At 44.5% G+C, this 72,089-nt stretch overlaps 2 protein-coding genes across 2 annotated transcripts; both read left to right on the forward strand.

The window, feature by feature from the left end:
- The first annotated feature begins 20,642 nt into the window (after window positions 1-20,642).
- On the forward strand, window positions 20,643-25,467 carry PSB29 (photosystem II reaction center PSB29 protein). Its single transcript, XM_048699941.2, has 5 exons — window positions 20,643-20,969; window positions 22,370-22,640; window positions 23,111-23,327; window positions 24,861-24,976; window positions 25,057-25,467. The coding sequence occupies exons 1-5, from the start codon at window positions 20,807-20,809 to the stop codon at window positions 25,148-25,150; spliced, it is 861 nt and encodes a 286-aa protein (XP_048555898.1). The 5' UTR covers window positions 20,643-20,806; the 3' UTR covers window positions 25,151-25,467.
- A 692-nt stretch (window positions 25,468-26,159) lies between these two features.
- On the forward strand, window positions 26,160-27,431 carry LOC125536698 (chlorophyll a-b binding protein CP29.2, chloroplastic). Its single transcript, XM_048699940.2, has 2 exons — window positions 26,160-26,750; window positions 26,841-27,431. The coding sequence occupies exons 1-2, from the start codon at window positions 26,253-26,255 to the stop codon at window positions 27,201-27,203; spliced, it is 861 nt and encodes a 286-aa protein (XP_048555897.1). The 5' UTR covers window positions 26,160-26,252; the 3' UTR covers window positions 27,204-27,431.
- The last annotated feature ends 44,658 nt before the right edge of the window (window positions 27,432-72,089 follow it).

Raw genomic sequence — 72,089 nt, forward strand, 5'->3', positions numbered from 1 at the left:
GATGGCGCTTGTTGGGAGGCAACCCAATTTTATTTTTGTTCTTTGCTTTTTGCTCCTGTTTAGTAATAAATAATTTATCTATCTTCTATTGTGATTGTGTTTTTATGTTTTAATTAGTGTTTGTGCCAAGTAAAGCCTTTAGGATCTTCTTGGGTGATAGTTGTTTGGTCTTGCTGAAAAACAGAAACTTTTACGCTCATGGAATTAATTTTCATTTTTTACCAGAGAGCGATAAAATACCTACTCCACTTGCAGTAGATCAATATAAAAATTTCTTAGGCCTTCCTATTTTTTCAAAAAAATTGGAGTTACAGAAGTATTCAAAAGTTACACATTGCTACAAACTGTTCTATTTTTGACAGATTATGTTTTTCGTGTGTTGTTTGCTTATTTTGATGAATCTATGAGTAGTATCGGGGGGGTATGAACTATAGAGAGGTTGGAATATAGTAGGTTTAACACCAATATAAATAAAGAATGAGTTCATCACAGTACCTTAAAGTGGTGCTTTATCTTCTTATACTAACGGAGCTCGTGAGATTTTCTGTTGAAGTTTTGTGTTGTGAAGTTTTCAAGTTTTTGGGTAAAGATTTGATGGATTTTGGAATAAGGAGTGGCAAGAGCCTAAGACTGGGGATGCCCAAGGCACGCCAAGGTAAAATTCTAGGACAACCAAAAGCCTAAGCTTGGGGATGCCCTAGAAGGCATCCCATTTTTCGTCTTCGTCTATCGGTAACTTTACTTGAGGCTATATTTTTATTCACCACATGATATGTGTTTTGCTTGGAGCGTATTGTATTATTTGAGTCTTTGCTTTTTAGTTTACCACAATCATCCTTGCTGTACACACCTTTTGGGAGAGACAAGCATGAATCGGAATTTATTAGAATACTCTATGTGCTTCACTTATATCTTTTGAGCTAGATAATTTTGCTCTAGTGCTTCACTTATATCTTTTTAGAGCACGGTGGTGGTTTTATTTTATAGAAATTATTGATCTCTCATGCTTCACTTATATTATTTTGAGAGTCTTTTAGAATAGCATGGTAGTTTGCTTTGGCTATAAAACTAGTCCTAATATGATGGGCATCCAAGATGGGTATAATAAAAACTTTCATATAAGGTGCGTTGAATACTATGAGAAGTTTGATTATTTATGATTTTTTTGAGATATGAAGATGATGATTAGAGTCATGCTAGTAGAGTAGTTGTGAATTTGAGAGATACTTGTGTTAAAGTTTGTGATTCCCGTAGCATGCACGTATGGTGAACCGTTATGTGATGAAGTTGGAGCATGATCTATTTATTGATTGTCTTCCTTATGAGTGGCGGTTGGGGATGAGTGATGGTCTTTTCCTACCAATCTATCCCCCCTAGGATCATGCGTGTAGTACTTCGGTTCGATAACTAATAGACTTTTGCAATAAGTATCTGAGTTCTTTATGACTAATGTTGAGTCCATGGATTATACGCACTCTCACCCTTCCACCATTGCTAGCCTCTCTAGTACCATGCAACTTTCGTCGGTACCATAGACCCACCATTTACCATCCTCAAAACAGCCACCATAGCTACCTATTATGGCATTTCCATAGCCATTCCGAGATATATTGCCATGCAACTTTCCACCATTCCGTTTATTATGACACGCCCCATCATTGTCAAATTGCCTTGCATGATCATGTAGTTGACATCGTATTTGTGGCAAAGCCACCATTCATAATTCTTTCATACATGTTACTCTTGATTCATTGCACATCCCGGTACACCGCCGGAGGCATTCACATAGAGTTATATTTTGTTCTAAGTATCGAGTTGTAATTCTTGAGTTGTAAGTAAATAAAAGTGTGATGATCATCATTATTAGAGCATTGTCCTAGTGAGGAAAGGATGATGGAGACTATGATTCCCCCACAAGTCAGATGAGACTCCGGACGAGGAAAAAAAGAGGCCAAAAAAAGAGAGGGCCCAAAAAATGAGAGAAAAAGAGAGAAGGGACAATGCTACTATCCTTTTCCCACACTTGTGCTTCAAAGTAGCACCATGATCTTCATGATAGAGAGCCTCTTATGTTGTCACTTTCATATACTAGTGGGAATTTTTCATTATAGAACTTGGCTTGTATATTCCGATGATGGGCTTCCTCAAAATGCCCTAGGTCTTCATGAGCAAACAAGTTGGATGCACACCCACTTAGTTTCTTTTTGAGCTTTCACACACTTATAGCTCTAGTGCATCCGTTGCATGGCAATCCCTACTCACTCACATTGATATCTATTGATGGGCACCTCCATAGCCCGTTGATACGCCTAGTTGATGTGAGACTATCTTCTCCATTTTGTCTTCTCCACAACCACCCCTCTATTCCACCTATAGTGCTATATCCATGGCTCACACTCATGTATTGTGTGAAGATTGAAAAAGTTTGAGAACATCAAAAGTATGAAACAATTGCTTAGCTTGTCATCGGGGTTGTGCATGATTAAATATTTTGTGTGATGAAGATAGAGCATAGCCAGACTATATGATTCTATAGGGATAGCTTTCTTTGGCCATGTTATTTTAAGAAGACACGATTGCTTTGTTAGTATGCTTGAAGTATTATTGTTTTTATGTCAATATTAAACTTTTGTCTTGAATCTTTCAGATCTGAACATTCATGCCACAATAAAGAAAATTACATTGATAATTATGTTAAGTAGCATTCCACATCAAAAATTCTGTTTTTATCATTTACCTACTCGAGGATGAGCAGAAATTAAGCTTGGGGATGCTTGATACGTCTCCAACATATCTATAATTTTTTATTGTTCCATGCTATTATATTATCTGTTCTGGATGTTTAATGGGCTTTAATATGCTCTTTTATATTATTTTTTGGAACTAACCTATTAATCGGAGGCCCAGTGCGAGTTTCTATTTTTTTTGCCTATTTTAGAATTTTGCAGAAAAGGAATACCAAACGGAGTCCAAATGGAATGAAACCTTCGCGATGATCTTTCTTGGACCGAAAGCAATCCAGAAGACTTGGAGTCGAAGTCTGGAACTCCACGAGGAAGCCACGAGGCAGGAGGGAGTGTCCAGGGGGGTAGGCGAGCCCCCACCCTCGTGGGCTCCTCGTAGCTCCACCGACGTACTTCTTTCGCCTATATATACTCTTATACCCTAGAAACATCAGGGAGAGCCACGAAACCACTTTTCCACCGCCGCAACCTTCTGTACCCTGAGGTCCCATCTTGGGGCCTTTTCCGGTGATCTGCCGGAGGGGGAATCGATCACGGATGGCTTCTACATCAACACCGTTGCCTCTCCAATGAAGATTGAGTAGTTTACCGCAAACCTTCGGGTCCATAGTTATTAGCTAGATGGCTTCTTCTCTCTCTTTGATTCTCAATACAAAGTTCTCCTCGATGTTCTTGGAGATCTATTCGATGTAATACTCTTTTACGGTGTGTTTGCCGAGATTCGATGAATTGTGGACTTATGAACAAGATTATCTATGAATATTATTTGGTTCTTCTCTGAATTCTTATATGCATGATTTGATATCTTTGCAAGTCTCTTCGAATTATTGGTTTAGTTTGGCCTACTAGATTGATCTTTCTTGCATTGGGAGAAGTGCTTAGCTTTGGGTTCAATCTTGCGGTGTCCTTTCCCAGTGGTAGTAGGGGCAGCAAGGCACGTATTGTATTGTTGCCATCGAGGATAAAAAGATGGGGTTCATATCATATTGCTTGAGTTTATCCCTCTACATCATGTCATCTTGCTTAATGCGTTACTCTGTTCTTATGAACTTAATACTCTAGATGCATGCTAGATAGCGGTCGATGTGTGGAGTAATAGTAGTAGATGCAGAATCGTTTCGGTCTACTTTACATGGACGCAGTGCCTATATTCATGATCATTGCCTTAGCTATCTTCATAACTATGCGCTTTTCTATCAATTGCTCGGTAGTAATTTGTTCACCCACCGTAATACATGCTATCTTGAGAGAAGCCACTAGCGAAACCTATGGCCCCCGGGTCTCTTCCCAGTTATATTACATCTCTTTTATTTACATCGCATCTTGTTTACTATTTTGCAATCTTTACTTTCCAATATATACAAAAAAAATACCAAAAAATATTTACTTTACTATCTCTATTAGATCTCACTTTTGCGAGTGACCATGAAGGGATTGACAACCCCTTTATCGCATTGGTTGCAAGGTTCTTAATTGTTTGTGCAGGTACTAGGTGACTTGTGCGTTGTCTCCTACTGGATTGATACCTTGGTTCTCAAAACTGAGTGAAATACTGACCATACTTTGATGCACCACCCTTTCCTCTTCAAGGGAAAACCAACGCATGGTCAAGAGGTAGCATGCTTTCTAAAAACAAAGTCTCTCTTATCATAAAGTTGATTCTTTGATTGTGGGTTATCAAGATCAACAGCAGGTTCAATCTCTATATCATTATCATTGCTAGGTTGAGCATCAGCATGAACATCATCATTAACATTATCACTAGGCTCATGCTCGTTACCAGATTGTGTCTCAGCATCAGAAATAGAAATATCATTGGGATTCTCAGGTGTATCTATAACAGGTTCACTAGAAGCATGCAAAGTCCTATCAGTTTTCTTTTTATTTTTATTAGAAGGACTAGGTGCATCAGTATTAACTCTCTGAGAATTGCTCAATTCTCTTAGGATGGCCCTCAGGATACAAAGGTTCTTGGGTCATTTACCACCTCTAGTCATAACTCTAACATCATGATCATTGTTCTTACTATTCATCTCATTGAGCAAATCATCTTGTGCCTTAAGTACTTGTTCTACTTGAGTTTTTAACATAGAAGCATGTTTACTAATAAACTTAAGATCATTAACAGTTCTACTCATATAATCACCCAAGCGGTCAAGCATGTAAGCATTACGTTTCAATTGTCTACTAACATAAGTATTGAAGTTTTCTTGTTTAACAATAAAATTAGCAAACTCATCCAAGCATTGACTAGTAGACTTATTATAAGGAATATCACCTTCATCAAATCTATAGAGAGAATCTACCTCTACTACCTGTGTCGGAGCTTTAAGACCATGTATTTCTTCAATAGGCGGTAAATTCTTAACATCTTTAGCTTTAATAGCTTTTTCTTTCATAGATTTCTTTGCCTCTTGCATATCTTCAGGTCTGAGAAATAGAATACCTCTTTTATTCAGAGTTGTCTTAGGAGGTGGTTCAAGAAGATTCCAATCATTATCATTGCTGAATATATTATTCAATAGTTTTTCAGCTTGCTCAACAGTTCGTTCCCTAAAAACACAACCAACACAACTATCTAGGTGGTCCTTAGAAACATTGGTTAGTCCATTATAAAAGATATCAAGTATTTCATTTTTCTTGAGAGGATGATCAGGCAAAGCATTAAGTAATTGGAGAAGCCTCCCCCAAGCTTGTGGGACACTCTCTTCTTCAATTTGCACAAAGCTAAATATTTCCTATAAAGCAGCTTATTTCTTATGAGCAGGGAAATATTTTTCAGAGAAGTAGTATATCATATCCCGGGGACTATGCACACAACCAGGAGCACGAGAATTAAACCATATCTTAGCATCACCCTTTAATGAGAAAGGAAACAACTTAATAATATAGTAATAGCGAATTTTTTCCTCATGAGCAAATAGGGTGGCTATATCATTCAATTTAGTAATATGTGCCACAATAGTTTCAGATTTGTAACCATGTAAAGGATCAGATTCAACCAAAGTAATTAACTCAGGATCGACAGAGAATTCATAATCCTTATCAGTAACAAAGATAGGTGAAGTAGCAAACTTAGGATCATATTGCATTCTAGCATTCAGAGATTTTTCCTTCAGCTTAGCTAAAAGTTTCTTAAGATCATCTCTATCATTGCAAGCAAAAAAGTCTCTAGCAGTTTCTTCATGCATAATATAACCCTCAGGTACCTTAGGCAATTCATATCCAGGGGGAGAATCATAATCTTCAGTTTCAATAATATCATCAGTTTCAGTAATTTCATTCTCTCTAACCCTAGCAAGTTGTTCATCAAGAAATTCACCTAGTGGCACAGTATTATCAAGCAAACAAGTAGTATCATCATAAGCATCATGCATAGCAGAAGTGGCATCATCAATAACATGCGACATATCGGAATTAATAGCAGGTGTAGGTGTCGCAAGTTTACTCAAAACAGAAGGAGAATCAAGTGCAGAGCTAGATGGCAGTTCCTTACCTCCCCTCGTAGTATAGGGATAGATCTTGGTTTTGTTGTCTTTCAAATTCCTCATAGTGATCAACAGATATAAATCCCAAGTGACTCAGAGAATAGAGCTATGCTCCCCGGCAACGGCGCCATAAAAAGGTCTTGATAACCCACAAGTATAGGGGATCGCAACCATTTTCGAGGGTAGAGTATTCAACCCAAATTTATTGATTGAACACAAGGGGAGACAAAAAATATTCTTGAGTATTAGCAGCTGAGTTATCAACTCAACCACACCTGAAAGACTTAATATCTGCAACAAAGTATTTAGTAGCAAAGTAGTATGGAAGTAACAATAACGGTGGTAAAAGTAACAATAGCAGTTTTGTAGCAATCGTAACGGTGGTAATGGAAAAGTAACTTAGCAAAGATCAATATGAAACAAACTTGTAGGCAATGGATCAATGATGGATAATTATGTCAGATGGCATTCATCATGCAATAGTTATAACCTAGGGTGACACAGAACTAGCTCCAATTCATCAATATAATGTAGGCATGTATTCCGAATATAGTCATACATTCTTTTGGAAAAGAACTTGCATGCCATCTTTTGTCCTACCCTCCCGTGGCAGCGGGGTCATAATGGAAACTAAGGGATATTAAGGCCTTCTTTTAATAGAGAACTGGAACAAAGCATTAGCACATAGTGAATACATGAACTCCTCAAACTACGGCCATCACCGGGAAAGTGTCCCGACTATTGTCACTCCAGGGTTGCCGGATCATAACACGTACTAGGTGACTATAACTTGCAAGATCGGATCAAGATGTCGCGACCCGACCCGAATGGATCAAGCGCTCTGTGCTCAGGTGTCATCCCCGGATCAGTAATGCTGACACCACACAGTACATCGAAGGATTTATAGCAGAGTGGCAATCACACACTTATTACATCGTTGTCTCAGAGAGAACTTATTACAATAAATATGGCTTAAGGCCATCTAGTGTCGATAACAGCGGAAGACTTGGAAGATAAATGGGTCCATCAACTCCAACGACATCACCGAGTATAGAACCACGACCTAAAAGCACCTTACTCATCGTCTGAAAAGTCTGCAACATGAGAAGTTGCAGCCCGAAAACGGAGAGAGTAATGGAATATGCTGGCAATGTAACACATAGAGAGTAATGGAATGAAACAGCTATACTATATGCATATATGGCTGGTGCAAAGCTTTATGGTTACAGTTTTGCGTAAAGCCAGTTTTTCCCTACTGCAAAGGAATAAATTTATTTAACTATCATGGTGGTTGTTAAACATCGAGAATGGTTGACAGCATTCCGATCCCAATTAAGTAATTAAAACCCAACAACATTAATTAGAAGTAACATGATGAGATTCACAATGATATTCAAGTACTAGATACTCAAGTTGTCCATAACCGGGGACACGGCTAATCATGATTAGTTTGTACACTCTGCAGAGGTTTGCGCACTTTTCCCCACAAGACTCGATCGCCTCCGTTTGGTTTCTCGCACTACACGGTATTTGAGAAACGGATGACCGAGACACAGTCTTTCAGAAGCGCTAGCACCTTACATGTGGGTAGACCGGTACACCTACTTTCCCCTACATCTGCTAGTCTACCCGTAAGAGTTCGCACGACTTAGTCAACTATGCCAGAGCCCATAATGGCTTGTGGCTGCACACGGAAGTTTCTAGCATGAAAGATCTTATGATCCCTTTGAGCCTGGGTGGCGGTCCGAAATAAAAACAGGCAAGTGCTGATAGACATCAGGTGCCTCAATCCACCCAGATGTGTGTTTAAGTTGCCACCTTAGATAAACCATTAAAATTATCAACTCACATCTGTCATGGATATCACTCACCCAATCCACGTCTACTAGCATAGCATGGCATAATAAGCAAACGTAGAAGTAACTCCCAAAGGTTTCATAATAATACAGGTAATAGGTACTACCTCATCTACTTCCCATCCCACAATTTAATTAGATCCTAATCATGCAATGTGAGAGGATTGATCTAATGCAATAAAACATGGGTTGTAGAAAAGGTATGATCAAAGTGTTACTTGCCTTGCTGATGATCCGCGAGACCTAGGGTTTCGAAGTAACAAGCGGCGCAATCCTGGTGATCTATCGCAGACAAACAACAAGCACACAATAAGTACTCATCTAATGCACAGGTAAAACTCGAACGAGAGAACGAACCAGAAAGTTCAACTTAAGAACTCCGGTTGCAAAGAAAGAAAGAACCGAACAAAGAAACGGAAAACAAACGGCGGAAGAAAACAACTTGGTTCTAGCAAGTTGAAACTAGGTCAAATTTTACCGTAGCAAAAACTTGTTTAAGTTGATTAGACGGAACGACGGTTTCGAAACGAAACTCCAGGCGCTTGAATCACCTGATTCCGATAAACGAGCGGGAAGAAAGACTAGAACGAAGATCGGATCTGAGATCGCGATCGCGGAATAAATCCGACGAAAAGAAAGAGACGAACGGTTAAACGAACGGGCGTCGTTAACCGGGAAAAATCGGTGATCACGTTCATTGAGACGAACGGTCCGAAAGAAGAACGAAAACCGATCTAGGGTTTTCGGAAAAGAAACCGAAAAAGAAACGGAAAACCGATCTAGGGTTTCGGAAGAAAACCGAAACAAAAACCGGAAGAAAAAGAAAAGAAACGAAACGGTTCTTTTAAGAAAAACCGAACCAGGGCGAGGGGTTGCGCGGCTACCTCCGGCGAGGTTCCGACGAGGGCTCCGGCGGCGGCGGGGCAAGGGCGGCGGCGGCAGCAGCTAGAGGCGGCGGCGGCAGCAGCTAGAGGCGGCGGCGGCTATAGGCGACGGGGTTGGCGGCTATAGGCGGCGGCGACTATAGGCGGCGGGGCTGGCGGCTTGGGGTGGAGAGGGGGGGGCTTGGGTATTTATTGTAGGAGGGGGAGGGGTAGATGCTTGGGCAAGGGGCAAGGGGGGCGCCGGCCTAGAGTCCTACTAGGACTCGGCCTAGGGCGGGGTGGCGGCTGGCGCGCAGGGCGCTGGGGCGGCGGCGGCCTGGCCGGCTGGGCCTTTGGCCCAGGCGGGGCGCTGCTCTTTTTTTTTAAATCGGTTACGCACGCAGAAAAACAAAAGAAAGAAAACTAAACGAACTCCGAAAATTCTAAAGTAAATTTTCCCCGACTCCTAAAAATGAGTCGAACAAAATGAACTTTCCTCCGGGCCTAAAATGCAATTTTTGAAAACACGCATTTTTCCCTATCCAAATAAAAGCAAACAAAACTCCGGCAAAACCAAAATTTGACTTATTCATTAAATCTTCATTCTTCCTAAATTTTGGAAAGTCATATTATTCCCTCTCTTATATTTTGATATTGGAAAAATAATTGAAGATGAAATAAATAAATCAAATGATCCTCTTTTCCAAAATTTGAGAGAACTCAAATATGAAAATAACGAAATCTCCAACTCTCTCCGAGGGTCCTTGAGTTGCGTGAAATTTCTAGGATCAACCAAAATGCAAGAAAATATGGTATGCATGATGATCTAGTGTATAACATTCCAAATTGAAAATTTGGGATGTTACAAACCTACCCCCCTTAAGAGGAATCTCGCCCTCGAGATTCGGGTTGGCTAGAAAATAGGTGAGGGTGGTCCTTGAGCAAATCTTCTTCTCTTTCCCAGGTGGCTTCATCCTCTGAGTGGTGGTTCCACTGAACTTTGCAAAACTTGATAACCTTGCTGCGGGTGACTCTGTTGGCATAATCGAGAATCTTGACTGGCTTTTCCTCATACGTTAAGTCGTCCTTCAACTGAAACGCTTCGAGTGGCACGGTATCTCTTAGCGGTACCTCCGCCATCTCGGCATGACATTTCTTCAGCTGAGAAACATGGAATACATCATGAACTCCTGACAGTCCCTCTGGTAATTCCAACTTATAAGCGACTTCTCCCATACGTTGCAAAATCTTATATGGTCCAACAAAACGCGGTGCTAACTTTCCCTTAACTCCAAAGCGCTTAACTCCTCGAAGTGGGGATACTCGAAGATAAACCCTGTCTCCGGTTTCGTAAACGGTCTCCTTGCGTTTAGAATCTGCGTAGCTCTTCTGCCTGGACTGGGCTACCTTGAGCCTATCGCGAATCAACTTAACTTTCCGTTCAGACTCCTTAATCAAATCTGGTCCAAAGAACTAACGGTCTCCAACTTCGTCCCATGACAACGGTGTCCTGCACCTCCTTCCGTATAAAGCTTCGAAAGGTGCCATCTTCAAACTGGTTTGGTAACTGTTGTTATAAGAAAACTCCGCATACGGCAAGTTATCGTCCCAACTTGATCCATAATCTAGTGCACAAGCTCTCAGCATATCTTCCAAAATCTGATTGACTCTCTCGGTCTGTCCATCTGTCTGCGAATGAAAAGCTGTGCTGAACTCTAGTCTGGTTCCTAAAGTTTCATGCAACTGATTCCAAAACTTTGAGGTAAATTGGGTTCCTCTATCTGATACAATACTCCTCGGAACTCCATGCAAACAAATGATCCTAGTCATGTATATCTTTGCCAACTTAGCACTGGTGTAAGTGGTCTTAACTGGAATAAAATGTGCTACCTTCGTCAAACGATCAACTACTACCCATATCGAGTCATCTGCTTTCGTCCTGGGTAGTCCTGTGATAAAATCCATGCCTATCTTATCCCACTTCCATTCGGGTATCGGCAATGGTTGTAACAATCCTGCTGGCTTCTGATGCTCTGCCTTTACTCTCTGACATACGTCACAAACTGCTACATATGCTGCAATATCCTTCTTCATTCCGGTCCACCAGAATGTTTCCTTCAAATCCAAATACATCTTGGTATTCCCTGGGTGAATCGAATACGGTGAATCATGTGCCTCATGCAAAATCAACTTCCTGATCTCCGGGTCATTGGGCACATAAACACGGTCTTCAAACCATAGGGTATCGTGCTCATCCTCACGAAATCCCTTTGCTTTTCCTTTGCTCAATTTCTCTTTTATAGCAGCAATCTCCTTGTCAGGTTTCTGAGCTTCTCTGATCTTATCCATCAATGTTGACTGAATCTCCAATGCTGCTACATAGCCTCTCGGAACTATTTCCAAACATAGCTCACGAAGGTTTTCTGCTAGCTCCTTTGGTACTTTTCCTGTCATTACCATATTGACATGGCTCTTACGGCTCAATGCGTCAGCTACCACATTAGCTTTTCCGGGATGGTAATGCAATCTCATGTCATAATCCTTGATGAGCTCCAACCATCTCCTTTGTCTGAGGTTCAACTCCTTCTGCGTGAAAATGTACTTCAAACTCTTGTGATCCGTGTACACCTCACAATGATTTCCGATGAGGAAATGTCTCCACGTTTTCAATGCATGCACTACGGCTGCTAACTCCAAATCATGCGTGGCATAATTCAATTCATGAGGCTTCAGTTGCCGTGAAGCATATGAAACAACTCTTCCTTCCTGCATAAGCACTGCTCCAAGTCCTCGACGTGAAGCGTCGCAATACACCTCATAATCCTTGGTCTGATATGGCAAAATCAATACTGGTGAGGTGACCAAACGTTTCTTCAACTCCTGGAAACTAGCCTCACACTCCTCAGTCCATTTGAACTTAGTATCCTTCTTCAACAACTCCGTCATAGGCTTCGCAATCTTTGAGAAATTCTCAATAAATCTCCGGTAGTATCCTGCGAGTCCAAGAAAACTCCGGATCTCTCCAACTGTCGTTGGTGATTCCCATTCGGTTATGGTCTCAACCTTAGTGGGGTCAACTACTATACCTTCTCCGGATATAACGTGTCCGAGGAATCCAACTTCCTTCAACCAAAACTCACATTTGCTGAATTTGGCGTATAACTGATGTTCCCTTAGCTTCTCCAAAACCAAACGCAAATGTTCCTTATGCTCCTCTTCATTCTTCGAATAAACCAGGATGTCATCAATGAACACTACGACGAACTTATCCAAAAACTCCATAAACACTTTGTTCATCAGGTTCATAAAATAGGCAGGTGCGTTAGTCAATCCAAATGACATAACGGTATACTCATACAGTCCATATCTCGTGGTGAATGCTGTCTTAGGTATGTCCTGCTCTCGAATCTTCAATTGATGGTACCCTGATCGCAAATCGATCTTGGAAAACACTTTAGCTCCTTGCAAACGATCAAACAGATCATTAATCATTGGCAGTGGGTACTTATTCTTGATGGTTACTTCATTCAATCCCCGATAATCTACAACCATCCTTAATGATCCATCCTTCTTTTCCACTAGAAGTACGGGTGATCCCCAAGGCGAAGAACTTGGGCGAATGTAACCTTTATCCAATAACTCCTTAATCTGATTCTTAATTTCTACCAAATCCTTTGCTGGCATCCGGTACGGTTGCTTCGATATTGGGCCTGTACCTGGCAATAACTCAATCAAAAACTCAATGTCTCTATCCGGTGGCATGCCTGGTAATTCCTCAGGAAATATATCAGGAAAATCCTTCACCACTGGTACTTCCTCTTGCACAACTCCTGTTAGGCAGTTTACTTGTGTCCTGTTTGGCACATGCCGGGATACATACTTGATCCTTCTTCCTTCTGGTGTGGTAAGCAAAATTGTCTTACTAGCACAATCGATGTTTCCTCCATACATCGACAGCCAATCCATACCAAGAATCACATCCAGACCTTGGGATTCCAATATAATTAAATCCGTTGGGAAAACATGCCTTCCTATACTTAATGGCACTTGGAAACATCCTTGTCTGGCCATGTACTCTGCTCCTGGCGAACTTACTAGCATAGGTGTTTTAAGAATCCTAGTGGGCATGCTATACTTTTCCACAAATCCCCTTGATATGTATGAATGCGATGCACCAGTATCGAAAAGAACGAGTGCGGTAAATGACTTAACCAAAAACTTACCGATTACTGCATCGGGCTGATCTTCAACCTCCTCCACATTAACGTGGTTCACCTGTCCTCTATTGAAAGGGTTCAGCTTCTTCCCAGAGCTTCCATTGCCATTTCCATTCTGGCCTTCGGGACATTCATTGGCATAATGTCCGGTCTTGGAACACTTGAAACAGGTGACTTGACTCAGATCTCTCTTGGTTGGGGTCGATGGGGTGGTACGGTGCTGGCCGTTGCTTCCTCCATTCCCATTACCATTCTTGTGGCCATTATGGTTGTGCGAGCTACCTCCTTCATGGGTGTGCTGAAACTGAAATCCCGGTTTAGGGGTAAAACGGGGCTTCTGCTGGGCTCCAGAGTTATACTTCCCCTGTCCATACTTCCTCTTGCGGTTCTCAATCTGCTGTTGCTTCCCTTCAATCATGATGGCACGATCTACCAACTCCTGGTAGTTGTTGAAACTCGCTACCATCAACTTCATGCTTAATTCATCATTCAGTCCTTCCAGAAACTTCTCCTGCTTAGCTGCATCCGTAGCAACGTCATCCGGGGCATAACGTGCTAACTTGCTGAAATCGTCAATGTACTGGCCAACTGTCCTTCCTCCTTGGCGTAAGTTGCGAAACTCACGCTTCTTCATGGCCATAGCTCCTGCTGAAACATGGGCAGTGCGGAAAGCTTGCTGAAACTGATCCCATGTGACAGTGTCAACTGGGTAAGTGGCTGTGAAATTCTCCCACCATGCTGCCGCGGGTCCGTCAAGCTGGTGAGCGGAAAACTTTACTTTCTCACCATCCGTGCATCCTGCAGTGGTCAACTCCCTTCCTATCTTGCAGAGCCAATCGTCTGCTACTATTGGCTCGGTGCTACTGGAAAACACCGGCGGATTCAGCCTAAGGAAACGGGCTAAGTGGTCAACAGGTGGTGGTGGTGGGTTGTTGTTGTTGTTGTTCTGCTGGTTCTGGACTAACATCTGCATCAATTGATTCTGCTGCTGGATCAACTGAGTGAGCTCCGGTGGAAATCCATCGTCACGTCTCGGAGGCATCTGAGGGTTTAGAAAGGATGAGATATAAGAATAGAGTGAGGTCTAAGGGAAAACACTACCCATATGCACATGAGCAAATGCACATAAAATCACTTCATTCAATCAAACAAGGGCTTACAATCGGTCTAAAACTATCGCAAAAGTGCTCGACTATGATGTTTACATGGGGGAATACTACTACTATCTGGTGGTCATCTAGAAATTTGAACCGGTGGAAGACTCCATGATATCTGCTCCAGCTTCGTCTTCAAAGTCGGGTTCACTTGGATCCGAATCGGTGTCGTCGATGATGATGTAGTTGTCCGGACATGCGACGTAATCGTCTTCCTCCTGGGTTGCTAACTTCCTCTTGAGTTCTTCAATCTCCTACTTAAGATCGCCATTGTGTCTTGCTAGAGCTACGATCTCGTCCATGTAGTCCTTGCGTGTAGACTTCAGTTCTCCTTCTAGCTCGATGATCCTTGCCTTCGCATTCTTCAACTCTATCATATCATTGCACATCTGGTTCTCGTGGCGTTGAATGTGCTGGTTTAACTCCTGGATGAAAGATGCAATGGATCTATCCTTCTTGGTGCTGACTAACTCCCATTGTTCATCTCGGCGTCCGCAAATCTGGTAGATAGTGTCCTTGAGGTCTTCTTGGTAAACTTCTCCAATGCGTCCTATGGTGATATGAGCTGCCATGCTCTTTACCAGACTCCAGGTTGGTGCATTGAAAACACTATCTATAGGCTTCATGATTGGCGTGAATGTCCTTTCCGGAACGTGAGCTTGAATCTTCCAGGGCTCCTCTTCAGGCAGAGTGGCGTTGAACGTTCCCGTGAAGCTTGGTAATCCAATGTTCAGGTACTTGGTGACTTCCTTCAGGTGAAATCCAAATGGTGTGCCTTCATCCGGTTGAGCGTACTTAATCTTCGCGTGCGTCATCCTAAAAGAGTAGAAAAGATGAGGAGTTAGAAAATGAGAAGAGAATGGTGTTCTATGGCTTTAACTTAGTGGTCGTGTCCTACAGTCAGCGTGTGCTCTGATACCATCTCTGTCGCGACCCGACCCGAATGGATCAAGCGCTCTGTGCTCAGGTGTCATCCCTGGATCAGTAATGCTGACACCACACAGTACATCGAAGGATTTATAGCAGAGTGGCAATCACACACTTATTACATCGTTGTCTCAAAGAGAACTTATTACAATAAATATGGCTTAAGGCGATCTAGTGTCGATAACAGCGGAAGACTTGGAAGATAAATGGGTCCATCAACTCCAACGGCATCACTGAGTATAGAACCACGACCTAAAAGCACCTTACTTGTCGTCTGAAAAGTCTGCAACATGAGAAGTTGCAGCCCGAAAACGGGTCAGCACATGGAATATGCTGGCAATGTAACACATAGAGAGTAATGGAATGAAACAGCTATACTATATGCATATATGGCTGGTGGAAAGCTCTATGGTTACAGTTTTGCGTAAAGCCAGTTTTTCCCTACTGCAAAGGAATAAATTTATTTAACTATCATGGTGGTTGTTAAACATCGAGAATGGTTGACAGCATTCCGATCCCAATTAAGTAATTAAAACCCAACAACATTAATTAGAAGTAACATGATGAGATTCACAATGATATTCAAGTACTAGATACTCAAGTTGTCCATAACCGGGGACACGGCTAATCATGATTAGTTTGTACACTCTGCAGAGGTTTTCCCACTTTTCCCCACAAGACTCGATCGCCTCCGTTTGGTTTCTCGCACTACACGGTATTTGAGAAACGGATGATCGAGACACAGTCTTTCAGAAGCGCTAGCACCTTACATGTGGGTAGACCGGTACACCTACTTTCCCCTACATCTGCTAGTCTACCCATAAGAGTTCGCACGACTTAGTCAACTATGCCAGAGCCCATAATGGCTTGTGGCTGCACACGGAAGTTTCTAGCATGAAAGATCTTATGATCCCTTTGAGCCTGGGTGGCGGTCCAAAATAAAAACAGGCAAGTCCTGATAGACATCAGGTGCCTCAATCCACCCAGATGTGTGTTTAAGTTGCCACCTTAGATAAACCATTAAAATTATCAACTCACATCTGTCATGGATATCACTCACCCAATCCACGTCTACTAGCATAGCATGGCATAATAAGCAAACGTAGAAGTAACTCCCAAAGGTTTCATAATAATACAGGTAATAGGTACTACCTCATCTACTTCCCATCCCACAATTTAATTAGATCCTAATCATGCAATGTGAGAGGATTGATCTAATGCAATAAAACATGGGTTGTAGAAAAGGTATGATCAAAGTGTTACTTGCCTTGCTGATGATCCGCGAGACCTAGGGTTTCGAAGTAACAAGCGGCGCAATCCGGGTGATCTATCACAGACAAACAACAAGCACACAATAAGTACTCATCTAATGCACAGGTAAAACTCGAACGAGAGAACGAACCAGAAAGTTCAACTTAAGAACTCCGGTTGCAAAGAAAGAAAGAACCGAACAAAGAAACGGAAAACAAATGGCGGAAGAAAACAACTTGGTTCTAGCAAGTTGAAACTAGGTCAAATTTTACCGTAGCAAAAACTTGTTTAAGTTGATTATACGGAACGACGGTTTCGAAACGAAACTCCAGGCGCTTGAATCACCTGATTCCGATAAACGAGCGGGAAGAAAGACTAGAACGAAGATCGGATCTGAGATCGCGATCGCGGAATAAATCCGACGAAAAGAAAGAGACGAACGGGCGTCGTTAACCGGGAAAAATCGGTGATCACGTTCGTTGAGACGAACGGTCCGAAAGAAGAACGAAAACCGATCTAGGGTTTTCGGAAAAGAAACCGAAAAAGAAACGGAAAACTGATCTAGGGTTTCGGAAGAAAACCGAAACAAAAATCGGAAGAAAAAGAAAAGAAACGGAACGGTTCTTTTAAGAAAAAACGAACCGGGGCGAGGGGTTGCGCAGCTACCTCCGGCGAGGTTCCGACGAGGGCTCCGGCAGCGGCGGGGCAAGGGCGGCAGCGGCAGCAGCTAGAGGCGGCGGCGGCTATAGGCGGCGGGGTTGGCGGCTATAGGCGGCGGCGGCTATAGGCGGCGGGGCTGGCGGCTTGGGGTGGAGAGTGGGGGGGGGGGGCTTGGGTATTTATACTAGGAGGGGGAGGGGTAGATGCTTGGGCAAGGGGCAAGGGGGGCGCCGGCCTAGAGTCCTACTAGGACTCGGCCTAGGGCGGGGCGGCGGCTGGCGCGCAGGGCGCTGGGGCGGCGGCGGCCTGGCCGGCTGGGCCTTTGGCCCAGGCGGGGCGCTGCTTTTTTTTTAAATCGGTTACGCGCGCGGAAAAACAAAAGAAAGAAAACTAAACGAACTCCGAAAATTCTAAAGTAAATTTTCCCCGACTCCTAAAAATGAGTGGAACAAAATGAACTTTCCTCCGGGCCTAAAATGCAATTTTTGAAAACACGCATTTTTCCCTATCTAAATAAAAGCAAACAAAACTCCGGCAAAACCAAAATTTGACTTATTCATTAAATCTTCATTCTTCCTAAATTTGGGAAAGTCATATTATTCCCTCTCTTATATTTTGATATTGGAAAAATAATTGAAGATGAAATAAATAAATCAAATGATCCTCTTTTCCAAAATTTGAGAGAACTCAAATATGAAAATAACGAAATCTCCAACTCTCTCCGAGGGTCCTTGAGTTGCGTGAAATTTCTAGGATCAACCAAAATGCAAGAAAATATGGTATGCATGATGATCTAGTGTGTAACATTCCAAATTGAAAATTTGGGATGTTACACAAGAACACAAATATATTCATGAAAACATAATAGGTTCGGATCTGAAATCATGGCACTCGGGCCCTAGTGATAAGAATTAAGCATAGCAAAGTCATAGCAACATAAATCTTAGAACATAGTGGATACTAGGGATCAAACCCTAACAAAACTAACTCGATTACATGATAAATCTCATCCAACCCATCACCGTCCAGCAAGCCTACGATGGAATTACTCACGCACGACGGTGAGCATCATGAAATTGGTGATGGAGAAAGGTTGCTGATGATGATGGCGACGATTTCCCCTCCCCGGAGCCCCGAACAGACTCCAGATCTGGCCTCCCGATGAAGAACAGGGGGTGACGGCCGCTCCATATCGTAAAACGCGATGAATCCTTCTCTCTGATTTTTTTCTCCCCGAACGTGAATATATGGAGTTGGAACTGAGGTCGGTGGAGCTTCGTGGGACCCATAAGGCAGGGGGCGCGCCCTAGGGGGCACCCTCCACCCTTGTGGACAACCTGTGGGTCCCCTTCTTTGATTCTTTCGCCAATATTTTTTATTTATTCCAAAAATATTCTCCGTGAAGTTTCAGGTCATTTCGAGAACTTTTATTTCTGCACAAAATAACACCATGGCAATTCTGCTGAAAACAACGTCAGTCCGGATTAGTTTCATTCAAATCATGCAAATTAGAGTCCAAACAAGGGCAAAAGAGTTTGAAAAGTAGATACAATGGAGACGTATCAGTGCCCTACCCCCCAGGGTGCACCCCCAGGGATTGTGGGCCCCCTGGCCACCATCTGGTGCCCATCTTCTACTATGTGAAAGGTTTTGACCTAGAAAAAATAATAAGAAAGCTTTCGGGACGAAGCGCCGCCGTCTCAAGGTGGAACCTGGGCAGAAGCAATCTAGGGCTCCGGCGGAGCTGTTCTTCCCGGGAAACTTCTTTGGGCCAAGGGGAAGACATTGTGGAATTAGTTCGTAGATGATGGGTTATCTCAATTTAATGTTACCATTAGATTTATCTTAATTACTTCTCTTGTATTTGCGGATGCATGCATGGAGGGTATAATCACAAGTGCGTGTTTGTTCAAGTTATTACAATGCCTTAGCTCCAGTCCACCCACACAATACTTATCAAATCAATGAACGGTAACTTAACGAATCATGGTGTAAGTAACTTGCCGAGATTCCTGTGTGTCCTCAAGAGCGTTTTTGCTATTATAAGGAACACCAACGACTTGTCCTTGGCATACATAAGGATTGGGACACTTGTTGCACCTATTTACTTTTGTTACTTTTTACCTTGTTACAAATTATTTTACTATCAAATTATCTATCAAAACTATCTTTACAACAATTATAGTGAAACCTTGCTGGAAACTGCTTATCAATTCCTTCTCCTCCTCATTGAGTTCGACACTATTACTTATCGAAAGTACTACAATTGATCTCCTATACATGTGGGTCTTCAGCTTCCTTCACGTACCGGCTTCCTGAGGTTGCCTTCCCGGGGTCCGGGTTACACCTCTCGGCAAGCCATCTCAAGGTCCTTGAGCCTTAACCTCGTCAACACTGGAGCTATATAAAGGGCAAGAAGGGCACAATAGAAGGATATCTGCCCTTTCTGCCTAGTTTTAGCATACTGGATCATGGAGATCGGCTTCCCATAGTTTTTCTTGCCATACTACCGTCAAAATCTCCATCATAACTCGTTGAGATTCCCTAACTCGACAAGTACCCACTTACATTGTAATTATTGATATCCTAGATATATAAGAGAAAGAGCAAGGCATGAAGTAGGGCTTTTGCGCACCTTGTGAGCCTGAGCCTGAGTAACTAGTTTGTCGCTCTTGTGTTCTAAATCTACTATTATCCTGACGTGACGTCCACTCAACTACAAATTTCACTCCATGAAAAAAAATCTATAAATTCTGCGTACTAGCTCTAATACCATATTGTTAGGACCAGGCGAAATTCTCTCAACACATTGATTTACTATAAGAACTCACAAAAATGTTACCATGCATACACTAGATGAGCATAATTTGCAATTTGGATGTAGCACTTAAAATTGTAGAGTAATTAAGAGGCAAATAAAGTAGAAGTAACTAGAGGGTAATATTTCGATAAAAAATTTAAGCCCTTGAATCTAGAGAGTAAAAGTTGTAAATTTATGAATGGCAAAGATGGTTTGATCAACCTCTAACTCGTATTTAATCCCCTGGATATAGAGAGTATTCTTTTATACCAACACCCACATATAAAGGATGCTTTGACTTTTGTGAGAAATAAAGACACAAATCTGAAATAGAAATTTAATCCAGTTGTACAAAAACAATTTAGACAAAGTCTACCTCAGCCTGTTCTTCTTTTTAGAGAAAATAGCATGGTTTTTTCTTGTTAGCTAAATCAACATGCTTTTGTTGCGTGTACACCAAAAACTAATAACAACATTCCAAAACACTTGGATGGACATTAGCTGCTGAAGTCCTAAACTAATCCATCAGAATGCCGTTCTAGAACTCCGAATTGCAGAACCTGAAGCAAAATCCAACCTCTCAGCCCATGAAATTTCATCAAAAAGCCGTTCGAAACCAGGGATATTTCCCAATCAAAAGAATGCCATCCCATGTGGCAACGTCTGGTGGCCAGGAAGCCTTTGTCCGCCTACTGGATAAGAAAGATCACATCCCTCCCTTCCCAGACGAGCAATAGCCTTTCCTCCCACCTGCCCCTGGCAATTACCCTTTTGCCCTCACCGGCGGTGTCGACCATCCGCCGCCGTATCCCGTGAGGGAGCCGGTGGTAGCCCGAGGACTCTCCCATGGCGGCCATATCATCGCTTCCGTTCGCTGCACTGCGCCGAGCGGCCGACTGGAGGCCGTCGACGGCGACTGCCGCGGTGAGCGTCTCCGGTGGCGTCATGCTCAACGCGAGGGCTCGGCGGGGCTCACGTTCGGTGGTGCGCTGCGTCGCTACGGCTGGTGGTGAGTTTGCTCGCGCTCTGTCTCTCGTATGGTTGCTTGTGGCCTGGCAGACAACCCAGTCCCCCATCCCTCTGCATCCAGCTCGCGCTGCGGTGCCGCTCGAGCTAGGCAGCGCCGATGCGTTGCTGCAGCGACCGACGAGCATCGTACTTGGTACGAACTGATACACGGTGCCGCTGAGCTGCAAGCTAGTGAGTTTGAGCGGGGTAATACGACACCCTGTTCCATTCCTGCTCCCATCCCAAACCCTCGTTTCGTTTGAACAGGGTGCCAGCACGCCTTATACCAATTTTTAGCATCTAATTGTTCAATTTTTCGCACCACCGGGCACTGGTTACCCTATGATTCTTTTTGCGACAGTTATCTTTTTAACTCATTATTTACCATCAATGTATAGTTCCTGTTGTGCATTCGAGGTAATATGACATCAACCTGAAATTAGAAATGGTTATGTTCCCTTATACTACTCATGTGATTGAAATTCAGTCTCATTTCCTGGAAATTAGCTAGAATATTAACGGTAAAGGCCCTCCCTCCATTTAATTACAGGTTTAATCTGGATGGTACTATCAAGAGAGTATGTAAAGCACTACTGGAAACTAATCGAGCGATGCAAACTAAGACATTGAACGGTTCAACTAAACCAATTGGTAGCAATTCTGTTGCAGAATGAACCAGCAGAGCAAGTTTACAGTGTCTGAGTTAGTGTGGCACCTTGTTATTAAATTTAATGGATACTTATTCGTTAAGCTGGTGAGGTCTCAATTGGTGAAGGCACCGACCTGTGCCTCTCATGGTCTCAGTAACGTCTTGCACATGCAGTCTATGACTCCATGAGTTTGCCAGCGGCTAATGCTTTTACTTGTTTATTTTAGGCCGATTTATAAAAAACTTTTGTGGAGTTTCAGTTTACTAGCAAAGTTTAGATATTTTCTGTTAACCGGCGAGGCCTCTACATGGGGCTGCAAGGACTGGAAGGTCATGCTGCTAAACTCTTTAATCCTAACAATTGTCGCTTTTGGATTGGTTCCTGTGATGAACTGATGATTAGTGTTTCAGTCTGTTAATAGGGTGTTTGTGCTACAAATCCCTTAATTTATCCACCATTTGTGCCTGTGCTAAAATCTATACATGCCTTGTGCAAAAAAAGTTTAGGGTCAACTGTTGGAAGGCTGAAGATTTTTGTTAGTTGAATTATGGGTATCAGTCCAACTTTCTTGCTGCTGGGACATGGTAACGTGTAGCAACTACGATGCAGCCTGAAGCGTTTTGAACGTGTATAAAATGCACATAAAGAGAAATGGTGTGATTATATACACAAGAGAAGCTTAATCATGTGAACTATAACCAAATAAAGGATTTTTTTTCTGACCTTTTTATCTGCTCTGAATCTTTTGCAGATATCCCACCTACTGTGGCAGATACAAAGATGAACTTCCTGAAGTCATACAAACGTCCTATTCCAAGCATTTACAGTACAGTCCTACAAGAACTTTTGGTGCAGCAACATCTGATGAGATACAAAAGTACCTATCAGTATGATCCTGTGTTTGCTCTTGGATTTGTCACCGTCTATGACCAGCTTATGGAAGGGTACCCCAGCACCGAGGACAGGGATGCCATCTTCAAGTCATACATAACGGCGTTAAATGAAGATCCTGAGCAATACAGGTGCATATCAGAACTCATATAAATGGCTTTGAACCAGTGACATGCTAGCATCTTTATCTTTATATTAGATTGTACCTTTTTCCATGTTCATATCCTGAATCCTCAAATTAATTTTCATAACTACTGGTACAAGTGGGATTGTTATAATTCTCTTCTGTTAATTTTATGCATGAGTATATCTATTACCCCTCAACTCTTTTAAATATGTTAATCAACCCTTATTTTTTTCTTAGAGAGGTTTTATTAACTTATGCACCTTGCTGCTTCTGTTAAAATTTCCCAGTTTACACTAGTTGTTGCTTACGTGTTTGTATGCTTGGGTCACTAGTTAGTCTGCTTCCTTGGCACCAAAATCTCATGTATTATTTGGTACTAGTTTGTTTGCTTTGTTGGCATTAATAAAAGTTTTTCCTCTGTAAGCAATTTTCTTGTTTCAAACAAATGTTAAGAGTTTTTACTTCTCTGTTTAGGGCTGATGCACAAAGGATGGAAGAGTGGGCACGCTCACAAAATGGTAACTTGTTAGTTGAATTTTCTTCCAGAGATGGGGAAATAGAGTCCATTCTGAAAGATATATCAGAAAGGGCCCAGGGTAAGGGAAACTTCAGCTACAGCCGGTTCTTTGCTGTTGGCTTGTTCCGTTTGCTTGAGCTCTCAAATGCGACGGAGCCAACCGTACTGGACAAGGTTGTTCTTGCCATTATTTATTTTGTTTGCACATTTCCTTCTAGTTGTTACTTTTTTTCTTCCCAATATTTTTCCTTTTCCCATTATTGTTTGTTTCCTAATTTTTATTTTGAAAGGAATTGTTTTTCCCAGACTATTTTATTTTGTGAAGAACAATATTTTTCTAGAATTGGGCACGAAAACAGTGTGAGTGAAATGTCAATATTACCCATCTCTTCTTCACAAAACAATTAAGTTGCCTATTTTCCCTCCCCAAAGCAAGGCACTGAAGCACAATGAGTTAATTAATTACTCCCTCCATTCCAAAATAGATGACTCAACTTTGTACTAACTTTTCCCTCCGTTCCAAAATAGATGACTCAACTTTGTAACTTTGTACTAACTTAAGGTTAGTACAAAGTTGAGTCATCTATTAAGTTAGTACAAAGTTGAGTCATCTATTTTGGAAGTTGAGTCATCTATTTTGGAACGGAGGGAGTACTATATATGCACACAAAAATTAAACAATATTAACCATCTTTTGAAAGGAGTAGCTTTTTTTAATGATCAAGAGCAAAGTAGGAACACAATGGCATTGATATAGGAGGACAAATATTTTGAGAAAATGTGAACAGACTAAAAAGACATCTATGTTTTGAACGGGAGTGAAATTATTTGGATTTGTCAGAGACGGACTGTACCTTCAAATTTGTCATGAATAATAGTTTCACATTTTTCTTTTTAGTTACTATATATGCACACAAAAATTAAACAATTAATATTGCTCTAGACTGCAAAATGTGAAACTTCATCTATTTTGGAATGGAGGGAGTAAACCAATTGAGGGGATGATTTGCATCTGATATTTAGTAACCAGAAGTGCTTTAGGACCACCGCGGCGTTCTTTCATTGCAAAACATAGAACTACTAATCTTAATGTATTTACATAGCTTGCCTGCTGTATTGACCATCACCAATATTGTTCAGGGGTTTAGGTTGTAAATTATGCTGTTTTTTCTTGAGCTGAAATAGAAATAACACATTAGGGAATTCAACTCATTCGGTGCATGTTGCTTGTTGGTGTGTCTCTATGTACACATTCAGATATTTCTATGGGCAGATCCATTGACGTTAGGTTTGTTGCTAGATTTTCTTTTTTCAACCTCTACTTTCCACCGGTATGCTACACTCTTCTACTCAGTACAGTAAGGCCACCTTGTGACTGCGTACTTCTCTATTTTGTGTTTCAAGTAGATCTATGCGAATGATAACTTGCCATTTCTGGTTGGTCTTAAGATGTCATTTACATTCTTGTGTTTCCTCTTCTCTCTTTACTCGTCTCTGAATGACCAGAGAAAAGAACAACTCTGCTAGCTTAATAATTTGGGCCAGGGCTGCTCAGCAGAGAACTTGGTAGCAGTAGCATTAAGGGTAATACTTGAAAAGCATCAGTGAGACATCTAGCATATACTGAAGTACATCAGACATTTCAGTGAAGCATTTATATACTGACTGATATAACAATAGATACTGACTTTTCTTCTTGCTCAATAGCTTTGTGCTGCTCTAAACATCAATAAAAAGAGCGTGGATAGAGACCTTGACGTTTACCGCAACTTACTCTCGAAATTGGTTCAAGCCAAGGAACTTCTCAAGGAATACATCGAGAGGTAATCTCTTAAACCATTTTTACAGTGTAAGACTCTTATTCCAATTAATTGGACTCAGCTAACTTGAATTCTCGTTGCAGGGAAAAGAAGAAGAGAGAGGAGAGATTGGAGACGCCCAAGCCGAATGAGGCTGTTGCAAAATTCGATGGAAGCGCTTATCCCTTGAAGCATTAACTCAACCTTTCCCCAGAGGACAGCTTGTCCGGATAACAGATATTAACAGTTATACGCATCTGGATAGCGTTGAGAACTATCGGGGGCATCTTTGGCTGCTCTTCGCGCGAGTGTAGTACTCGGCCGTACAAAAAGATCCAGATTATTCGTAGTATTGAGTTTGGTATTTTGTAATTTCTCCTTCTCTGTGTTTGAATGTATCGTTTTCTTCACTTCTTTGACAATATATGAAGAGGTATCTGGTGATGAATGTTACAAGATGAGAAAAAAAATATATATTTTGGTGAAAAAGAAATCATTCTGACTTGTGTTGTTTATCTGAATCTGTGTGTACAAAGCTGAATGAAGTTGCAAGTGTCTGAGGAGGAAATCATCATAATAGATACAGGGGTGCAAGCCGCAGCCTGTTTTTTCCCCGCAAAACTTATCAATTAGCTCTAAACTTTGTTCATCACTTGCCTAAATTTTACATTACATTTGTACTATGCTGTTGTCCGCTAGCCCATACCGCTTGCATCGCTAATAATAGATCATTTCATGCCAGATCATCAGAAATACCCAGATAAAATGCAAGTACTAAAAAAACTAGGGAATTTTACATGATGCCAGGTAGATGTGTGAATGGCTTAAGACCTACCAGTAGTATTTCAAGCTATACGAAAATTCAAAGGGTGAGCTGCATGGTTTCCATGAAGGGCCAAAATGCATTTCTACAGTTATTACAGGGCCAGAGCTGCAAGGCCATTTTTACGCCATATCTTTCCGGTCCCACGCACCCTGAAGACCACAAATCACAAGCGCTCTGAAGCCGCAGCATCCAATCCGGGGTCTCCACGTGTCGCCTACGTCCAACGCAACCTCCCCCGTTCATAGGGCCATACAGATAAGACTCGGATAAGGCGGAGCCGGTCGCGCCCGTCAGATAGATCACAGCCGCCCTGGTCGCCGTCCGATGTGCCACGCCAGAGATAACACCGGGAATTTCTTATAAGCACCCTATTTGTACCCCGTGACGGCCACACACCACACAGCACAGCACCACCACCCGCCACCTCAACGCACGCAAAGGCCGAGGAGGACAAGCTAGGAGGAGCGAGCAGCCATGGCTTCGTCGGTGGCCGCCGCGGCGAGCGCGTTCCTCGGGACCCGGCTGGCGGACCCGGCGCCGCAGAACGGGCGCATCGTGGCGCGGTTCGGCTTCGGCAAGAAGAAGGCCCCGCCGAAGAAGGCCAAGGCGCCCCCGACCACCGACCGGCCGCTGTGGTTCCCCGGCGCGCAGGCGCCCGAGTACCTCGACGGCACGCTCGTCGGCGACTACGGCTTCGACCCCTTCGGCCTCGGGAAGCCCGCGGAGTACCTGCAGTACGACGTGGACTCCCTGGACCAGAACCTGGCCCAGAACCTGGCGGGCGAGATCATCGGCACCCGGTTCGAGGACGCCGACGTCAAGTCCACCCCCTTCCAGCCCTACGCCGAGGTGTTCGGCCTCCAGAGGTTCCGCGAGTGCGAGCTCATCCACGGCCGCTGGGCCATGCTCGCCACCCTCGGCGCCCTCACCGTCGAGTGGCTCACCGGCGTCACCTGGCAGGACGCCGGCAAGGTACGCAACGTCGTTTCGACCTCATGCATGTACAGGCCCTGAATATATACTGCAGGGCGTACGTGCTGATCTGTGCGACGATGCTGGCAGGTGGAGCTGGTGGACGGGTCGTCGTACCTGGGGCAGCCGCTGCCGTTCACGCTCACCACGCTGATCTGGATCGAGGTGCTGGTGATCGGGTACATCGAGTTCCAGCGCAACGCGGAGCTGGACCCGGAGAGGAGGCTCTACCCCGGTGGCTCCTACTTCGACCCGCTGGGTCTCGCGGCGGACCCGGAGAAGAAGGAGACTCTGCAGCTGGCGGAGATCAAGCACGCCCGCCTCGCCATGGTCGCCTTCCTCGGCTTCGCCGTGCAGGCCGCCGCCACCGGCAAGGGGCCGCTCAACAACTGGGCCACCCACCTCAGCGACCCGCTGCACACCACCATCTTTGACACCTTGGGCTCCTCTTAAGTGGTCGGTGGTCGAGCAATTTCTGTCAGCTCGGCTGCAAAATGGACGAACGCGCGTCCGTGTAACGAACGTGCTTTTCGTTTTGTATATGACGAGTGATGGATGAGAGGGTATCGCAAAGATCCTTTGTTGAGTAATGCAGGTCTGATCACATAGGAGAGCTGCTGGGACTTGGTGATTTGTAAAATATGAACCAATGGTGACTTAATGCATCCACTTGTACATCAATCTTGAGCTCATCTTTTGTTTCGTTTTTTCGATTACGAAGATAGCATCCACGCAAGTGCAATCACACTACAGAATTGACCGGGACCGCCCTGCCACACTGCCACTGAGCTTGCTACCCCTTTTATCTCTTTTTTTTTTGAAAAAGGAGGCTTGCCCCCGGCCTCTACATCTGAACGATGCATGCAGCCATATTATTAAAAAAAATCTTAAAATATCACAAGGTCTTCAAAGTATTACTGCTCGCAAAAGGAGCAAAGAAAAATAAAAAACCGCAATGCCGCAACCGGTATGAATTAAAGGACTAGGGCCCTAGACTCATGTCCTGTTATGCGACCGCCATCCAAACTGGTTGACGCCCCCCTCGCAGGCGACACGGGGGACCAACCTCCGCCGCCAGCGACCCTCCCCACGTCCCGTCCCCCCTCCGCCGCCGCAGGTAGTCGGCGTCGGGCAAAGCCTGTGCTGTGACGCGGTGGCGGAGGGCCTCCCCCCTCTCCCCCGGATCCATGGGTAGCGCGGGCGCCCAGATCCGCGGAGGTGCGGCCCCCACTTCGGCCCACGGCGGCGCGGCGTCCCAGCGGCGGTGGCTGTGGTGGTGCCGGTGGGAATCGGCCAGATGCACAGGGGGCAGCGACCCCATGGCTGGGTGACGGCGCGCCCGTTCGTCCGACCGGTTCCGGCTCGTCCCGGATCTGATGACTACCGGACGGCGCGGGGGGTGGCGGCGGCCCGGTGTGGCCGGCGATCTGGACACGGTGGTGCCGGCGGTTCGATGGTCTGCCGAAGATCCAGGAGTATCATCGTCTCCGACTCGATCTGCTCCGGTTCGTGCTAGCTCTGGTACAGGGAGACTGTCGTCATCTCCCGGTGCTGGCTGCATGGATCTGGTGGCGGCGGCTGGATCCTTTTGATCTAGTCTCCGAGACTCTGACAGAGAAGGTGGCGGTCCGTGCACAAGAAGCTGGATGGAGTTCTTCGAACAGATCTGGGTGAAAACCTGCTCGTGGCTAGATGCCAAAGCCGGCGATGGCGGCGCTCTACGACGTCGTTCCCTTCTTGAAGGCATCGCGGTGGAGAAGTTCTAGACTACTATCTGCTACCTTCAGGGGAAACCCTAAATCGATATATCAGAAGACGGCGGCGCGATTGTGTCGTTTCCCCCTTGGGGGCGTCTTTCTTGGAGGTGTACGCGGGCTCGAGGGACCAGCGGACGACGTCTTTTGGTGGAGCGGTGCTTCACCATACACATGGATGGTGACAGATCTCGCTGGCATGGCGCCCTGGAGATTAGGAGTCTGATGTGCGATGATGGACTCGCGCAGGAGGGTGACGTTGTCTGACATCGTGGTGGCGTCGACGGCAGCTAGACCGGGCAAGGTGGATGCAGAAGTACAACACTGAAGGTGGATTGGTGGCAGGTGGCTGCAGCGGCCTCATCGATTCAATAGAAGCCCAAAGAGGTGCATATGGTACCCAAATAAGAATAGGATAGATATGTCAAAAGCAGCCCGGCAGGCGTCCTGATTGAGGAGTGCGCCGGACTGGTAGGTGCCCCATACCCGGTAGGCGTCCTGGTTGGGACCTCAGGTCTTAGATGTTTAGGTTTGGCTGCGATGTCTGTTTGGTATTAGGCCCAGGCTATCAGCGCCCCTTCATCAATTGGATAGGAGTAGCGACAGTTGTTGCTTAGACGGTGGCTTTAGTCTTACTGTTGTATGACTTTGTAAGGTCTTGTGAGAATAACTAATAAAGTGGCCGTATGCATCGCCCAGATGCAAAGGCCGGGGGTCCTCCTCCTTTTCTAAAATAAAATAAAATCCAAACCAGTTGAATATAGCCCGTGCTACCATCTCCCATTGGTTGCACCCAGTAACCAGTGGCTCCCTGGAGTCCGTAGGAGTGAGTAAGGACCACGTACGGATTCATGTCGTAGCTCTGCAGATGACCTGCAAGAAGTTTAAAATGTGTTGTCTGTTAAAAATCATATCATTCTTGCAGTTTCATATAACCCACATAAATGCACATATTTCAATTCGAATACGAGCCGCAGTAAAATGTTCCACCCCAGCTAACCCCTTTGATCTCTACTACTGAATCTTCCCTAAAACCATGTATTTCTTTTCCTAGTTCACCTTCATGTTCCCCGGCATAGTATTCAATCTACACACTGCTATTCTTCAAGGATGAATCTGAAATCTTAGTATTTCAAGCAACGAAACAATTTCATAAGCACCTTTAAAAGCAATAAATCCTTCTATTTGCTTCACATTATAGTAATCATATACACCATTAGCATAAAAGTAAATGTTTCATCACATTGGAAAGGAAGGTGTGGAGCCTTCATCATATATAGAGTGCATATTCCAAGCATACCATCATAATATTTTAACTTCCCTTTTTGAGTAAAGCGATAATCCTTAAAGTATTCATGTTTATCCAACCATGATAATGGAACATTGAATATTTCTTTCATATCCCATTATCATGTTGAACGGTGATTTATCAGGGTTATGAAAGAAATTTCAATGTTACACACATAGTCAGCATCGAGGGTTACACACATAGTCAACATCGAGGGTTTTAGAAGGTTCACTATTTTCATGAGTAGCAAGTACAACTATTTTTTGGGTGTTTCGTGTTCCATACTAATAACCAAAGATAGAGAATAACTTAGAACAGAAAATAAAATCTATTTAGTGATAAAGCAAACAAGTACACACGAGAATATTCACCCCACACTATTGCTCCCTGGTAACGATGCCAGAAAAGATCTTGATAATCCACAAGTATAGGAGATCAGTTGTGGCCTTTTCGATAAATAAGAGTGTCGAACTCAACGAGGTGCTAAAGATAGAATTATATTCTCTCAAGTTCTACCAATCACTGATACAACTCTACACACACTAACATTTGCTTTACCTAGAAACAAGAAATAAAACTACTTCGCAAGAATAAAATATAGTTTTGCAACATAATAATGAGTTGGTTGTTGTTTTAGTAAAAGAACAATAAAGTAAAGGTTTTCTTGAAAACAATGAGAAAAGGATTGTCCCTAGGCAATTGCATTTGACACGATAATGATATTCATCATATTTATGGGGGAGAGACCTAAGCTAACATACTTTTCCTACTTGGGTCATATATTCTTATGATTGGAACTCTAGCAAGTATTCGCAACAACCAAAGATTCATTAAGGTAAAACCCAACCATATCATTAAGTCAAAAGTCCCCTTTAATCCCATATGCAACAACTCACTAACTCAAGATTAGGCTTGAGTCACTCCCGCTACCCACTATAAGAAAATCATTAATATATAGCAACACCCTAGAGTGGGGATCCTGTTGGGGAACGTAGCATGCAATTTCAAAAAAATTCCTACGCTCTCGCAAGATCTATCTAGGAGATGCATAGCAAGGAGAGGGGGAGAGTGTGTCTACGTACCCTCGTAGACCGAAAGCGAAAGCGCTTGACAACGTGGTTGATGTAGTCGAACTTATTCTAGCTCTGACCGATCAAGAATCAAACGTACGGCACCTCCAAGTTCTGCACACGTTCAGCGCGATGACGTCCCTTGCCTTCTTGATCCAGCAAGGTGTCGAGAAAGTAGATGAGTTCCGTCAACACGACGGCGTGGTGACGGTGATGGTGAAGTGATTCTTGCAGGGCTTCGCCTAAGCACCACAAAACTATGACCGGGGGTGTAAACTGTGGAGGGGGGTGCCGCACACGGCTAACGATTGTTGTTGTGTGTTCTAGGCGCCCCCCTCCCCAATCTGGCCTCCCCCTTTCCTTTTTACCGGAGGAGGGAAAGGGAAGGGAGAAGAGAGAAAGGAAGGGGGGCGAACCCCCCTTTTCCTTCTCCAATACGACCAGCTTCCATAGGGGGGCGCGCCACTCCTTGTGGGCTTGTGTGTTCCCCTCTCATGGCCCATAAGGCCCATATCTTTCCCCCGGGGGTTCCGGTAACCCCCCCGGCCCCCGGTACTCCGATAAATACCCGGTACTATCTGGAACACTTCTGGTGTCCGAATACTATCATCCTATATATCAATCTTTACCTCTCGATTATTTCGAGACTCCTCTTCATGTCCGTGATCTCATCTGGGACTCCTAACAACATTTCGTCACCAAATCACATAACTCATATAATACTAAATCGTCATCGAACGTTAAGCATGCGGACCCTACGGGTTCGAGAACTATGTAGACATGACCGAGACACCTCTCCGGTCAATAACCAATAGCGGAACCTAGATGCTCATATTGGATCCTACATATTCTACGAAGATCTTTATCGGTCAAACCGTTATGACATCATACGTTATCCCTTTGTCATCGGTATGTTACTTGCCCGAGATTCGATCGTCGGTATCTACATACCTAGTTCAATCTCGTTATCGTTAAGTCTCTTTACTCATTCTGTAATACATCATCCTGCAACCAACTCATTAGTTACTTTTCTTGCAAGGCTTCTTAGGATGTGTATTACCGAGAGGGCCCAGAGATACCTCTCCGATACTCGGAGTGACAAATCCTAAGCTCGATCTATGCCAACCCAACAAACACCTTCGGAAATACCTGTAGAGCATCTTTATAATCACCCAGTTACGTTGTGACGTTTGATATCACAGAAGGTATTCCTCCGGTATTCGGGAGTTGCATAATCTCATAGTCGAAGGAATCTGTATTTGACATGAAGAAAGCAATAGCAATAAAAGTGAATGATCAATATGCTAAGCTAACGGATGGGTCATGTCCATCACATCATTCTCCTAATGATGTGATCCCGTTCATCAAATGACAACACATGTCTATGGTTAGGAAACTTAAGCATCCTTGATTAATGAGCTAGTCTAGTACATGCTTACTAAGAGACACGGTGTTTTGTCTATGTATCCACACATGTATCAAGTTTCCGGTTAATACAATTCTAGCATGAATAATAAACATTTATCATGAATAAGGAAATATATAAATTTATTATTGCCTCTAGGGAATATTTTCTTCAGATCCTACACGCTTGCGCGACACGATGGGCACCATAGGACAACACCATAATAACATACAACTCATATCAATCATACCATACAACAATTAACCCATAGGACAAAAAGAAACTACTCAAACATAATAGAGATGCAACACACCATTGGATAATACTCCCTCCGTTTCTTTTTAGTCCGGATATAAGGTTTGGTCAAAGTCAAGCTTTGTAGAGTTTGACTAACTTTATATTTAAAAATATAAACATTCACAATATGAAATCAATATTATCAGATGCACCATGAAACATATGTTCATACTATATAGTTTTAGTATTGTAGATGTTCACATTTTTTTATATAAATTTGGTCAAACTTTGTGCAGTTTGACTTTGACCAAATCTTATATGTGGAGTAAAAAGAAACGGAGGGAGTAATATATAGCATAGAGCACCATGCTCAAGTAGATATTACAACGGGGTGAGAGAGGATACACCGCTGCACGGAGAGGGAAAAAGTTGTCGATGACGGCGGGGAAGTTGTTGGAGTAGACCGCCATCATGATGGTTTCCCCGGCCACGCTCCGGCGCCACCGGGAGAGAGGGGGAGAGAGGCCCCACTCCTCCTTATTCTTCTTCTTGCTTGGATTTCCCCTAGATATAAGAAGGGTCCCCCCTCTGGTCCTTGGCATAAATACTGAAGGAAATATGCCCCAGAGGCAATAATAAAGTTATTATTTATTTCCTTATTTCATGATAAATGTTTATTATTCATGCTAGAATTGTATTAACCGGAAACATGGTACATGTGTGAATACATAGACAAATAGAATGTCACTAGTATGCCTCTACTTGACTAGCTCGTTAATCAAACATGGTTATGTTACCTAAGCATAGACATGAGTTGTCATTTGATTAATGGGATCACATCATTAGGAGAATGATGTGATTGACTTGACCCATTCCGTTAGCTTAGCACTTGATCGTTTAGTATGTTGCTATTACTTTCTTCATGACTTATACATGTTCCTATGACTATGAGATTATGTAACTCCCGTTTACTGGAGGAACACTTTGTGTGCTACCAAACGTCACAACGTAACTGGGTGATTATAAAGGTGCTCTACAGGTGTCTCCAAAGGTACTTGTTGGGTTGGCGTATTTCGAGATTAGGATTTGTCACTCCGATTATCGGAGAGGTATCTCTGGGCCCACTCGGCAATGCACATCACTATAAGCCTTGCAAGCATTGTAACCGATGAGTTAGTTGCGGGATGATGTATTACGGAACGAGTAAAGAGACTTGCCGGTAACAAGATTGAACTAGGTATTGAGATACCGACGATCAAATCTCGGGAAAGTAACATATCGATGACAAAGGGAAAAACGTATGTTGTTATGCGGTTTGACCGATAAAGATCTTCGTAGAATATGTGGGAGCCAATATGAGCATCCAGGTTTTGCTATTGGTTATTGACCGGAGACGTGTCTCGGTCATTGATACGTCTCCAACGTATCTATAATTTTTGATTGTTCCATGCTATATTATATTCTATTTTGGACATTATTGGGCTTTATTATACACTTTTATATTATTTTTGGGACTAACCTATTAACCAGAGGCCCCGCCCAGAATTGCTGTTTTTTTTGCCTATTTTAGGGTTTCGTAGAAAAAGAATATCAAATGGAGTCCAAACGGAATGAAACCTTCGGGAATGTGATTTTCGAAACGAACATGATCCAGAGGACTTGGACCCTACATCAAGACATCAACCAGGAGGCCATGAGGTAGGGGGGCGCGCCTACCCCCTGGGCGCGCCCTCCACCCTCGTGGGCCCCTGTTGCTCCACCGACGTACTCCTTCCTCCTATATATACCTACGTACCCCCAAACTACCAGATACGGATCCAAAACCCTAATTCCACCGCCGTAAGTTTCTGTATCCACGAGATCCCATCTTGGGGCCTGTTCTGGAGCTCCGCCGGAGGGGACATCGATCACAGAGGGCTTCTACATCAACACCATAGCCTCTCCGATGAAGTGTGAGTAGTTTACCTCAGACCTTCGGGTCCATAGTTATTAGCTAGATGGGTTCTTCTGTCTTTTTGGATCTTAATACAAAGTTCTCCCCCTCTCTTGTGGAGATCTATTGGATGTAATCTGCTTTTGCGATGTGTTTGTTGAGACCGATGAATTGTGGGTTTATGATCAAGTTTATCTATGAACAATATTTGAATCTTCTCTTAATTCTTTTATGTATGATTGGTTATCTTTGCAAGTCTCTTCGAATTATCAGTTTGGTTTGGCCGACTAGATTGATCTTTCTTGCAATGGGAGAAGTGCTTAGCTTTGGGTTCAATCTTGCGGTGTCCTTTCCCAGTGATAGTAGGGGCAGCAAGGCACGTATTGTATTGTTGCCATCGAGGATAACAAGATGGGGTTTACATCATATTGCATGAGTTTATCCCTCTACATCATGTCATCTTGCTTAAAGCGTTACTCTGTTCTCTTGAACTTAATACTCTAGATGCATGCTGGATAGCGGTCGATGTGTGGAGTAATAGTAGTAGATGCAGGCAAGAGTTGGTCTACTTGTCTTGGACGTGATGCATATATACATGATCATACCTAGATATTCTCATAACTATGCTCAATTCTGTCAATTGCTCAACAGTAATTTGTTCACCCACCGTAAATACTTATGCTCTTGAGAGAAGCCACTAGTGAAACCTATGGCCCTCGGGTCTATCTTCCATCATATTAATCTTCCAATACTTAGTTATTTCCTTTGCCATTTATTTTACTCTGTAGCTTTATCATAAAAATACCAAAAATATTATCTTATCATATCTATCAGATCTCACTCTCGTAAGTGACCGTGTAGGGATTGACAACCCCTTATCGCGTTGGTTGCGTGGATTTATTTGTTTGTGTATGTGCGAGGGACTCGTGCGTGGCCTCCTACTGGATTGATACCTTGGTTCTAAAAAACCGAGGGAAATACTTACGCTACTTTGCTGCATCACCCTTTCCTCTTCAAGGGAAAACCAACGCAAGTGCTCAAGAGGTAGCAGTCATGTCTACATAGTTCTCGAACCCGTAGGGTCCGCACGCTTAATGTTCAGTGACGATTTGTATTATGGGTTTATGTGTTTTGATGTACCGAAGGTAGTTCGGGGTCCCGGATGAGATTGGGGACATGTCGAGGAGTCTCGAAATGGTCGAGACATAAAGGTCGATATATTGGACGACTATATTCGGACATCGGAAAGGTTCCGAGTAGTTCGGGTATTTTTTCGGATTACCAGGGAGTTACGGGAATACGGGGGAAAAAGTATATGGGCCTTATTGGGCTTTAGGGGAGAGAGAGAGGCAGGCCGCGTGCCCCCCCAATGACTAGTCCAAATTGGACTAGGGGGAGGGGCGGCGCCCCCTCCTTCCTTCTCTTCCCTCTTCCCCTTCCTTGTCTCCTACTCCTACTACTTGGAAGGGGAGGAATCCTACTCCCGGTGGGAGTAGGACTCCTCCAGGGCGCGCCATAGGGGCCGGCCCTCTCCCCCTCCTCCACTCATTTATATACGTGGCCAGGGGGCACCCCATAGACACAACAATTGATCTCTTGATCTCTTAGCCGTGTGCGATGCCCCCCTCCACCATCTTCCACCCCGATCATATCGTAGCGGTGCTTAGGCGAAGCCCTGCGTCGGTGGCAACATCATCACCGTCACCACGCCATCGTGCTGGTGGAACTCTCCCGTGAAGCTCTGCTGGATCGGAGTTCGCGGGACGTCATCAAGCTGAACGTGTGCTGAACTCGAAGGTGCCGTACGTTCGGTACTTGGATCGGTCGGATTGTGAAGACGTACGACTACATCATCCGTGTTCTGCTAACGCTTCCGCTTTCGGTCCACGAGGGTATGTAGACAACACTCTCCCCTCTCGTTGCTATGCATCTCCATGATCCTATGTGTGCGTAAGAAATTTTTTGAACTTACTACGTTCCCCAAAAGTGGTATCCGAGCCTGGTTTTATGCGTAGATGTTATATGCACGAGTAGAACACAAGTGATTTGTGGACGATACAAGTCATACTGCTTACCAGCATGCCATACTTTGGTTCGGCGGTATTGTTGGATGAAGCGGCCCAGACCGACATTACGCGAGACTGGTTCTACCGACGTGCTTTGCACATAGGTGGCTGGCGGGTGTCAATTTCTCCAACTTTAGTTGAACCGAGTGTGGCTACGCCCGGTCGTTGAGAAGGTTAAAACAACACTAACTTGATGAACTATCGTTGTGGTTTTGATGCGTAGGTAAGAACAGTTCTTGCTCAGCCCATAGCAGCCACATAAAACTTGCAACAACAAAGTAGAGGACGTCTAACTTGTTTTTGCAGGGCATGTTGTGATGTGATATGGTCAAGACATGATGCTATATTTATTGTATGAGATGATCATGTTTTGTAACGGAGTTATCAACAACTGGAAGGAGCCATATGGTTGTCGCTTTATTGTCACTACAGAAAAATACACTTCCGTGATGATACGTGTTTGTCACAGTAGGTCGCTTTTTTTGTCATGCATGTACATCCATGACAAATTTATGACAGAATCAAGATAGTCATACGTGCGCTGTCGTAGAAGTGTTCCATGACATTACCAAAATTATCATCACGGAAGTGTCCACTTCCATGACGATAAATCATGCATCACAGAAATGCTTTCGTCAAGGGTGACCGACACGTGGCATCCACCGTAACGGAACGCCGTTAAGCTATCGGGTCGGGTTTTGGATCCGATAACCCGTTAACAGCCCCGACCAATGGGGATTTTCCATGTGTAAAATCATCATTGGCTAGAGGAAACACGTGTCGACTCATCGTCGGGACAGATGTCATCCACTCACTGGACAGAAGGCGCCTATGATACGTCGACACGTGGCACGGCCCAACAAGTTTAAATGGGCCAGCCCAACTAAAGGCCCACAAGATTTTGCAGACCATAATGGGCCGGCCCAACTAAAGGCCCACGAGATTTTGCGGACCATAATGGGCTGGCCCAGCTAAAGTCCCATAAGATTTCGCGGGCCATAATGGGCCGACCCAGGTAAAGGCCCACAAGATTTTTGTGTGCCATAATAGGCCGGCCCAGATAAAGGCCCACAAAATTCTTGCGGATCATAATGGGCCGGCCCAGCTAAAGGCCCACGAGATTTCGCCGACATTAATGGGCTGGCCCAGCTGTAGGCCCACAAGATTTTGAGGACCCTAGTAGGCCGACCCGTTAACTGGCTGCTATGTTTTGGGGCCAAATGTCGGCCCATATTTGATACGGTCTATTAATGGCCTGCCACGCTCCGGGCCTAATAGTGGCCCATATGAGATCCAGCCCGTTAAAAGCCTACCACGTTCTGGGCCAAATTACGGCCCAGATCAGGTCCGGCCCTTTAAGAGGTTTTGGGCCTAATTATGGCCCATATCAGATTCGGCCCGTCAATTGGACACTATGCTTTTGGGCCCACTTGCTAAAGGCCCACTTAGCAATTCAGCCTGATATTAGTTTTGGCCTGTTAAGGGCCCGTTTAACATTTTGGCCCTATATTAATTTCATCCTGTTAAAAGCCCGTCATATAGTTGGGCCTAACTACGGCTCGGTTTGCATCCGGCCTGCTCGTAGCCGATATCTGATTGGGCCAAACAAGGACCGAGACAATTTTCCGGCCTGTTAAAAGCCTGTGATTTGATTCGCACAATCATGGGCCGGGGTTCATTTCGGGCTGCTGCCGGCCCATGAGCTGATCGGCACGTTTCAAGCCCAACCTACATCGTGATTGCATGACGGCCCGATTATGTACCATAATTTTACGGTTTGGCCGGTTTACTGCGAAGACAGGATATATATACAGTAAAATAACTACAGCATCGTGAATAAGAAAAAACCTATACTATACAATAAAGAAATTATGGCATATTACATCCACTGGGCATCAAAGTTCGCCACTATGATAATAAAGCACAAGCAAACAACAGATTACATACATTGGGCATCAAAGATCGCCACCAGTGCAAATAAACACGCCGACAAAATAATATACAAAACCAACGGCACTTCAATAGAGTTCAAGAAAGGTTAGCCCTGCTGGGGAGCTGCAGCGCAAGCAGCTGAGCAAGATGATGAGACTGCGCTTGTTCAACACTTATATCTTCCTCACTCTGAAAGATAAACAAGCAGACAGATGACAGGTTTTGCACATAAAAGTATCAGTGCTGACAATTCATCACATTTCTTACTGACGAATAAAGTGACACAGTTTAAATTTGCATTAACACAATATGGTATTGTTCAGGTCAAGACATGGCTGGAAATGACATTGTGAAGGAGTTGGCAGCTTCACGACACCACTGGATTACAGATCAAGAACTCATAAGTATCAATGGTTAGTGTGTTGTCAATCTATACCATTTCAGATTGGCAAATAAAGAGACGGTTCAAATAATAGTAGAATGATATGACATTTTCATAGTTAAGACATTGAAGAATATGACATTGTGCTGTAGTGGGTAGGTTCACCACACCACTGGATTACAGATGAAGAACAGAAGCATACATGCAGTGCAAAAGAAGATCACTTGCTCTGTATAGTTTGATTTACATGGTATGAAGAAGGAACTTGGTTGTACAACTGAAAACTTAAATTGAGAAAGGACGAACTTTTGTTTATGAACTACATATAATAAACTTTAAACAAGCAATTTGATGCAAACACCAAAAATAAACAGCTGTTGCAGTCATGCCTAACCAAATATATACAACAATGTTTGAAGGCTTGAGATGGACAAACTTACATTATTGGTGAAGACAGGCTCTATAAAGGCCTTGTCCATGCTGATGGGGGGGGGGGGGGGAAATTCAAGAAGTTTACCACAGAATCTTCTTCAAAAGCATTGCCTTTATTCTACATTTTGTTAAGAGTAAATATAGATGTGATAATATACAAAAAAATGGAGAATATTTAAGATAAGATGAAGAGTGATGCTACATAACCAAGTAGCTATAAATGTAAGTGCAGCGATACAGGCAAAAGGTACAGCCAAAAGCAATGCACAGCTAAACTTCTTCAGTACCAACCTTATGGCAAGAGTAAATATAGATCTGATGTGTAGAAAATGAAGGGCAAAGAAAAATAAGCTGCAGAGTGATGGTACATGAACAACTACCTATCATTATAAGTACACTGATAAAGGATAGCATGTACTTATAAGAACAATGCAGAGCTAAAAAAACATTGGCATTGGATATATTCTACATTAATGTAACCATTCATACAGATCAGATAATTTGGAGTGAACAATTGATAAGCAAGCTATCATGCATACTGCTGTCACATAATGAACCAGATATGCATGCAAGTACAATGATACAGGACAACAGGTACTAACAAGAGCAAAGCAGCGGGCAACATATTTGCGATATCTTGTCATTCTTGTCAAACCGGAATTCTTCTTCGAGCAGATTTCCTGCAAAAAAGATCCGTAAGGCACATGCAGAAAAGTAGAAGTTCAAATTGTCATGTGATTTCATAGACAGTACCTCATCCTGGGAATGAGACCAGTGCATAACAAGGTTTTTCCATTCAATGTCTTCTAAATTTAGCACAGGAGACTTCATCGGAAATTCGTTTATAGACTTGCCATCAAAGTGTGATTTCCTCAGGTAACACCGATACTGCTGCAATGCTTCCTTGAAAAGCACAAGCAAGCTTTGCTCGTCATGACTATCCAGGTTGACCCTCTCCTAGTTACAACAATGTAATGTAAATCATTGATGTGTTCAATCAGTAGAAAACAGGAAAATAATAGCCATGAATAATAGCACTTACACGTAAGTTGGACAGGAAGATGTGAAAATGGTGTTTGTCTTCACAATAATCTTCCCATGATGGGAATATATGCACGTAGTCCCTAACAACATTGAAAGCATTGTCTTTTAAACTGGGAATAAATGGAATGGGGTTCCAATCTACAGGAATTGGCCGTCTCTGCAATTGGGATAGGTCTTCGGCCGGTGGACTTGCTGTACTTTTTGCTGGAGTGGGATTTTTCTGTGGTACAGCAGGTGCTATGGCAAATGAAATCGGTATACCTTTTGCTGGAGTGCAGGTCCTGTGTGGTGGGGCTAGTGGTGGGGCTAGTGAAGTATGGGTACAGTCTGCTGGAGTTGGTCCTACGTTTTGTGTCACTGGTTGTACAGCCAATATAAGTGGGGTGCTGTCTAATTTCTCCGGCACCACCACATTTTTCAAGGACTTTGCTGGTGCTCCTTCAGGTTCGGCAATCACCCTCTTCCTTTTTGATGTCTGATGCACAAGAACAACATTTGAGTGGAAAAACATGGTATGATGACAGATGGAATATGTATTGATAATGGATGGGCATGGCATCTCGACATATATGATGAGTAAACTAAGCAGATGGCGGTGCAACAAAGTAGAAGAAATGCAAGACAACATATGCAAGATACGTGCAACCAATAAAACCTTGCCAAATTAGAACAAGCACCTTGATGGGTGAACAGGACAGGCCATCTGCCTTTGACTCCTCGAGGTTAGAATAGTCATTAGGATGATATTCTGAACAACAATCAATAGGTGGGGAGCGTACGAGTTTCATTGCTTCCAGAATGGCACTCAATGCCTTGCTGCCAATTTTGTAAGTCATTGCAGTGTTCCACAATATTCTTCTAATGCGCGGATTCTGATATTCACTGTAATTGCGTATAATATCTGAGAACCATGAAAACATAAATAGTTGTGAGATTATCTTTGTAATGCAGATGATATTCTAATATAGGGGCGCCCCTGTAAACACTTGTGTGCTATCACTAGATTCTGATGAGAGAGCTCATGTGTGCTGTAATATGGTGCGTTCATTTATATAATCTGGCACAAGTACACAAAAAAATAGGCTCCAGAAGTAAGGATAGCTGGCAGATGATAGGTTCATAATATACTGTATAGAGAGTTTATTGCCAAACCATGATAACAAGAGCACACAGCAACTAGGCAGATCATAGGGGCTGTTTGGTTTTAGGACTAGCATTGCCACACTTTCCCATACATTTTTGTCAAACTTGACTAAGGTTAGTTCATCAAAATGAGAGCCACAAGTTGGCAAGCCTAAGGGAATCTTGCCACACTTTTTGTGTGTATGCCATGTGGGGTCCAAGTGTGGCTTGCCTAAGATGTGGCTTGAACCAAACACTCACCTAAGTTGGTCAAACTTGCCTAACCTTAGGTGTGGCAATCTTTGGCAAAGTTAGTCACAAACCAAACAGCCCCTACATAACAGGGGTACACCATAACCAGGATATATAAATCGGGAAAGTGGAACTGGCTGGAAATTACGGTGTTGTATTGCCGCTAGTAACTGAAAGCCTATCGATCACGTACAGGCCAGCTCTATCAGCTGTTGACTGCAGATGTCCCTCCTCCCCTTCCTGACAAGGAACATACTGTGCTTCCCATACAGAACACCGCACGGGCCGCTGGCCGAACCACCGGCCCCACCGCCTGTGTTCCTCCGCCACCCCCACCCCCGCCCCACCCACGTCGAGTTTTCTTCGTTCGACGAGGCCCCACCACCGCCCCCCACAACCACCGTCCCCACCCGAGCCCCTTCGATCGCACCGGTGAACTCCGGCGAGCTCTGAAAAATCGACTGACCCAATTTTGAAATTTAGTATACTGTGATTTAACTAGTGTGGAATATAAAAGGGGGAAACCATAAGCATTGCGAGTATGGTGTTGAGTGTGCCATGGCGGATCTGAAGGTGCAAACTGGACAAAGGCAACTTCGCAACCAAGACAACAAATCAGAGTAAAGCAGTGGCGATCTATTTTTTTGCTGCGATAAATAAGTTGAGCAAATATGAAAGAGTACCGCCTCTGGTGTGGCGTCGTGTACACATCTACTGAGAATTTGACGGTGCTACGGTAGCGATGGCTGTCGGCGGCGTGGAAGCAGATCTAGGAGGGTAGACTGTGGCGATGGGCGCGGTGGACGAGACGGTCATAGGAGCGGTGCCGGCAAGGTGGACGATGGCGGGGATGAAGCGAGAGGACGGGATGCAAGGATCCCGGTCCGAAGCCGTGGATGAGAGATGTCGATCTCTTGTAATGGACGGAGGCGTCGGGGTATCAGCTCCGAAATGGTGGAGGAGGACGGCAGTGGATGGGGTGGCGGACGGCGGCGGACGGAGGAGGGTGGGGTGGAGAGGGTGTTTTGGCGCCCACAGAGTATGAATGGGGAAAAGGGAGGTAGAGAGGAAGGGGGGAACCATGTATTCAGGGCGCGCTTGTCTCAAATGCGAGGAAATTTACAAACTTAGCCCCCATTTCAAATTTCTACTACATCACAGCAACACTAGTCGGTTGGGGATAGGACGGTAATCTCGCATACACCGAAAATTTGCCGACGAGAGTTTGTTTTTGGCGCCCACCGTGTATGAATATGAATCGGGGAGGGAGTCGATTTCGGCTGAGGACACACTGTGTTTTGGCGCCCACAGTGTATGAATCCGGGTGAGAGGCGGTTATGTCATGTTTGGGTGAAATTACAAACCTACCCCTATCGAAACCTATAGAAATCCAGCATATAGGCTTTGCGTGGCAGGGATAGGCAGTAGTGATTTCCATCTCGCAGATTTTGGTTTCGGGCGGTTACTGCGACTTTCCCCGCTTCGTTCAAATTTTGCAGAGTGCATGTTTACCGTGCCAACTCAATTCGAATCCCGTTTGTATTCTATTTTTTTAGGCGGGGTCCATTTTCAATTGGAATTACATTCTATATACATCATTTTTAATATACTTTCAAAAGCACAACAAAGAATTCTGCTCCTTTATATGTATAATATGATTTACAAATACAATGATCTCGAAATCTTAAGGTTGAATTCGAAAAAATTTAACCAAATTATGTTCTACTAAAATGTATGGATCAGTAATATGTACATATTAAATAACATAGATGTGCGTGAATTCATATGAGTATGCATGTTTGATAGATCAATTTTGGTTCGAGTATGGATTACATGTATCATCATCTCGAATTCAAATATTTGAATCCCTTTTTTGTTCACTCCTTTCATGCCCATCTCTCTCGCATGCATGCTCCTTCAGGTAGCTATCACTCTCTTTTCTCCAGCTCACTTGCACGCTCACTTCATGTTGCTCCTATCCTCGCAAACATGGTCTCTCGACATCTCCTTTGAGAAGTGTCACACTCTCCCTATCATTATAAATTACACGGTTTTCATTATCTCTCACGTCTCTACTGTTCTCTGGTATCACTCGGTACCTAAGCTTTCTTTTTCACCGCCAAACACACAGTCTCCACTCGTATTTCACTTTGTATTTCTCTCTATGGCATTCTCTCACACACCCTATATGTCTCTACATATGACTCATACCACTAAAATTACTCTCTCTATCTCTCCTGTAGACACAACATTTGTTGCGGTCTCCTTTTTGTCTCCATCCCAGACTGACATTATTCATTTGTTTACCGATCAGACAACCCCGACTACCGTCTCCTCTCTCTCTCTCTCACAGACACACACGCACAACTCCTACCACTAAAATGTGAATGGAAAACGAGATTTTGTTATACCCAAACAAAAAAGGACTGGAGGGAGTGATTGCTCTGACACGGACGCGGCCTCTCATAGTGCAGGCATTGAACCGGAGCGCCGGCCAAGAGGGCCGCACTCGCTGTAGGCCCGGCTGAGCACGCCTCCTTGCCGCATGCAACCAGCTTAAGACTGCCCCGCCTGCCTTCATTGATTCCGCGCGTATGGCAGCAACACGTCCTCCCGCGAGCCGGCAGGCATTTTAGAACACAAAAATGACTAAAATATAATTAATTTACGCATGGTCTTGACTTGTTGTGCTTGCACTGGTAGCAGGAACTAGTAGAGGATTTTCTTTATTTATAACTCTCCTCACATTTTTTTGGCTTTGAAGTGAATCATGGTTGTGGACATTATGTATGAATGTGCAGATATCTGTGAACATGAGTTTGATGTGGAAGTTGAACTTGGAATGTCGGGCTTGCGCGTGAACTATACCATGTCCAATGCTTCGTCTGTTATTGTTTGGAAAGTAATTGCTGTTATTACATGACCCGAAAAAACATTTTGTGCCACATCAGTAGATGCACGGACATCACAATAGGCATGCTGACTGGATAAACATTTGAACCTAGCTATTATGAAGGAAATTTTGTATTGACAACAATTTTAGACAGCAGGAGACGCCTAGCCTGCTCTGCCTCTGCTAGCTTATTTCTGGCTTCTTCCATCTCTTCTTTGGCTTGGGTGAAGAGAGCATCTGATTGCTCTTTTCGCTTCTTTAGGAACTCAGCTACATTCTCAAGGGCTGCTGCATGCTTTCTTTCAGCCTTTACTAATGCCACGAGGACACGAACAACTGACGACTCCACCTGGCTTGTGTGTAATCCAGCATCATCTGGGAATTTGCACCTTGTGTCTAATCCAACATCATTAGGGAACTGGCACCTTGTGTGTAATCCAGCCTCATTTTGGAAACATGATCTCGAGGTTGACCATACTTCCCTCCTCACAGGAACTGCATCCTAAGATGAAGTTACCTCCTTTTTAGATCAATACTCAGAGCAACCTAGATCCATTTAGTAGAAGCCAGATAAACAGAACTCGGAGAAGTGAATTCAAAAGGAAAAAATAAATAAAAACAGACTACAAGGTGAGAACACCCACTTCCTACATCAAGCTAAAAACGAAAGCATTAGGACAATTAAGACTCTTCTTATTACACATCGAAGAACACCACGCTTAAGAGAAATAGAAACTACAACATATACACATCGAAGAACACGAGGCTACACGAAAGTAATTGAAAGGGTGTTACTTACCAAAGCTCGTTTTATAGGTTCGGTGCAACTCCTCTTTAACTTGCCACGCTCCTTGAAGATGTCCCAAATATCCCGTGTTTGGTCTTCATTGCTCCTCTGCATGTTCGCACTCGTGGTTTTAAAATCTCAACATGGCAAGAAAAATATACTACTAGTAATACTCGCGCATCTTGTGGGCAACATTAAAGCACTCGTCTGCCATGTTACAGCATCTCCAACAAGATAAACTACTCATACAAATGCATCTTGATACGTGCAACGCATGTGCATTTTGCTAGTTCTAAAAACCTTTCCATCATTTGCCACACTACTGGTTGCAGATGAAAAACCTACCCAAGCACAGCGCGATACAGGAGCGACGCACAATTACAAGCTGATATTCTGTTGGACAATGGAGGCTATAACCAATTACTTTTATGGGAACAATAGCACCCAGGAAATTTGAAGGGTAGGTATGAACAAAATTGGAACTAGACATGTACTGCTAAGTGATTCAATACACACATTACCAATCGAGGAGGAGAACGATGGTCGTGGCGGCCTTTGTGAGTCATGGTCGGCAACGGGAGTCAGTTCATTGTCCACGACGGTGGTACTTCTACGCTTGGCGTCGGCTTCCGGGAAGCAGATCCGAGACCGTGGAAGACGATGCCGGGGAAGAGGCTCCGTGTACGACGATGATAACCCACAAGTATAGGGGATCGCAACAATTTTCGATAAGTAAGAGTGTCGAACCCAACGAGGAGCTAAATGTAGAACAAATATTCCCTCAAGTTCTATCGACCACCGATACAACTCTACGCACGCTTGACGTTTGCTTTACCTAGAACAAGTATGAGACTAGAAGTACTTTGTAGGTGTTGTTGGATAGGTTTGCAAGATAATAAAGAGTACGTAAATAAAAAGTAGGGGCTGTTTAGATAAAGAAACAATAAAGTAAATATAGTGAGTGTGGAAAAGTGGTGGTAGGAGTTGTGGAATTTCCCCTAAGCAATTGACTACTTTACTAGACCGATAGCAAGTATTATGTGGGAGAGGCCACTGCTAGCATGTCATCCCTGACTAGGAATTCTATGCAATTATGATTGGAACTATTAGCAAGCATCCACAACTACTAATGTTCATTAAGGTAAAACCCAACCATAGCATTAAGATATATTGGTCCCCCTTCAATCCCGTATGCATCAATTTCTATGCTAGGTTGAAGCTTCTGTCACTCTTGCCCTCCAATACATAGTCCTATCAACATACAACTAACCCTAGGGTGTGATCCATGCGTGCAATCATATGATGGGCACGAAAGGACATCAACATAACCACAAGCAAATTAAATAAATCATAGCAATTCATCAACCACCGATAGGACAACGAAAATCTACTCAGACATCATAGGATGGCAACACATCATTGGATAATAATATGAAGCATAAAGCACCATGTTCAAGTAGAGGGTATAGCAGGTTGCGGGAGAGTGGACCGCTGTAGATAGAGGGGGGAAGGTGATGGAGATGTTGGTGAAGATGGTGGAGGTGTTGGTGTAGATCGCGGTGATGATGATGATGGCCACGGCAGCGTTCCGGCGCCACCGGAAGAGAGGGGGAGAGGGGCCCCCTTCTTCCTCTTCTTCCTTGACCTCCTCCCTAGATGGGAGAAGGGTTTCCCCTCTGGTCCTTGGCCTCCATGGCATGGGAGGGGCGAGAGCCCCTCCAATATTGGATCTATCTCTCTGTTTCTCTCTGGTTCTGCGTTCTGTCCTGGCTCTGTTTCACCTTTTCGTGTATATATGGAGATCCGTAACTCCGATTGGCCTGAAACCTTCGCCGTGATTTTTTTTCCGAATATTAGTTTTCTTGCGGCAAAAGAAGAGCGTCAACCGCCTTACGGTGGGCTCACGAGGTAGGGGGCGCCCCCTGCCTCGTGACCACCTCGGGCACTGGTTCGCGTTGATTTTCCTTCTGAATTTTCCATATTTTCCAAAAATAAGCTCCATCCGTTTTTATCCCGTTTGGACTCCATTTGATATGGATATTCTGCGAAACCAAAAACATGCAACAGACAGGAACTGACACTGGGCACTGGATCAATATGTTAGTCCCAAAAATAATATAAAAAGTTGCCAAAAAGTATATGAAAGTTGAATAATATTGGCATGGAACAATAAAAAATTATAGATACGACGGAGACGTATCGGCATCCCCAAGCTTAATTCCTGCTCGTCCTCGAGTAGGTAAATGATAAAAAAGATATGTTTTGATGTGGAATGCTACCTAGCATAATCTTGATCATATGTCTAATCATGGCATGAATATTAAGACATGAGTGATTCAAAGCAATAGTCTATCATTTGACATAAAAACAATAATACTTCAAGCCTACTAATAAAGCAATCATGTATTTTCAAAATAACATGGCCAAAGAAAGTTATCCCTACAAAATCATATAGTCTGGCTATGCTCCATCTTCACCACACAAAATATTCACATCATGCACAACCCTGATGACAAGCCAAGCAATTGTTTCATACTTTTGATGTTCTCAAACCTTTTCAACTTTCACGCAATACATGAGCATGAGCCATGGACATATCACTATAGGTGGAATAGAATATGATGGTGGAGAAGACAAAAAGGAGAAGATAGTCTCACATCAACTAGGTGTATCAACGGGCTATGGAGATGCCCATCAATAGATATCAATGTGAGTGAGTAGGGATTGCCATGCAACGGATGCACTAGAGCTATAAGTGTATGAAAGCTCTAACTGAAACTAAGTGGGTGTGCATCCAACTTGCTTGCTCATGAAGACCTCGGGCATTTGAGGAAGCCCATCATCGGAATATACAAGCCAAGTTCTATAATGGAAATTCCCATTAGTATATGAAAGTGATAACTCAAGAGACTCTCTATATGAAGAACATGGTGCTACTTTGAAGCACAAGTGTGGAAAAAGGATAGTAGCACTGCCCCTTCTCTCTTTTTCTCTCATTTTTTTGTTTTTTTATTTTTTTTATTTTTTTGGTGGGCTTCTTTGGCCTCTTTTTTTATTTGGGCTTCTTTGGCCTCTTTTATTTTTTTGTAAAGTCCGGAGTCTCATCCCGACTTGTGGGGGAATCATAGTCTCCATCATCCTTTCCTCACTGGGGCAATGCTCTAATAATGATGATCATCACACTTTTATTTACTTACAACTCAATATTACAACTCGATATCTAGAACAAAGATATGACTCTATATGAATGCCTCCGGCGGTGTACCGTGATGTGCAATGATCTAGCGTAGCAATGACATCAAATAACAGACAAGCCATGAAAACATCATGCTAGCTATCTTACGATCATGCAAAGCAATATGACAATGAATGCTCAAGTCATGTATATGATGATGATGGAAGTTGCATGACAATATATCTCGGAATGGCTATGGAAATGCCATGATAGGTAGGTATGGTGGCTGTTTTGAGGAGGATATATGGTGGGTTTAAGGTACCGGCGAAAGTTGCGCGATACTAGAGAGGCTAGCAATGGTGGAAGGGTGAGAGTGCGTATAATCCATGGACTCAACATTAGTCATAAAGAACTCACATACTTATTGCAAAGATCTATTAGTCATCGAAACAAAGTACTACACGCATGCTCCTAGGGGGATAGATTGGTAGGAAAATACCATCGCTCGTCCCCGACCGCCACTCATAAGGAAGACAATCAATAAATACCTCATGCTCCAACTTCGTTACATAACGGTTCACCATACGTGCATGCTACGGGAATCACAAACCTCAACACAAGTATTTCTACAATCCACAATTACCCACTAGCATGACTCTAATATTACCATCTCTATATTGCAAAACTATTGCAAGGAATCAAACATATCATATTCAGTGATCTACAAGTTTTATGTAGGATTTTATGACTAACCATGTGAATGACCAATTCCTGTCATCTCTCTAAATAGATATAAGTGAAGCAAGAGAGTTTAATTCTTTCTACAAAAGATATGCCCGTGCTCTAACAAATATAAGTGAAGAAAAAGAGCATTCTACAAATGGCGGTTGTCTATGTAAAGAGAAACAGGCAATCCAAACTTCAAATGATATAAGTGAAGCACATGAAGCATTCTATAAAGCCATACTCAAAAAATATAAGTGAAGTGCAAAGAGCATTCTATAAATCAACCAAGGACTATATCATACCAGCATGGTGCATAAAAAGAAAAATAAAAACCTAAATGCAAAAGACGCTCCAATACTTGCACATATCGCATGAACGAAACGAATCCGAAAACATACCGATACTTGTTGAAGAAAGAGGGGATGCCTCCCCAGCATCCCCAAGCTTAGATGCTTGAGTCTCCTTGAATATTTACTTGGGGTGCCTCGGGCATCCCCAAGCTTGAGCTCTTGCCTCTCTTCCTTCTTCTCACATCGAAACCTTCTCGATCATTGAACACTTCATCCACACAAAACTTCAACAGAAAACTCGGTAAGATCCGTTAGTATAATAAAGCAAATCACTACTCTAGGTACTGTTGCAAACCAATTCATATTTTGTTTTTGCATTGTGTCTACTCTAATATAACTTTTTCATGGCTTAATCCACTGATATAAATTGATAGTTTCATCAAAACAAGCAAACTATGCATCAAAAACAGAATCTGTCTAAAGCAGAACAGTCTGTAGAAATCTGAACATTAACCATACTTCTGATACTTGAAAAATTCTACCAAAATTAGAAAAATAAACAATTTGTGTAGGAAGACAGTGCAAAAAGAATCAGAACCATTTGACGTTCCAGCTAAAAATATAAAATCGCGCACTACAGTCAAAGTTTCTGTCCTGCACCGTACAAACCATCAAGCAAATGTAAACATCCTAAAGGCAAACCTTGGCACATTATTTTTATAATACAATGGAATTGTACAAGGGGATAATTATTTTTGTTGAAAAGTTTCTATAATTAATATTCACAAAGTTCCCATGGGGATGAACAAAGTTCAAGGACGTCCCCCAGTTTCACAATGCTCGTCTCTCTCACTTTCACTTTTCTTTTTTGAAAAAGCTTTGGGTTACCCTCTTTATTTTTGTTGTTTTTAAACTATATGAAAGCACTCAACAGAAATAAATGACTCTCTAAAACTTCTGGGTTGTCTCCCTAGCAGCGCTTTCTTTAAAGTCGTTAAGCTAGGCATATAGTGCTCAAGTAGTGAATCCACCCGGATCCCAAGGTATATCAAAGCCAATTTTAATTAACAATGATTTGTAATTTAGTAGTGAGCACAAAACAACATATATCATGTAATGACGAAGTCTAACTCTCTTCCTATGCATCTGCATGTCATAAAAGAACAATTCATGCACACATAGTAAAGGCCAACGCATAGTATAAACAGTTTCTTGCAATTTTATCATGTTGGAGACATAGAGAGGTGGAGATATAGTTCCTCTCTCATAATAATTGCAAGTAGGAGCAGCAAACACATGCATATTATATCTATCAAAATCATCATGTGCAACGGTAAAAGGAAACCCATCAATGTAATCCTTAATAAGTGCAAACTTCTCCGAGATAGTGTAGTTGGGAGAATTCAAAAAGATAATAGGACTATCATACGTGGGTGCAATAGCAACAACTTCATGTTTAACATAAGGAACTATAGCAAGTTCATCTCCATAAGCATCATTCATATTGGCATCTTGGCCACAAGCATAGCAAGCATCATCAAAAAGGGATATTTCAAGAGAATCAAAGGGATCATAACAGTCATCATAGCAATCATCCTTCGGTAAGCACGAAGGGGAATTAAACAATGTATGAGTTGAAGAGTTACTCTCATTAGAAGGTGGGCATGGGTGATCAATCCGCTCTTCCTCCTTTTGTTCTTCGCTCTCCTCATCATCTTTTTCATCCAATGAGCTCACAGTTTCATCAATTTATTCTTCCATAGCTTCCTGCAAAATATTAGTCTCTTCTTGGACAACGGAGACTTTCTCAATAAATGCATTAATATAGTAATTGTATTCATAATTCTCATAGCAATATTTGAGGATAGCTAAATTTTTAGATCTATAACAAGCATCATCAATATCATCAAACTCTTTAAACATAGATTCAATTTCATAAGCACCCATAAAAGCAACAAATTCTTCTATTTGTTCCACATCATAGTAATCATAAATACCTCTAGCATAAGAAGCCAATGTTTCATTATCATTAAATTGCATGAAAAGGGAAGGTGTGGAGAATTCATCCTAGAGCAACAAGTATAATCATATCTCAAGCATAGACTCCAGGCATACCAACTCAACATAATAAATTGATCCCATAATAGTTTCCCTTTTTGTGTCAAGCGATAATCCCTAAAGTATTCACGTTGATCCAACGTGTCTCCCATTATAAAGTTGAATGGGGTTTTCTCAGGATTATCAAAGTAGTACTTAATATCTTTCACATAATGAGAATCGAGGGTTTTAGGAGTTACCCCATCTCCATGAGTAGCAAGTACACCTAATTTCTTTGGTATTTCGTGTTCCATATCCATAGCTAAAGATAAAGAACAACTAAGAACAGCAAATAAAAATTACTTAGTGATAAAGCAAACAAGCACACACGAGAATATTCACCCCACGCTATTGCTCCCCGGCAACGGCGCCAGGAAAAGGTCTTGATAACCCACAAGTATAGGGGATCGCAACAGTTTTCGATAAGTAAGAGTGTCGAACCCAACGAGGAGCTAAAGGTAGAACAAATATTCCCTCAAGTTCTATCGACCACCGATACAACTCTACGCACGCTTGACGTTTGCTTTACCTAGAACAAGTATGAGACTAGAAGTACTTTGTAGGTGTTGTTAGATAGGTTTGCAAGATAATAAAGAGTACGTAAATAAAAAGTAGGGGATGTTTAGATAAAGAAACAATAAAGTAAATATAGCGAGTGTGGAAAAGTGGTGGTAGGTGTTGTGGAATTGCCCCTAAGCAATTGACTACTTTACTAGACCGATAGCAAGTATTATGTGGGAGAGGCCACTGCTAGCATGTCATCCCTAACTTGGAATTCTATGCACTTATAATTGGAACTATTAGCAAGCATCCGCAACTACTAATGTTCATTAAGGTAAAACCCAACCATAGCATTAAGATATATTGGTCCCCCTTCAATCCCGTATGCATCAATTTCTATGCTAGGTTGAAGCTTCTGTCACTCTTGCCCTCCAATACATAGTCCTATCAACATACAACTAACCCTAGGGTGTGATCCACGCGCGCAATCATATGATGGGCACCAAAGGACATCAACATAACCACGAGCAAATTAGATCAATCATAGCAATTCATCAACCACTGATAGGACAACGAAAATCTACTCAGACATCATAGGATGGAAACACATCATTGGATAATAATATGAAGCATAAAGCACCATGTTCAAGTAGAGGGTACAGCGGGTTGCGGGAGAGTGGAACGCTGTAGATAGAGGGGGAAGGTGATGGTGATGTTGGTGAAGATGGCGGAGGTGTTGGTGTAGATCGCGGTGATGATGATGATGGCCACGGCAGCGTTCCGGCGCCACTGGAAGAGAGGGGGAGAGGGGCCCCCTTCTTCCTCTTCTTCCTTGACCTCCTCCCTAGATGGGAGAAGGGTTTCCCCTCTGGTCCTTGGCCTCCATGGCATGGGAGGGGCGAGAGCCCCTCCGAGATTGGATCTATCTCTCTGTTTCTCTCTGGTTTTGCGTTCTGTCCTGGCTCTGTTTCACCTTTTCGTGTATATATGGAGATCCATAACTCCGATTGGCCTGAAACCTTCGCCGTGATTTTTTCTGAATATTAGCTTTCTTGCAGCAAAAGAAGAGTGTCAACCGCCTTACGGTGGGCTCACGAGGGTAGGGGGCGCGCCCTAGGGGGGCGCCCCCTGCCTCGTGACCACCTCGGGCACTGGTTCGTGTTGATTTTCCTTCCGAATTTTCCATATTTTCCAAAAATAAGCTCCGTCCATTTTTATCCCGTTTGGACTCCATTTGATATGGATATTCTGCGAAACCAAAAACATGCAACAGACAGGAACTGGCACTGGGCACTGGATCAATATGTTAGTCCCAAAAATAGTATAAAAAGTTGCCAAAAAGTATATGAAAGTTGAATAATATTGGCATGTAACAATCAAAAATTATAGATACGATGGAGACGTATCAGACGACGACGATGGACCGGCTCCAGTGCGGTGTACGAGGTCGTCATGAGGCAGATGCGTTGCGGTGGACGAGTGCGCCGATGTAAAGGTGAGGAGCACGAAGGCTGCGGTGCCGTGGAGAAGTCTATTTTGCGGTGGGGATAGAAATTGGGGAGTATTCAGGTGTACTACTCTGGGTGCCGGGGTGGGGTTGGCTGGGTAGGGTGAACCTGAAGTTACGAAAACAGCCCCCTACCAAGCTTCATCCATAGGCCTGTTCCGAAGGCTATGATGGTAACTTCCCACTGCTCGAATCAGGGTCGCGGGAGATTTTCCCGCCGACCTCAAAATTTTGTGACACTGGACTCCCCGTGTGGCGTGTTAAGTGATTCGGCTAAGCAACTAGCGAGTAGTAGTAGTAAACTCTGCATATTAGGTTTGACCGGAGTCAAACTTCCTAAAGTTTGACCAAGTTTATAGAAAAATATAAACATTTACCATAACAAATATGTATGATGTGAAAGTACATTCAATAATGAATCTAATGGTATTTATTTGTTATTGTATATGTTAATATTTTTTGTTATAAGCTTTCTGAGAGTTTACAAAACTTGACTTTGACCAATGCTAATACGCGGACTTAAATAAAAACGGAGGGAGTACACATTTGTTTTCTTAGTTTGTAGTGAACTAATCATTTGTTGAAATTGTGAAATAAATATATTAGGATATTGACTTCGAATGTAATGGTCTATACAATTCAATAGTTACAATCATTGTCGAATCCCAAGATGTATATAAGGTCTATAGTACTTCACAACATGCTCAAACTCACATAATCCCAGTCAAATGAGAATCTAAATGCATTTCATAGTTATTACTTTGTAGGATGCAACAAGAACAACCATAACTCTACATCAACCATTATAGAAGCAACATTGTGACATATCCCAATATGTGAATGAAACGTGCAGAGAGAGCTTTTGAAGATGGAGCAAATAGGGCGGGAAAGATTGTACGTATGTGGACGAGAGAGTAGGAGACAAACCTAACGAGACACAGAGAGAGAGAGAGAGAAAGAGAGAGGAAGAAGTTAGGTCTGTGAGAAAGATGCATACATGTAATATACATGAGATGCGTGTGCATCTGGATTCTGTATACGTGGAAGGAGAAGAGACAACATGTTTGATGAGAGAGCAGGAAAAACATGGACGAGAGGGGAAGGATCTCGTGGGTTGAGGGATTGACAATTTTGTGCAGGGGAGAGAGGGATTGGTAATTTTGTGCAAGAGAGAGAGGATGGGGGGAGGAGTCAGTCAGCCGTCGTCACATCACCCTGCTTCCAAATGACTCCGCATTCTCTAGCGTGGTGTGGTCGCCGTCTTCGATCTGCTCGTTGCCCTCTTTGAAGATTGAGGTGTTGTGCATGTTGGGGTGCAAAGAAGCACAGGCGAGAGTGGTCGCCGTATAACCTTGGATGGGGATGAATTGTGTTCTCGGGGGAGTGTGTGTGTGTGTTGTGCTGCGTGTGTCTCTCTCTGTGTGTGTGTGTGTGTCAGATATTGAGTGAAAACAAACCTAAGGAGAGAAATGGGTATTCACGAAGAGATTGTGCGGGCCTTGAGGTGGGCAGGGGCTGGGTGAGGGTGTCAAAATGTGCGCGTTGATGCATGTGTTGCATGCGACCGTGCGAGGGATGGACGAATCGAGAGAGATGGTTGTTGTGTTACGGATGCTCCTCTCTCTGTCTCTCTCTCTCTCCCTCTCTCTCTCTCCCTCTCTCTCTCTCTCACACACACACAAGTAAACTAGAAGACCGTTCTCTCATGTATACACAACGTATCGGCATCTGTCTATGTCTCACTCATGCACGATCATTTGCACATTCACACCTCTCTATGTTTGTATCACACGCACACCGTCTCCACATTGCCCTTCCGCCACAACACACATATGGACACATACACATGTTCTCTCTCAGTCACACACACAAAATCAGTATTAAAAAAATAGGGCGCACCTAAAAAGTCCAAATCCAAATAAACACGAACTGGAGCTAAATTCAAATATATGGAAATATTGCAGCGTCAAGAACTTTCATAGGAAAAAAAGTTGAGTAATATTCAAGGATTGTTTTCACACACACAAAAAGGTTCGGTGGATGTCCTTCGAGCGCGACACGGTGACGCACTGTTCGATCGACCGCGCGCCCGCGGTTCACGCGCTTGCACAGGATTCCGTATCGTGGCCGTGGTACTAAGGCTGGTCACAATGGGCAAGAACATAAGCTAGTAACTAATAAAAGCGCTGCCTAAGTCTAATGTTTACGTGTACTAGTACGGTTTTCTTTTAAGTTTGACCAACCTTATATATAAAACTAAAGTAAGCTCCCACACGCGCACTCATCAATATGCCGCCACCGCCGTTGCGCATGTCGGCGCCCGCCTGCTCCGGCCAACAGTTTCTCGCCCATCATCGCCGTGTCGCCGCCATCCCTATGCCATGAAGCCAAAGGCTCGCCCGCTCACGTCGTCTGCAGTCCCTCCTCGCGATGCCGCCGCGCTGCCAAGCACGCGAGCAGCTGGTGGAGCCTTGTCTATGCACGCAGCGTATGAAGAGGAGGACGAGCGCGTGCTCCAGCATGGCGGCGAGGAGGAACTAGCGTGTCATTGTCGTCTCCGCCCGTGTGGAGGAGGCGCGCATGGTGGCTGTCGTGGCAGAAGCCGGTCGCGCGCGCGTCGAGCCCGCAAACCGGGTGCAGACGCAGAATCTACCTTCGAGACCTTGAATGCCACGTGGATCCTGCAATCTGAAGGAGCAATTTGGGTTAGTCGACTCATGTGAGCCATTTGATGCAACATGGATGGCTAGAAGGGCTTCTTCCACCTCTTCTGCTGTCTTCTTCCTTCGCTCCATCGAACTTCTTTCACAAATCGATTGACCCAAATTATACTACTAGTACGAACGTATTAAGTATAGTAGGAACACGAAGATACGAGTAGTAGTACCAACTGCAAGAAGAACAATAGTAAGACATAGTACTAGTACTACTGTACGTACTAAAGAGTTCAAATAACGAGAAAGAACATAAACGTAGTTCTGCTGGGGCCTCAGCACAACACACCCTTGAAAATAAACTAATAAGCAACTAGTCCGCTTGACACTGCAGTAGAACCAGCATGAGCGACGGCACTGCCACCTACTTGGAGTCCGAGTCCACGTCCTCGACTTCGTCCTCATCCCTCTTCCTCTTCCTCTTCGCCGACGCTTCTTTGCTTGAACCGGACACTGGGCTCTGCTTCTTCATCCAACCCTTGTAGATATTTAAACAAAGGTAGGCATCCATTGCTGCGTACAGGATGTGATCTTCATCTAATGTCTTCGACTCCCATGCATGATGAAACTCGTGATGAGGTCTTCAGTTTAGCGTACGAAGGATCAATCATGGCTGCTGCCAGGGTCAGCATTGAAGGTTGAGAGGAGGACACCAGGCTTGCCTTCCGGAGATCGAAGGGCTGGCCTACAACGAGACCTATCCGACGCAGGACGTCACTGTCGTTCTTAAAGCCTACAGTAACGAATTTCACTCTTTTATCCTTGAGGAAGTTCTTAAAATCCTGGCACTCAACGTCGGCATGGCATATGTGGTAGACCAAGCAAACGTTATGTACGCAAACCTGGATCAAGGCGGGCTTCTTCCTCTCTTCATCCTTTAGATCCTTCTCTCGTCCCAGGACTGTGGTGTACTCAACATCTAGCCCAGCGACCCACTCATCCGTTGAACTGTTGAACGTGCGTAGGAAGCGAGCAAGCCATGCTTTCACCGTCTCGGATCCACGTGTGTAGATGACGATGAACTGATCGCCGATTATGGCTCTAACCTGGTACTCAGCGGCGACCATGGAGATTTGGGAGGCCATGGATTTTGGAGGAGGGTTAGGAGAAGTTGAACTGTTGTACCCCGCAAAAAAACTGGGAGCGAACTAATGTGAAAGGACGGGACGATTGGGAGCGAACTGTTTTAAGGTAGAAGACGGGGACGAGTAAGGCGTGCGAACGGCGTGGGGTTGCTGGCTTGCCCGGTGGATAAACGGCTACAAGCCCCCAAAGAGTTCTTGAGAACTATGCGGGACCCACTAGATGTCATGTCTACTAGATCCATATCGTAGGCCTGACGGTATAGCTTCTGCCTGTTCGCACGCCATGCCGGCGCGTGGATGTAACTTCACTTAATTCTGTCAAACGTCGCGCCTCCCACGACCTTCGCCTCCCTCGCATGGTCGCGCCCTTTGAGACTTCGACCGGCTATAAATGAGCAATTTTTTGCCTTTTTTTAGACAAGCAATTTTTTTGCCTACTCTGCATGCATGATACTCCCTCTGGTCCTTTTTACTCCCGTCAACCATTTGCAAAGTGTTTGACCAAATTTATACTTTTTTTGAACACCACCTTATATTAATTAACCAGCCACACTAGTACACTCATTCGATACAATATTCACCACACAGGGCGGTACGTTATTTACAAGAATACCATCTAATCTATTGTCAAAGCTATACTTAGCGATTAAGTGTGCCACCTTATTGGCCGAATGGCTAATCTTTGACAATTGAAGATTGTTGATCAACTTCGAGATGCTCAACGCTTTCATCTTCAGGTCACGCATAGCAGACCTGTCAACGCTTTGACATGCATCAATGAAATCCCACGACCAAATTTATACTAAAAATATCAATATCTACAATACTCCCAAAACACTTAGGCGTGATGCATTAACTTCTACCTCGTTTCTTGTTTCTTGACATATCAACCAATAGGAGATGTGGGTGTGCATGCTTTTAATGACTTGAGACTACCAAACATGACATGGAGTGGTTAGTTCATTGCATGCAATGCTATTAGTTAGCAAATAAACATTAAGATCTCTCGTTTTCCCCTCCTCCTTGGTCACAGTGCACAATCTAAGATGACTTGCTCACCTAGACGGAGGGAGTACTGATTATAATGAGTATAAGAACTATGTTTTATAATGAGTGCAAAAATATTGATTTGACATTGTGAATGATGACACATTGTGGAATAGTTTTTGAAGTCTGCAAAAGTACTCAACTAGTGTTGTCGTTCTCCACAAAAAAATGTGTTTACCAATGCATGCATGAACTCTAGTTACTCTAACCCCCCTCTCTTCTTTAATTCTTTGCCACATCAGCATGTTTGCTATTCCCGTGTGCATGATACCAGCTAAGATACCGCCATTATGGCCAGCCTTAATCATCGCATGCAATAATTTAGTGCACCTTGAAATATGAACATGTGTGGGGCGTGTTTGTTTTTAATGACTTGAGACTATACCTAGCCCGGCATGCAAGATGACTTATTATGCACCGTTCCCCATACCTCTAGGAAGCCCATTCGTCTCCAAATTTTTTCCTCTCCATGTGTGGAAACAATATGCCTGCCAAACTCTCCTTCTCCCTCCGACGGTCCCACCACTCCACCCCGTGTGAAAAAATCTGCATGCATGACTCTCCTCCCCCACACTCCTCCAATCCGTTGTGACCAGCAATATTTCCACCCCTTCGCTCCCCCGTAATTTACTCCAACAAATATGCCCATGTAGCTGTTACTTAACTGCAGGTGCATTCGGTCACTGACATATGGGCCCAATAGGGGTCTGGCCCACATGTCAGTGACGCAACTGGACCGGCAGTTAAGTCAGTGCAGCTCAGTCCATATCTTATGTAGGTGTGCCATTGCTCACTATAAATACTGTGCCTCCCACGACATCGCTATCTCCTCCCCCTCATGTTCACGTTCATCGCTATCTCCCCCTCCCTCTCACGTCGACCACCATGGCATCGCCCCTCCCAAGCCCTAGGAGCCCCTCGCTGCACCGCGCGGATGGTCACGCGTCGCTGTTCCGTTCCTCGCCGCCACTAGTCGAGGAGGACGCGTCGGTGTTCCGCTCCTCACCACTATGCGATGTGTCGCTGTTCCGTTCCTCGCCGCCACTAGTCGAGGAGGATGCGTCGGCGTTCCGCTCCTCGCCGCGATGCGTTGAGGTGGACGCGTCGGCGTTCCCAATCTCGCCAGCACGCGCGCCGGAGGATGCGTCGGCTCCCCGCTACGAGGAGAATGCCGCGCCGCCCGCTGAGCCCCCCAGCCTTGAGGAGCTTTGGAAAGAAATGGATGTCGCCTTGTGGGAGGCTTTGCCTCCAGCAGAGCGCGCCAAAAATAGAGGCAGAGAAGAAGGCCGAGGAAGAGAAGCGCACCGCGGAACAAGCTGCCTGGGAGGCCTATGTCGCGTCCGAGAGAGTCAGGCAATTGGCTCTTTGGAAGAAGGCTCGTGCGAGGGCCGTGAGGGTGGCGGAGGATGCCCGTGCCGACGCCCTGAGTGCAGTCGGGCCCAAGCGCCTCATCTACGCTTGGTAGTACGTGGACCGGGTGCGCGTTTCCAGCGAGGAGGAGTACCTGTTGGCGCCAGATCACCACACCGGTGAGATTGCGCTCGCCCGCCGGCAAGCCGCCAATCAGCACCTCGCGAGTTGCGAGGCTGAGGAAGAGGTGTTGTGTCGGCGCGCTGGGAAATGGCCGCGCACCAGGGCACTCGTGGCACACCACAAGTGCTCCTGCGAGCGCCGTGGCTTTTATGAGGAGTATAATTTTTGTTTCGTAAGGCGATCTCATTAGTTTTGGGACGCAAATGATAAATCCCGAACGTTCAGGAATTTTTAGCGTCCTTAATTAAGTATGCAAAAGGGAAAGTTTGGAAACCTTGTGTATTCGTATGCATTTTGCAAGTATGTGCATATATCACAAACTTTACTATATACTATCGCACTACACGTCTCTCTCGATATATGCTTGCAAACTGTGCTACTCCCTCCGTCCAGGTTAATAAGTCATCTTCGGTTGTGCACCGTGACCAAGAAGGAGGGAAGACTTATACACCTAGACGGAGGGAGTACTACTATTACTTATGTACGTGCAAATGCACGTTTTAACATTACGATGCGGTTTTTGTAGAAGTAGAAAAACAACACTAGTCAAGCTTGTGAAACGATTCAATGCAAAACAAATGCAAAAATGCTCGTTTGATTGTTTACTTTTAGCTTCCTTCTCTGTGGTTATTTCTCTGTCGTACTTTGTACGGAGTATCTCACTGCTTGGAAAGGCATGCAAATTCCCAAACCGCTTCCTACACCCTGTATCTCACTGGTTGCCGGCGTTGACGTTGTCGCCCATGTCGAGGATGAGGTTGCCGAGGTCGGGGAAGAAGTCGTCGTTCGCGAAGTCGTCGCTACCAGCAGTCGCACGAGTGCGCTCCCCAAAAACCTGATCGCCCCTCTCCCGTACAGGATCACGAGAGGCGGGGTTCTGGAGGTCTGCTGTCCCTTCTCCCGGTGCACACCAAAAGGAGGGATGGAGAAGACTTGCTTGGCGGCGCAATGATCTAGAACGGTGGTGAGAAACTATATAGTGCGGGCCGGGTAGGTCGTGGGAGTATAGCTCTGTCCTCGGCTCGGCTCAATCCCGCAACCCGCGGCGCGTCATGACGAGGCCTGGCGTGGCGAGGCGAGCGAGGAGGAGGAGCGCGCGTGTAGGTCTCCTCTTCTCATGCTCATACAAGTGGTAGAAGAGCTCACCTTATAAAGGCCTACTAGCAAAATTCCAACATCGACCAGGCCGTCCATGAAACGGGAGTGGTGTAATGCCCTCGATGCGGCTATATCTCCCACGTGTCGAGGCACGACTTAGAGGCATAACCGCATTGAAAGCAATGTCGCAAGTCGGGAAATCATTACCCATTCCATGTACATAAATAATACAAAGGGGAGAAACGTAGTTGGCTTACACTCGCCACGTCACATCAAAGTACATAAAACATCCATCAAGCAAACACTCATGGCCCGACTACGGCGCCAAAATGGAAAAGAACCCAACATGCGACAAGGCCCTGAATCGAACCCCAACTAGGCACCACTACTGATCATCGGGAAAGGAAACATAATAACGCTGAGAGTCCTTGTCGAACTCCCACTTGAGCTCGTACTCGTCACCTGGAGCGGAATCACCTAGACCTGCATCTGGAATTGTAGTATTTGTGAGCCACAAAGACTCAGCAATCTCGCACCCACGCGATCAAGACTATTTAAGCTTATAGGACAGGATAAGGCAAGTATATGTGGAGCTGCAGCAAGCGACTAGCATATATGGTGGCTAACTTATTCGCAAAGGAGAGCGAGAAGAGGAGGCGAAGCATGAGCGAGAAGCTAAAGGAACATCCTGCGCAAGCATAACTCCAACACCGTGTCCACTTCCCGGACTCCGCCGAGAAGGGGCCATCACGGTAACACACACGGTTGATTCATTTTAATTAAGTTTAGTTAAAGTTATCTACAATCAGACATTACCAAATTCCCATCTGCCCATAACCGCGGGCACGGCTTTCGAAAGATCAATCCCTGCAGGGGAGTCCCAACTTAGCCCATAACAAGCTCTCACGGTCAACGAAGGAATAGACCTCCACCCAAGACACACCGATCAGACTCGGTATCTTGGTACAACAAGATGATTCGACAGGTTAAAACAAGTCCAGCAACACCGCCCGAATGTGCCGACAAATCCCGATAGGAGCTGCACATATCTCTTTCTCAGGGCACACTCAGATGAGAAATCCGTACAACTAAAACCAGCCCTTGAGTTTCCCCGAGGTGGCGCTGCACAGGGCTCTAGTTCGGACCAACACTCAGAGGATCACTGGCCCGTGGGGGGCTAAAATAAAGATGACCCTCGGGCTCCGGAAACCCAAGGGAAAAGGGGGTAGGCGGCAAATGATAAAACCAATGTTGGGCATTGCTGGAAAAGCTTTAATCAAGGCGAACTATCAAGGGGTTCCCATTATAGCCCAACCGCGTAAGGGACGCAACAATCCGGGAACATAACACCGATATGACGGAAACTAGGGCGGCAAGAGTGGAACAAAACACTAGGCGAGAGGCCGAGCCTTCCACCCCTTTACCAAGTATATAGATGCATTAAGATAACATAGCAATATAATGATATCCCAACAAGTAAATAAATGTTCCAACAAGGAACGGCTCCAATCTTCACCTGCAACTAACAACGCTATAAGAAGGGCTGAGCAAAGCGGTAACATAGCCAATCAACGGTTTGCTAGGACAATGGTAGGTTAGAGGTTCAACCATGGCAATTGGGAGGCTGACAAGAAAAAGGTAGGCATCGTAGCTGTGGCATAGCAAGAGCGAGCAAACTAGCATAGCAAAGATAGTAGTGATTTCGAGGGTATGATCATCTTGCCTACACAGTTGTCAGAGTTGACTGGATCCTCACAGGCAAACTCAATGGGCTCCTCGGTAGCGAACTCGTCTCCCGGATCTACCCAACAAGACAAACAAGCAACAAGGATACAATCAACCACGTGCAAGACCAAGCAATATGATGAAATGATGATATGCTATGCGGGATGCGATGCGGGATGCAAAATGCAAGATATAACAGGAAATGCATGAACCTGGCCTCAACTTGGAATTCCAAGGGTGCCACTGGATAGAGGGGATGAAATCTCTTGAAAACGATATAAAGATCATTGGAATCGGAGTTACGGTTTGGAAATGGCAAGCGTTTTAAGATATGACACCGGTCTGCGATTTTCAGCAAGTAGGCATCTAAATGCAACGAAATGAACATGCTACAGCCACCAAACATGAAAAAAAAACGCATGGCAGTGATGTACAAAAGATGGTTAACAAAACACTAGCACTTAGCCATAGGCAAATTCATCCATTAAGAGGTTCAAACAAGCATGGCAAAAATGAATATGCAAAACAGATTCCAGACTTAGTGAAATTGACACTAGCCTGAAATTTCAGATCACGAAGCCCTCTTCGGAGCAGAAAAACAACATGATACATGACCTGAACATGACAAGTAAGAACATGGCATGGAGCTACTCAACAAGCTTAACAAAAGACCCAAAGTGACCTGGGGCCAAAAGGGTTCACAAAATTCTCTACCGAGCTCACGAACATAGCTCGAACACAATCAGTTTTCAGACTTAGTGAAAACTGAGACATGCTGAAATATAACTCACGAAGGCATGTAAACGAGCTCGATGCACTCACCACGATGCAAGTCATGGCAAGGCAGGTATACACACATTAAGAAGGCACAAAATACAAGCTAGACATGGCAAGAACAATGGCATAGCATACACGGATCAACTACAACAATGCTGGCAAAATCGCAAACGAGTTGACGATCTGTCCAGATTCACCACGAAGCAAAAGTTGAGCTCGATTGAGTCAACCTAGAGCACTCCACATATGCAAACAAAGACATGGATAGATAGATCATGTCATAAATATCAAAACTCCCTTACTGATCATCCTCAAAAGAGGCACGTATCACTAGGAAACAAGCTGGACATATAGCATCATGAACTAAAATATCCGAGACTTAGTGAAAATCACTAAGTCCCTGAAATCAGCAATCTCAGGTACCTCTCTTCGCAAGCTTGCACAAGACAACACACACATCCTAAAAATGCATGGGTGGCACCTCTGGAAAGAAGACAAAATTCTTAACAATTCATCCCAAAGGGGCACAGGCATATCATGCACGGATTAAACATGGCAAAAATGACAAAAGTCTATGATGAACTAACGGATCTGCAATTTAACTCACGAAGCCTCCTACTATCAGCATTTTGGGAATCAAGATGACCTCAAATGCAAATGATGCAATGGAATGGAATGATGTACATGTCGAGACGAAGATTTTGATATATCATATGCCCAAAACGGAGCTACTGTTGCGGAGATACAAGCAGTCAAAGAATGCATAAAAATCTGGGAGTTAGGGTTTCGGGGGAGAGGGGGTCAACCCAGATCCAGATCCAGCGCACGGAAACCGAGGCACCGCCCGAGTTACTGTAGCAGCCGGAGGAGCTCGCCGGAACCGGAGCTTGGGGAGGAGGCCGGCGAGGCGGGGCGAGGCCGGCGCGGCGGCGGTCGGCGGCGCCGGCGGCGGCGGCGTCCCGCGGCGGCGCGGCGAGGAGGCGGCGGGGCCGACGGTGCGGGGGCGAGGAGAGGCGGCGGCGGCCGGCGCCGATGCGGGCGGCGGTGGGGCGGCGGGCGGCGGCGATGCGGCCTCGGGCTCCGCGCCAGGGCTGTGGGTGGCGGCGGCGGAGGTGCTGCGTGGCGGGCGCGGGTAGGCTGGCGGCGGCGGGCGGACGTTGTTCGGTCGGATCCGGACACGTCCGTCGGTGGCGGGGGTTTGATCGGTTTTTTTTTGGAGGAGGACGGGGAGGAAGACGAGATCCGAAAAAAGGGGGGGCCTTTAAATAGGCATAAGTGGAGCTAGGAGAGTCCAAATGAGGTGCGGTTTTCGCCCACGCGATCGTGATCGAACGATCTAGGAAATGGAGAAGAGTTTGGTGGGTTTTGGGCCAAATTTGGGGGGTGTTGGGCTGCAACACACGAGGCCTTTTCGGTCCCTCGGTTAACCGTTGGAGTATCAAACGAAGTCCAAATGATACGAAACTTGACAGGCGGTCTACCGGTAGTAAACCAAGGCCGCATGACAAGTCTCGGTCCAATCCGGAAATGTTTGAACCCCACACATGAAAGAAAGCTAGAAATGGCCACCGGAGAAGAACGAAGCGCCGGAATGCAAAACGGACAACGGGGAAAATGCTCGAATGCATGAGATGAACATGTATGCAAATGCAATGCACAAGATGACATGATAAGAGATGCACGAAAAGAAAAACAACACACGGAGACAAAGACCCGAACCCGAGAAATAAATATAACTTAGCGCCGGAGACGGCAAGAGTTGGATACAAATATGGAAAGTATATCTGGGGCGTTACAACACTCCACCACTATGAAAAGATCTTGTCCCGAGATCTAGGACTGAAAGAACTCCGGGTACTCAGAACGGAGGTGATCCTCGCGTTCCCAGGTAGCTTCACGGTCGGAATGGTGAGACCACTTGACTTTGAGGAATTTGATTGACTTGTTGTGGGTCTTGCGTTCAGTCTCTTCAAGAATAGCAACTGGGTGCTCACGATAGGAGAGATCTTCTTGGAGCTCAATGTCCTCGAAGTTGACGGTGCGGTCAGGCGTCTTGAAGCACTTTCGGAGCTGAGAGACATGGAACACATCATGAACATTTGCAAAGTTTGAAGGAAGCTCGAGTTGATAGGCGAGGTCGCCTCTCTTGCTGATAATCTTGAAAGGTCCGACATATCTGGGGGCAAGCTTCCCTTTGATACCGAAGCGACGAGTACCTTTCATAGGAGAGACGCGGAGGTAAACGTGATCTCCGATCTCGAAAGCCAGATCACGGTGCTTACTGTCATAGTAGCTCTTTTGGCGAGATTGGGCTGCTTTGAGGTTATCACGAATGACCTTGCACATTTCTTCTGCTTCTGTGATTAAGTCATTACCCAGCAGCTGACGTTCACTGGTTTCAGACCAGTTGAGAGGGGTACGGCACTTCCTGCCATACAGAATTTCGAAGGGGGCCTTGCCCGAACTTGCTTGAAAGCTGTTGTTGTATGAGAATTCAGCATAAGGAAGACAGTCCTCCCACTTCATGCCGAAAGAGATCACACAAGCCCTGAGCATGTCTTCGAGAATCTGGTTGACACGCTCGACTTGACCGCTTGTTTGAGGATGGAAAGCTGTGCTGAAGTGAATGTTGGTACCCATGGCCTTCTGAAAAGAATCCCAAAACTTGGAGGTAAAGATGCTGCCACGGTCTGAAGAGATCACTTGAGGAATACCGTGCAGAGAGACAATGCGAGAGGTATAGAGTTCCGCCAATTGAGCTGCAGTGATCGACTCTTTGATAGGCAGAAAATGAGCCACTTTGGTGAGTTTGTCGATGACGACGAATATAGCATCATTGCCACGCTTGGACTTTGGAAACCCAGTCACGAAGTCCATTTCAATGTGGTAAAACTTCCATTCTGGAATGGCAAGAGGTTGGAGGAGACCTGCTGGCCTTTGGTGTTCTGCCTTCACTCTTCTGCAGACATCACACTTGTTCACGAATTGAGCGATCTCGCGCTTCATTCGAGTCCACCAATAAGCTTGCTTGAGATCCTGATACATCTTCGTACTACCAGGGTGGATGGAGAGGAGAGAGTTGTGAGCCTCGTTCATGATCACTTTACGGAGGTCACCTTTGGGCACAACAATTCGATCCTCGAAGAAGAGAGTGTCCTTTTCATCAAGTCGGTAGCACTTGTACTTGGACTGACTCTTTGCAATACCAATCTTCACCTTCTTCACCATAGCATCAAGAAGCTGGGCTTGGCGAATCTGGTCTTCCAAGGTAGGAGAAACTTGAAGGTTGGCGAGGAAACCTTGAGGAACAACTTGCAGATTAAGCTTGCGGAAAGCTTCACAGAGCTCGGGTTGATAAGGCTTGAGAATCAGACTGTTGCAATATGCTTTTCTGCTCGAAGCGTCAGCAATCACATTGGCCTTGCCTGGAGTATACTCAATACTCGGATTGTACTCTTGAATCATTTCGACCCATCGAGTCTACCTGAGGTTGAGATTAGGCTGGGTGAAGATGTACTTGAGACTCTTGTGATCAGTGAAAATGTCCACTTTCCTTCCCAATAGAAGATGTCTCCAAGTCAACAAAGCGTGCACAACTGCCGCCAACTCGAGATCATGAGTGGGGTAGTTCTTCTCATTAGGCTTCAACTGGCGAGAGGTATAAGCAATAACTTTCTTCTCTTGCATCAGTACAGCACCGAGACCTTGGAGAGAGGCATCACAAAAGACCTCGTACGGTTTGGATTCATCAGGCGGAGTCAGAACTGGAGCAGTGATCAACTTCTCTTTCAAAGTGTTGAAAGCAATATCACACTCCGGAGACCAAACGTACTTGACGTGCTTCTGAAGAAGATTTGAGAGAGGCTTGGCGATCTTAGAAAAGTTTTCAACGAATCTTCTGCAATAGCTTGCGAGACCGAGGAAACTGCGGAGTTGCTTCACGTTCTGAGGAGGTTCCCAATTCACAATTGCAGACACCTTCTCAGGATTCACGGAAATGCCCTTGGCAGAGATGATATGACCAAGATAAAGAACCTCATCGAGCCAAAATTCACACTTGGAGAACTTGGCATAGAACTGATGTTCCCTGAGTTTATCGAGAACCAAACGCAAGTGCTTGGCATGATCTTCCTTGTTCTTCGAGAAAACCAGAATGTCGTCGAGATAGACCAAAACGAAGTCATTGGTGTAGGCTTTGAAGATGAAATTCATCATGCGAGAGAACGTCGGAGGAGCGTTGGCGAGGCCAAAAGACATGACAGTGTATTCATATGAACCAAATCTTGTTCTAAACGCCGTCTTGGGAATATCTTGCTCACGAACACGAATCTGATGATAACCCATACGGAGATCAAGCTTGGAGAATACTTGGGCACCCTTGAGTTGTTCGAACAGCTCGTTGATGTTGGGAAGTGGGTATTTGTTCTTGATGGTCTTCTTGTTCACTGGACGGTAATCAACACAAAGTCGACTCGAACCATCCTTCTTCTTCACAAAAAGAACACCACAACCCCACGGAGAAGTACTAGGCCGGATAAGACCCAATCTTTCTTGCTCATCGAGTTGTTTCTTCAACTCCTTCAACTCTTCGGGGCCGAGCTTGTAGGGACGTTTGCACACAGGTTCCGTACCGGGCTCAAGTTCAATAACAAATTCAACCGGCCGGTTTGGAGGCATCCCTGGGAGTTCTTCTGGAAAAATGTCTTGATACTCACAAACAACCGGAATCTGCGAAATAGCATCCAATTCACCCTTCTCATTGAGAGAAAACAACCGGATGGTATTATCCCGAGCAGCAAAGACAATTACATCCTCAGACGAATGAGTCAGTTGAATCTGCCTGGCTGCACAATCAAGCTGAGCTTTGTGTTTAGAGAGCCAGTCCATCCCAAGAATAAGATCGATATCCGAATTACCAAGAACCAACGGAGAAGAGAGAAACTTGTAGTCGCCCAAAGTGATAGTAACATCCGGAACACACACTCGAGATGTCAACAGACTGGCCGGAGAGTCAATAGACAACGGTCTCGGCAACATTTGAGTAACAAAATCATACTTGGAAGAAAAAGGTCTCGAGATGAAACAATGCGATGCACCAGTGTCAAAAAGAACTTTTGCAGGAATATCATTAACAAGAAGGTTACCCATGATCACATCTGAAGAATCCTCTGCCTGAGCTGCATTCACCATGTTGACCTTGGCATGCTTGGGATTGTGCTTGACCATAGCTGTAGTTGCCGATCTGACAGGAGGAGGAGGAGGAAGACGCCTCTGGTTGGTACACTTGTTGGCATAGTGACCCTTCTGTTGGCACTTGTTGCACGTGACCTCAGAAAGCGGACGGTGATACGGAGCACTCGATCTTGGAGCTTGAGACGAAGTCTTGTTCTGGAAGCCTGGGTTGGGTGGGTGGGAGAAACCACCGCCACCTTTGCTCTTCTGCTGATACGGCTGACGGAACGGAGGAGGAGGAAGCCAATACTTCTGCTGCTTGGCCACTTGAGTAGAGGAAGACGGAGTAACATCTCTGGCACGCTTCCTGGAAGCATCACACCTCAACTGAGCAGCCTCTTGCTTCAGTGCCATGTTGTAGAACTCATCGTATCTCAAGGGCTCGAAGAGGACAAGAGCGAGCTGAATATCTTCTCTGAGACCACCCCTGAACTGGTATATCATGCTCTTCTCATCAGGAACATCCTGCTTGGCAAAACGGGCGAGCTTCTGGAACAACTTGTTGTAGTCATAGACAGACAAAGAACCTTGCTTCAGATTGCGGAATTCCTGACGCTTACTTTCAACCACACTTTGAGGAATGTGATGAGCGCGGAAATCTTGACGGAAATCATCCCAAGTGATCAAACGTCCACCTATGGAATCCTTGTACTGCTGGAACCACTCTGCAGCCTGATCTTTGAGCTGGAAAGAAGCGAACTTGACGGAATCTTCAGGCCTGACGTTGCTGCATTCAAAATGCTTGCCCAGATCCACTAGCCAATCGTCAGCATCGGTAGCCTCAACACAATTGCTGAACGTCTTTGGACCATTTGCGAGGAACTGGTTCAGTGTAGCAAAATGGTTCTGATTGCTGCCTTGATTCCCTTGACTGCCTTGATTGCGCTCTTGGAGGATTTGCATGATCAACTGTGTGTTTGCATTAGTAGCGGCCATCACAGCTTGCCATGCTTCCGGAGGAGGCGGAGGTGGAGGCGGGTCAGGATTCGGAGTCGTGCGCGTTGGAGGAGCCATCCTGAACAGGTTGACCACCATTAGCACATTGACAGATAAATATTGAAGCTGAATCCAACGGAATGAAAATTGCAACATATAGTCTTCACATCCGAACAAAATGAACGAATGCACTTCTCTTGAAGTGGTCACATATTCCTAAATTGCGAAGCCACGAAGAATCAGGTAGAAAGGGTACAACAACGAGGGATGGAATCAACATATGACGTCGAAGCAAAACGAATGCCACAACTCGAAATAAAACCAAGGGTTGGCTTGCGGAATAAGCCGGAACAAATACATGATAGAAATTTCGACCGAAGTTTTCGTGGTGGGACCTACACGGGCTCGATCGTACAGCACCATCATGTACAAGGCAGTGCACATGACCTACGAAGCGTCCCCGAGTCAGCATAGCCAAGGACTCTTTAAGACACAACGAGATCACTGTAAAATCGACCGTGAATAGACGAACAACTAGACGTCGAACCCCAATTTCATATCATACATCTGTCGGAAAGATATCCTAAGGCTACTTGAATTCCCACCTATGAAATTCCCGAACCTTTCCGGTTATGCAATCAGGTGTTGGGGATACAGGGGAAGCATAATATCTCACCCAAACTAGCAAATCCTACATCCAGCTGTATCCATCCTTCAACACATAACCAAGAAACCTTCGGAAACCATCTATCTCAACCTTCGAAAAGCATCCGTTATACAAGTTATGGCGATACTCCTGAACTCCCGCCCCAGTACTGGGTGGCGTCGAGGTTATCTCACCAACGAACTGCATAAAGGAGATTTCGATGTCGCGCACATATCTCAAGTATACCAGAATTGCAACGATAAAATTGTGACGACAACACCTCGGAGCTCAACTCCCCGGGACACTGCCACAACCCCTAAAGACAGGAGGCACCAAGAACAATGTTCTCGTCACAAAACCATCGGAACAAAACCAAGATACTCGCGTGATCCTAAAATTTTTTTTTAGTGAAATTTGAGAAAAGAAGAGTCAAAACTCTACGTCAGGAAGCCTTACCAGAGCGATGAGGAGACTGGGAAGTAAAAAGAATTCCTAAGCTCTCCGATATATAATTCCTAAGGACTCAAAACATTTTTCTAGACACAACTCGGCTGCTAAAAACGATCAAGCGATGGGGGCTCCTAAGGTCGGGGAAGGCTCTGATTACCAACTTGTAACGCCCTCGATGCGGCTATATCTCCCACGTGTCGAGGCACGACTTAGAGGCATAACCGCATTGAAAGCAATGTCGCAAGTCGGGAAATCATTACCCATCCATGTACATAAATAATACAAAGGGGAGAAACGTAGTTGGCTTACACTCGCCACGTCACATCAAAGTACATAAAACATCCATCAAGCAAACACTCATGGCCCGACTACGGCGCCAAAATGGAAAAGAACCCAACATGCGACAAGGCCCTGAATCGAACCCCAACTAGGCACCACTACTGATCATCGGGAAAGGAAACATAGTAACGCTGAGAGTCCTCGTCGAACTCCCACTTGAGCTCGTACTCGTCACCTGGAGCGGAATCACCTAGACCTGCATCTGGAATTGTAGTATTTGTGAGCCACAAGGACTCAGCAATCTCACACCCACGCGATCAAGACTATTTAAGCTTATAGGACAGGATAAGGCAAGTATATGTGGAGCTGCAGCAAGCGACTAGCATATATGGTGGCTAACTTATTCGCAAAGGAGAGCGAGAAGAGGAGGCGAAGCACGAGCGAGAAGCTAAAGGAACATCCTGCGCAAGCATAACTCCAACACCGTGTCCACTTCCCGGACTCCGCCGAGAAGGGGCCATCACGGTAACACACACGGTTGATTCATTTTAATTAAGTTTAGTTAAAGTTATCTACAACCGGACATTAACAAATTCCCATCTGCCCATAACCGCGGGCACGGCTTTCGAAAGATCAATCCCTGCAGGGGAGTCCCAACTTAGCCCATAACAAGCTCTCACGGTCAATGAAGGAATAGACCTCCACCCAAGACACACCGATCAGACTCGGTATCTCGGTACAACAAGATGATTCGACAGGTTAAAACAAGTCCAGCAACACCTCCCGAATGTGCCGACAAATCCCGATAGGAGCTGCACATATCTCTTTCTCAGGGCACACTCAGATGAGCAATCCGTACAACTAAAACCAGCCCTTGAGTTTCCCCGAGGTGGCGCTGCACAGGGCTCTAGTTCGGACCAACAC

This window comes from Triticum urartu, chromosome 2A (assembly GCF_056163025.1).
Source record: "Triticum urartu cultivar PI428250 chromosome 2A, HENAU_Tu73, whole genome shotgun sequence".
Taxonomy (NCBI): Eukaryota; Viridiplantae; Streptophyta; class Magnoliopsida; order Poales; family Poaceae; genus Triticum; species Triticum urartu.

Excerpts from the sequence above, each read along its gene's own strand:
- PSB29 (XM_048699941.2), top strand. The coding sequence starts at position 20,807 with ATGGCGGCCATATCATCGCTTCCGTTCGCTGCACTGCGCCGAGCGGCC. Across the intron at positions 22,641-23,110 it reads GAAGATCCTGAGCAATACAG|GGCTGATGCACAAAGGATGG; the intron begins GTGCATATCAGA and ends TTCTCTGTTTAG. Across the intron at positions 23,328-24,860 it reads AGCCAACCGTACTGGACAAG|CTTTGTGCTGCTCTAAACAT; the intron begins GTTGTTCTTGCC and ends CTTGCTCAATAG.
- LOC125536698 (XM_048699940.2), top strand. The coding sequence starts at position 26,253 with ATGGCTTCGTCGGTGGCCGCCGCGGCGAGCGCGTTCCTCGGGACCCGG. Across the intron at positions 26,751-26,840 it reads CCTGGCAGGACGCCGGCAAG|GTGGAGCTGGTGGACGGGTC; the intron begins GTACGCAACGTC and ends CGATGCTGGCAG.